This window comes from Typha angustifolia, chromosome 11, assembly GCF_048772165.1.
Source record: "Typha angustifolia cultivar Huaian chromosome 11, ASM4877216v1, whole genome shotgun sequence".
In the NCBI taxonomy this organism is placed as follows: domain Eukaryota; kingdom Viridiplantae; phylum Streptophyta; class Magnoliopsida; order Poales; family Typhaceae; genus Typha; species Typha angustifolia.
In genome coordinates, this window is record NC_133249.1 from 11,890,560 (window position 1) to 11,962,648 (window position 72,089).

Here is a 72,089-nt window from a genome sequence, read left to right on the forward strand (position 1 = left end):
ATATAACATCATGTCTTTTAGCTAAATTTATATTTACACCCTACATTTTTACTATTTACAAATCGAGCCCGATAATTTAAAGAATATATATAGAAAACATCCCGAATTAGATTTCAACTAACACCATAAGAATATTCCATTAATTAAAATTATTTTATTTCTAAAATATCTTAAATACCTAAAATGCCCTTAGGTTGATCTACGGGAGGAGAATGTGGCCACGACCCTCATCCACATCCTGAACCCTCGCCCCTCGTTGTCGTCCTCGAGCCTCGCCCCTCATCAACGTTCTCGAGCCTCGCTCATGTCCTCAAGGTTGACCCCTAATCTCAGCGGACCTGCCGCCAAGGGGTCAGCATCCTTGACGAGGGATCTTGCGCTCGGACGCTAGGTACTGACAAGGGAGGTTGGGATAATGAGGAGGGAGGAAGGAATGAGGAGGTAGGAGAGAATTAGGGGTGTAAACGAGCCGAGCTTGATCGAGCCTGGCTCCAATCAAGCTTGGATTGAAATTAATTTTGAGTCTATCTTTGTGACCAAGCTTGAATTAAAATAATTTCAATCCGAGCCAATTTCAAACTTGAGCCAATTTCGAGCTTAAACGAGCTGCTCAATTAGCAATTTCAAGCCTTATTAATTTCAAACCATTTTCAAACCTGAACAAGTTTGAAATAATTTAGGCTTGAATCAAGCTTGAAATAAAAATAATTCAACTATAAAGATATAAATATTACCAAAATATAAAATAATTGAGTTTTGACAGCGCTAGAGAGAATGAGACGGGAGGAGGGAGGAGGGAGGAGTGTTAGGTGGAGATGATAAGGAAGTAGGAGGGTTGGGTTGGGTTTAGTTGGTTAGTTGGTTTAGGTTGGGTTGGGTATTAGTTGGTTAATTGATTTGGATTGAGGGTATTTTTGTAATTTTTGTAGTATAGTTAATTTAACCAAAGGTTGAGTTAAATTTAACTAAAATCTAACGGCGGGATATTTTCTGGATATATTCTTTAAATTATAGGGCTCAATTTGTGAATAGTAAAATCATAGGATGTAAATGCAAATTTAGCTAAATGTCAGGTGTTATATGCAAATTTTTAAAAATAGAAAAATCTTATCTATAAATCGAATCCACTGGTCTAAATTTATTATTGTTTAATCTCAAAGAAATATTAAAGGAGTAAGATTAAGGGTTATTTAGGTTATACAAAAAATATTATTTAAAATTGATGGAATGTTATAATTTCGTTCTTTTCCATCTGAATGCTTGTTAAATTCAATTTAATTCGGGTGATACTTAATATTTTTTTTAATAGAGTGCGCAGAAAGGGTAAGCTTAATTTGGAGACTTATCAAAACATCAATTTCTAAACAAAATAGATCAAAATCAGATTTCATATGTTCCTGGGTGACAAAGTTCTCTCACTTGTTTGAGGTTGTTTGGAATGAGCACGCAACTTTTGCTGAGGCCTGGAATGGAAGGGGGATGGTATATCAGATACAAGAGGAGCTTGAGGAGCAACAATTGTTCCAGTTTTTACATGATCGGTAGGTCAATTACACTGGCAAAGACGATTATGGATGGCAGTTTGAAGCTAGTAGTATTTTAACTATGTGATCTTTGTATTATTTCTTAAATAATGGAGGTTGTATCTCTATAAACGTGTCGGGGTTGTGGAAGATCCAGATCCGTGGTTTGCTTTGTAATAATCGTATTCTTACCAAGTACTTATGAACGTAATACAAATAAAACAAGAAGGGCTGTGTTTGTAATATTGTCAAAGTAGGATGCCATTTGCGATTTCCTCTGGAAGTTTTGGGGATTTTTTCATTCGTTTCCTTCTACTCGAAGTAAGATCAAAGGGGGGAATTAATCTGCAATGAAGGACAAAATTTACTATAGAACTAAGTCGAAGTATACAAATTCAAGGTACCAGATCTCAAGAGAAAAGGAAGAATAAAAAGAAAAGTATACAGAGACTTCAACAAATTGTCAACTAAATTTAATGGGAAACGAGAGTCTCGAAGCAGTTGAGCCCATCAAACGCCGGCTCAAACCAAGCTTTCCCTCTCTGCTGCTGCTGTTGTTGCTGCTGCTTCTCCACGGGGGCGGATATCTTCTTCTCCTTATCGGCGCTGTTCCTCCCCTTATTCTGCTGCTTATTGGGGGCCCTGAAGATGGTATCCAACCATGGGGTGGAGACGGAGTAGATATCAGCAGGAGTGGAGCTAAGGATCGACATGGCCAAGAGCTTATCCATCTCTGTTAGATCGCAGTTGATTGTTGTAGGAGTAGTAGTAGAACGAGGTGGCTTTTAATTTCTTTGTCTTGAAGTAAAACAGGGAGGTTTGGGGGGATTATTTATAGGGGAAAGGGGGGGGGTGGAGGAAAGAATGAATAAATTGGACTATTGGAATCGGAATAAGCGTGACGCGGTGACGGATAGAAGATAGCTTCTCATTACCTTCCCTAGAAGGAGACGGAGACTGAGTCGGTGCGTGCACGCGTGGAAGTCGTGGTTGGCGAGTTTCCAGGTTTATGCTTGCGTGTAATATTACTCCACGGATTTCATCGTGCACTCTTTCCTTCTTAGGCGTAGACAAAATAATTAGAGAAATATAAGGGGCCGCTTGGTATTACGTAACACGTTTTTCTTTTTTTCTGAGGGAAATAATTAGTAACACGTGTATTAGATGAGAAATTAATATAAATAATAGACTTAATATTTTCCTTTTGTTCTAGTTAAGAGTAATGATTAGATACAAACCGATTATTTATTAAAAAAATTCTATTGATTAGTAAATCAAAAGATATAATAAATAATATAATTAATAATTTTTATTATTTATCCTTATAATTTCTCGTGAACAATCAATATATTTGATAACCTTTAAAAATAACAGACCCATGGGGAGAAATTTATAATTTAAATTTTTTAGTTTAAATAGGACTACATCTAATAATTTTAAAACAACTAAATTAAAAAAAATTTAAATAACAACACATACCAGTATTATTTTTTATTAATATTTGTCTTTGAGGATTTTATAATCGGACCGTTTACTCTTTATGTAATTTTCATATCACATTATTTTGACTAACCTTAATTATTTTTTATATAATTTTCACATAAAATCTAGACCTAATAGTAAAGTATTTTCTATAAATATTTAACAAAATGGTGAACTTGAATCGTAAATATTAAAACAATTATCTTAAATATCTCTCGAGTTTCCTTTTAATTTAATTTTATAATTATACTATTCAACCGTTAGATTAGGAGAGAAATTAGCTGTTAAGTAAATGTCAATATGTTGTGTGAGCCTATGTTAGCTCTTAAAAGGAATATTTCAAAAGATTTATAAACTAAAAGCTATTTTATATATTATGCTTTCATACATATATATATGTATAGAGGCAAGTTTTCTAAATACATGAAGCCACCCTAAGATTCATTCTGAACTCACACTGATATGTTTGTATCTCTTTTAAAAGTATAAAAGAAAGCAAGCTCATCTGGACTTAGATTAGCTTAAAGTTAGAATATTTTATTAAAATATAAGGTTAAATTTGCCACTGAAAGCTTTCATATCATAATTCAGCTACATTTTTCAGAGTATCATGATTGAATCTCTTTTATAAATACCATTTTGTTAGTTAAGTCTAACTAATTATGATTAAAACATAATTTTATTTAAAAAAAAGCTATTTTTCTTTGTATAAATTATTTAAAATAATCTAGAAGTTGTCCAAAATTATACCAAATAACAAAGTACAATGAAAATATCTCCTTTTGTGTAAGATAAAAATTGCGATAAATATTTTACTTTACATTCTAAATTTAAAAGAGGGAGGGTATTTTAGTCATATATATATATTTATAAATTTAAAATAATTTGTTAGGATTATTTATTAAGGACTAACTATAATAGTAATTTTAAAAAAGTGAAAATTTTTATACTGATAATTATGATATTTTAAAGAATATAATAGTCATTATGATATTTTATAAAATCCAGTGCCAATTATATAAAAAGAACCCTATATTTACCTTAAGTAGTTTGGCCTTTGGACGAAAATTAATTTGCTCCATGAATTTTTTTTTAATACACTAGACTTCGAACTGAATTGCAAGTATGAAATACAAACATCCTTAACAAAGATAGTGAAATAATTTTAATTCTCTTAAATAAATATGGATTGAGATAGAAATCTAAGGATGACTCAGTGATACAAACAAAAATAATTCAATGAGTTTAATAAGTGATACAGTTATAATTTAGTTAAAAGGTAGGTTTTACTGATACAACAAAAAGGTTCACAGTGGAACAATAATATTTGTCCAAACTATAGAAGGTAAAATGTGTTTAACTCTATAATATTAAATAGGGTTTTCATAAGATTTATGGTTTTATTTTATCATATTAAGTTTTAGGATAATTATACTAGGATTTTCTAAACTATTGACATGCATGCACCTCCTCATTTTTGATATGAACCGATCGTCCACTATCCGATCAAGCTCGGATGCAGAAAAGCAGTCCATACAGTCGGAGAAAAATAATCACAAAATATTCTACCAAAACTAGTGATGGTCGATTTGTAACTTCTTGATCTACGTTTTTGGTATTCATACCCTCTACAGATTCTAATTTAAAATGGGATAAAAATACTCAAAAGTGAGGGTAAAGGTGAAGGTGACGGGTAATAGTGATGATAGGGTGAGAGATAATACTGGTGATGAGATGGATTTCTCATGGTGTTGAGAGAATAAGGATGAGTTGGGAGAAGTTATCGATATCCCAAGGATGAGGGAGAACTTGATAGTCGAGGGGGATTAGAGGATACCAGCGTCAAGATGGCGCATGGCTAGGGCTTGAACGAAGAGGAAGAAGGATTAGGTTAGTGAGGAAGAGAAGGGATAGAAATCAATATTCATTCATAATAATTCTTTCAATTGCCATCCACATCTTAAGAAGCTAATCTAACAAGCCAAAATGACAAATAATAAACCTAGAAACAATGAATTCTCGCCGACTGCGTTCTTACGCATAATTTGCATTCATTATCGATGCAAACATATATAGGCGTTCGCATGCGAGTGTTCGAATGGGGTTGAGTGCATTCAAATGCACAAATTACGTTCTTTGTCGATACGAACACTTGCAGGTATACGCAAGGGGCGTTTGAGGTGTATCCATGCTCAAGACAATTCGGTGTGGTCCGAATCACATCAATTTTTTTTATTATTGACCTTAAATTATGAACGCATCTCATTTCTCTAAAGGTTAAAAAAATATCAAATAATTATATATTATTATTTAAGTTTATTTCCACTAAAATAAAAATAAAATAATCCATAGAGAGCTTAACATAGATAAAGTGACACTCACATGATATTTTTTTTATTTATAAATCAAGCTCTATAACTTAGCGAATATGTATAAAAAGCACTATACTGTTAAATATGTTAGTTAAACTTAATCAAAAATCTAAGTTAAACTAATTATACTAAAAAATTATGAAAATATTCTTAACTGAGTCATACTAAGGGTATTTTAGTCATGTTATAAATAAAAATATTTTAGTTATTTTAGAGATAAAATATCTTTGTTTCGAGGAATATTTTCATTATGTTAGTTCAAATATGACAAAATATGTTTTTTTTATATTCATTAAATCATAGAACTTAATTTGTAAATAATAAAAATATAGAGTGGAAATTACAATTTCTAGGGTATTGCATAAAAATTTCCCTACATTATAAAATAAAAAGAACGAGAAAGTTCATTTGAAAATAGGCAACCGCGCTAAGAAAATAAGGTCCATATATCTAAACTAGGAGTGAAGTTAGAGAGAGAACTTTCGAGTCATACGAAAGTTGTGGGGTTCCGCTGAATTCTGATACTTATCTTTCCCTTTGACCGACAAACGTGTCGAGAACGGAATGCATCATGCACCGTCGGAGAAATCTCGGCCGCTGGTCAAACATGGAGTTGGCGATGACGAGAAGCCAACTAACTACTAGAACTTTGGACTCAGTATTTGGGTTGACCAAAGTTGAGTGCTGAACTCGTCAAAGGGAAGTCGTCAGTTATTCTCCAAGTCCACAAATTTAATTTAGGAGCTTCCTTATCCATAGAAAGCACAACGACACAAATAGCCAAATGAGACGGGCGTCTTCCTTATCCGATGGGCGAATCCGGATCAATTTAAAACTAAAAAAAAAAATGCCTCATATTTGTTAAACAGATTGAAGTTAAATTAATCATATGTATAATTTCTAATGGAGAAGAAGCTCTTATAAATTAAATAAAGGTTTATTTACAGTAGCACTCTTTTGAACTATTAGAAAAATATATTGAAATAATCCTTTGACATTTAAAACGCTATAACTAAACCCCTTAAGGGAGTGTAACAGGAGCATGGTATTAATTTGTGTTTCTATTAGTTGTTATTAGAAGAAATATTGATTACCTATTTTACTCTTTGATGGGATGTGATTTGATTAGGAAAGAGAGTCAACAACTTTACTTTTATACTTTCTATTTTGTAATCTCATCTTTCTATTCTCGTCTTAGCATTCTGTCTCGCCTTTATGCCATATTCTACTATCATGGCCTCTGTGTCATCGTCGCCATTCTTATCTTTTCCTACATTACTTGAAGAACTAGTAGCTCTACCTCAAAGACAACGAGTCTCTTTTTATATACTGAAAGTATACTTTGACAACCGTGACACTTAATTCTTTTTAGTATAAATATCTTAGAGGAAGTGTAATATTTGTTGAATCTAATTTAAAAAAATTAATTTTAGTGCGAATATATGGTTTTGTCTCTGTTTTGGGGAATCGTTTGATTCCTTCTTCTATAGTGGTTGTAAAGGCATACTTGTTTTTCCCTTTGTGATCCTTGATATCCGAATCTAAGTTATAAAATTGGATTTTTAGTGTGATTATATTGTTGTTTTGTTTCTGTTTTAGAGAACCGATTTAAATTTTATACTGCGACTGTGGGCCAAAAAAATATTTTTTCTTCTTTCGTCGTTAGTCGTCTCTATTGTGTTTGACCTAATATGTAGATTTCACTTTTATAGTGGTTTTGTACTTTAAATTAGCAATAAAATATTTTGTATGTAATATTTATACTAATTAATTTCACCTCAAAATTAATGTCTTTTGCCTATTACAAATTGGTTATTTGTTATAGGGGAAAAGTAGTTCATGCCTCCAATGTCAATTATATTGGAGGAGATGTATCATATATCATAGTGGACCTTAATTTGATGTCCCATATGAAAGTATTTGATATTCTGAAAGAATTAAATTATATTGAATCTAAGGTGTATTACAAGTTGCCTTGTGTTGACTTGAATAGTAGTTCAAGGGATATTACTAATAACAATGATGAGCAACCCAGTGACAATAAATAGAAACCAGATTTAGAGGAATCATCAAGTGAAAGAGAATTTTTAGATATTAATGGTTTGCATTCTTCAAAATTTATCCCTAGCTCTACTAAAATAAAAGAGTCCAGAACTTGGATAAATTTTATGACTCTATTAGTTAGGGAAGGCGGGAAGTTGTAACACCCATTAAAAAAAAAAAAAAAATTCAGCGCATGCGCCATGTGCGTGCACTCTAACCGCAGCACACGCGCTTGGTGCGTGCGCTGACCCTTTCTTCCTCCTCCCCCACCTCTCGCAGTTGGTTACGATAGGTGGGAGAGAAGTGCGCCGGAGTGGAGCTAACTCCACTCCGCTACCCTCTTCGTCTCACCCTATTTAAACCCCCTCCCCCCTCACCTTCTAGGTTGGTTTCACTCTTTGAAATTCTTCTCTCTCTCGTTCTACCTTCCTCTCTTTTCTCTCCCGAGTCGCCGAAGCTTTTGTCGCGAGCAACGAGTCACCGGAGTGCCGGTAGCCAACCAAAACCCCTCACCTCGATTCTCGGGTTAGCCTCCATTCCTATTTAGTTTAATTTAAAAATAGCCTAGTTAATCATGTGTAATTAGGAATTTATTTATGTCTGCCTTCACTGGAGAAATTTGCTGGCCGGCGACCTCGGGTCGACCACCCACCGGTCCGGAAAGTTTCCCCGCTTCAACCCCTTGCAGTGGGTACCCACGGGGTGCGAGGGAGGCGATGCCATGTCACCTCCCACCGCCGGGTTTCTTTGGCACAAGCGGCCACCACCGGTAGTGGTGGTCTCACTCGTCAGCCTCGATTGACCCACTTCTTCACATGGAAGAGGTAGGTACTCGAGATGAGGGCTTCAGGCCCACCTAGCACTGAATCGGGAAGCTCCATGGCCGCCGGCCATGGAGTTCCTCAATTCTCACCCTCCAGCCGCACTGGCTGGAGGTTCAAGTCACTCCTGCACTTGGGGAGGAGTTGTTGGAGCTGGGGGCTGCCGGTGATGGGGATCACCGACAGCAACACCCTTTCTCCTCTAGCAAGGAGACGAGGAGAAGGAGGGGGTTGGGCCAAACCCCACCGCTCTCTCTCTGGGCTGTGGCGTGGGCTGTAGCCCAAGTCCTCAAACCTTTACTAAGACCTTTACTAAGGCCTCGGTAGGCTCGCAACCCACCATCTCACTTTGCTGGATTAGGCCCTTAAGCCCAGTCCAGTGCGCCTTAGAACCAGGTGGGCTGCAGGCCTATTGCAGCCCACCTCCTCAATCTATTGGACTGGGCTCTTGAGCCCAGTCCACTATCTCTAGTCTAGTAGGCTGCCAGCCCAGGATCTCTCACCAAATTTGCTGGGCCTTGAGCCCAGCCCAACCTTTAACTCTAGACTAATTTATTATTAGTTTGTTATTTTTCTTAAATTCTGCTAGCTACATAAATTGTAATTATTATAATTTTTCTCAACTATGTTATTAATAAAATTAGGAATTATACATAATTAAAATAGGTATTTGAATTTATTACTCTTTTCAATTATCTTCACACTTACAATGTGAACGACTCTAAATGACCATTTTTTTAATTAAGATAAAATAATATATTCGGACCTAGAAAATCAAATTTAATTTATACAACAAGATAGTTAGTCTTAGAAGTTCATTAATCTTATGTTTATTTTATTTATAAATTATTAGATTCATTATTGTGCGGGAAGTATCTTGAAATTCAAGAAGAGCCGACTGATTAGGAGAGTAAGACGGATTCTAGAAATATCCCAAGCAAGTAGAATTCTATAATAGTCTACGAAAAATGCATACTTATGTCATTTCTTACCTGTATTAATTAAATATTGTTTTCTTACTTGTGAAAATTACATGACATTTCATACTTGCATTTAATTACATATCAATTCTTACTTGCATTATTTATCATTTAATGCACATGTATGATAGACTCTATACTTGTTTATAATACCTGTTATTTTGATGATTATGTTAAATAAATAATAGAGGCCATGGCACCACGTGCACATATCATTGTTAGTTAAGTCCCAGCTAGGCAGTGCCCTTTTCACCCACTCAACCCGAGGTTAAGGATAGAGTGTATTATATAGTATTATATTAGCGGTCTACACCTGAGGTCGGTAACTAGTGGAGCATTCAGGTGATTACACTGCCCTAGTTGGAGACTAGTCTAGTATGATATTAGAAAAGATGATTGAGAGGTAGGGATTATAGTTCTAGCGGTACCCGAGGACGTAGGGTCAGGGCGTCTATCGAGCTGTGTGCTCTTATCCGTTGTATGTGATGATTCCACTCTATGTGATGATTACTAGACTGGTGTTGATGGGCCTACGATTGGGGTTCTTAGTCTGATGGCCACAGATAACCGATCATATGCAGTGTTGCCAGACATATATGGACGATAATACCGCTAGATGACTAGTCCCCCTCGATTTTATGGTGCTTTCTGAGATATGTCATTGTGACTCGACTTCTGTGCGGATTTTTATGTAAAATGAGCTATAATGATGAAAGTTATTAAAGGTCATAATGTACACTTTCCTTGACATGTCATGAGTTTGCATTTCTATTTATCATATAATATTCTTAGATTATTATTGGATTTTACTTGCTGGGCCATGTGCTCCCCTTCATTTTAGTGGAAATATTTCAGAGCTAATTATGGAGGATGCAGATATCGAGGAGTAGCAGATTCATTCCTCTATTTTAGTATTTATTTATTCTATTATTTTTTTAGTTGGACTTAGCCCCTGCGAGGGTATTTATGTTTTAAAATTTGTGTTGGACTTGTATTCCTAGAGGCTTGTTGAGGCTCGTGATATTATAATTCTGAATTATTTGTTGGATTATTATGGTATTTTTTGACTTGTTCAGATACTTTGTGAGATTATTTCACTAATAGATCACGTGAGAATCACGTGAAAATTCTCCACGTGAGGAACACGTGAATTTTGGAAGTGGGTGTTTTGACTTGGTATTAAAGCATAGGTTTACCATAATCCGGCAAGTTCTCTAGGATACAGTCCACATATTGATTTAGGAAGTCTAAAGACCATTATAGATTGGACATAAGAATGTTAGAGACATGTAGGTGTAACTTTGAAAATTATAAATAAATTATTTTGAACTTGACAGGAATGCCGCCTAAACACACTAGATCGATCCGTGCGACTGCTTCTGAGGGAGCCTCTGCTCCAGTTGATGAGCCGACCGTTGATGCTTCAGCTAGCATAATGGAGGCCCTCGGGCGTTTGGTCAAACAGCAGGAGAGGTTTATTGAGGAGCTGATTCGCGAACGCACGACGGCGGCTAGGACAAACACGCTGGGTGGATCGTCTGAGCATCTTACCATAGCCGAGCAAGCTGGAGGAAGGGGGGGGGGGGGGGGTCTTTGTGGCCACTAAATCGGTTTATTCAGCTAAATCCTCTGGTGTTTAGTGGCATGACTGATCCCATGGAGGCGAACCGGTGGCTTATGGACGTGAAGAAGATCCTAACTGTTTTCAGATGTCTAGAGGATCAGCAGGTGACTTTCACCACTTTTCTTCTCTGTGGGGAGGCGGAAGAGTGGTGGAAGGCCACTGAGCACTTGATGCCAGATTGGCCTATGGGAGAGTACATCACATGGAAGACGTTCATAGATGTCTTTGACCAGAAATACTTTCCAACATCCCTCCGAGTTGAGCTGACACGGGAGTTTACTTAGTTAAAACAGGGGAATATGACTGTAGTTTAGTATGAGGAAAGGTTTAATACCTTGTCCCTCTTTTGCCCTAGAGTTGTGCCAGATGATGCTGCCAGAGCTGAGCAATTCAAGATGGGGCTACGGATTGAGATCTGTAAACAGGTGAACATGGCGAGGAACCTGACTTATGCGGAGCTAGTGGAGAACGCATGGATAGCCGAGAGAGATTTACTAGATGAGCATTCTCAGTAGTAGGAGTGAGTGGCCAGATGTCCAGATCGCTTGGATGGGCATCCGTGAGGAGGTGGTTCGAGTTGGAGTGGACCCTCTGGATCTTATCGATTGAGGTTTCACCCCTATGTTGATGGTGCTAGTTCTAGTATAGCTCCGAGCAGATCCGGCTCACAGAGTTTGGGCGGACCTAGTAAGGCATCACCTTCTGTCAACACCGGGAGGCTAGTAGTGGTTTCAGGCAGCACTAGTAGAGGACGATCTACACGACGACCTACCTTGGAGGAGAGGACTTGATATACATGTCGTCAAAAGGGACATCTGTCTCAGGATTGTCCTGATACTCGGGAGGTGACCTGTCATCATTGTGGACAGGCTGGACATATTCGACCCCATTGTCCTCTATTAGCTGGTGGGTCAGTCACTACGACTACGCCAGCTATTTCTGGAGCCTTAGGAGCTAGTACTGCTGCGAGTAGAGGACGTGGTGGGGTGCGATCAGGGACTTCTAACAGAGGTAGAGACGGGCGTACTGGACAAGTATTTGCCATGACGGAGCAGGATGCGGAGGCATCTAATGATGTGGCGACAAGTAACAATTAAATGTACTTCTTTAGAATTTACAATTTCTGCTTGAATAGAAGTCCAATTGTTCCTTATTTCCTTCTTATAATAATAATAATGATGTCACAATTATTACTAACTTAATAAAAGAAGTTTTGTTTATAACTACTTATACAATGACAGGCACTATGACATTATTTTCTCATACTGCCAAGATTTTATTTGATCCTGGGGCTACACATTCTTTCATTTCTACCTCATTTCTGAGATATGTTGATATGACCCTAGAGCCTCTTGATGAAGCTCTGTTCATAGCTACCCCAATGGGTGATTCTTTAGAGATTCGTCAAATTTATAGTCCTTGCACTCTGACTTTTGGTGAATGGGATTTTAGGGCAGACTTTTTACCCCTTGAGATGCATGATTTTAACTTGATTTTGGGTATGGACTGGTTAGCCGCTTATCATGCTAGCATTAACTGCTACAGCAAGGAAGTTATTATATAGCTTAATGATGGCATAGAGTGTCGATTGTTTAAGGATCGACAGGTGGACCACCCGCAGTTGGTGGCAATCATGTTTGATGAGTCTAGTAGGGCCCAAGCCTTAACTGACTTGCTGGTGGTTCAGGAGTTTCTGGATGTTTTTCCTGAGGACATTCGAGGGCTTCCACCAGATAGGGGAGTCAAGTTCACCATTGATCTGATTCCAGGAGTAGGACCAGTCTCTAAGGCTCCTTATCGCATGGCTCCAAAAGAAATGGAGGAGCTTAGAGGAAAGATTGATGATTTGCCGGATCGGAGATCGGGGATTTATCAGGCCTAGTTCATCACCTTGGGGAGCTCCAGTTCTCTTTGTTAAGAAGAAAGACGACACTCTTCATCTTTGCATTGATTATCGGCAACTGAACCAGCTGACTATGAAAAACAAATATCCCTTACCTCGTATTGATGACCTTTTTGATCAGTTGCGTGGAGCTCAGGTCTTTTTGAAGATTGATTTGAGGTCTGGATATCATCAGCTGAGGATTAGGGAAGCGAATGTCCCCAAAACCGCTTTTCGCACTCGCTATGGTTTGTATGAATTCTTGGTTATTCCTTTTGGGCTAACTAATGCTCCAGCTGTCTTCATGGACCTAATGAACTGAGTCTTTCGTCCATTCTTAGATCGGTTTGTTGTGGTCTTCATTGATGATATTTTGATATATTCAACCTCAGAGCAGAAGCATAAGGAGCATCTCTGGTTGGTATTAGAGACTTTGAGGAAAGAAAAGTTGTTTGCCAAGTTTTCAAAATGTGAATTCTGGTTGAACGAAGTGGTGTTTCTAGGCATGTGGTGTCAGGAGAAGGCATTCGAGTTGACCAATCCAAGATCACGGTAGTCTTGGGTTGGAAACAGCCAAGCACCGTGGCAGAGGTGCGTAGTTTTCTTGGGCTAGCTGGTTATTATCGGAGCTTTGTGGAGGGATTTTCAAAAATCTCGAGTCCTCTTACCAAGTTGACTCGGAAGGACTAGTGTTTTGTGTGGATGGATGATTGTGAAGAAAGCTTTTAGGAGTTGAAGATGAGACTTACTTCTGCACCTATTCTCATAGTGCCTCGTAGTGGAGTGGGATATCAGGTCTACTGTGATGCCTCACACATGGGCCTGGGCTGTGTTTTGATGCAGGAGGGCAGAGTTGTCGCTTATGCTTCACGACAATTCAAGGATTACGAGCGTAACTATCCCACTCATGACTTAGAGCCGGTAGTAGTGGTCTTTGCATTGAAAATTTGGAGGCACTATCTTTATGGGGAGAAGTGTGAGATTTTCAATGATCACAAAAGCCTAAAGTACCTTTTCACCCAAAAGGAGCTAAACTTGAGGCAGCACAGATGGCTTAAATTGGTAAATGATTATGACTGCACTATTAGCTATCATCCAAGAAAGGCAAATGTGGTAGCTGGCGCCTTGAGCCGGAAGTCTATAGGCAACTTGGCTTGTTTGATCACCCAGCAGGAGGGCATCTTAAAGGATCTGTAAAGGATTGATATTCCTATTATTTCCAGCAGAGCGAGCTCAGGACTTTTTGCTCATTTGGTGGTGAGACCGACTCTAGCTGAGAGGATCCGAATTGCACAGGTGGAGGATCCTCACTTTCTGCAGATAATTCAGCAAGTCCAAGGTTTGGGCAAAGGAGGTTTTCGTATCGATGATACGGGAACCTTGAGGTTCAGAGATAGATTTTGTGTGCCAGATGTGAGTGAACTCCGAAAGAAAATTTTGGAGGATGTTCATCAGACTTCTTACAGCGTCCACCCTAGGGAGACGAAGATGTATCATGATGTTCGCAGGTATTTCTGGTGGCCAGGACTGAAGAGGAGCATAGCAGAGTTTGTATCCTGATGCCTGACATGTCAGCAAATAAAAATTGAGCATCAAAGACCTGTAGGGACTCTCAGACCTCTACCTATTCCTGAGTGGAAATGGGAGCATATTACTATGGATTTTATGGTTGAGCTACCGAAGACTATAAAGAAGAAAGATTCCATATGGGTAATTATTGATCGGTTGACCAAGTCTGCTCATTTTCTTTCAGTTAACACCACAGATTCCATGGAGCAGCAGGCTGCCTTATTTCGAGATAAGATCTTTGCTCGCCACGGGGCTTCCGTGTCTATCACCTCAGATCGGGACCCTAGATTTACATTTAGATTATGGCAGCAATTTGCTAGATCTCTGGGTACCAAATTGCAGTTCATCACTCGGGCCAAGATGGATTCAAGCTGGGCTAGAATATTCTAGCTCGTTACTACTCACTAGCCCATTAGATATTAGGCTTGGGTTGAGTATAATGGGTCTAATATAATGAATTAAATATAAAAAAAATGTTATATCTTATTGGGCTGAGTTTAATGGACTTTTTATGAAGACATTTTAGTTATCTATTATGGAAACATACTTATATGAGACTAAAGAAATTATACGAATATGCATGCATTATGGCTTGGGCTATAGATGAGAGTAATGGATTGGGCTTTTAGGTCAGGCTGGGCAGGCAAAGGGTTTGCCCATGTCCCATTACCATCTCGGGCTTCAGCCGGGCCAAGTTTGGATCTAATAATCATGTCTAGATGAGATAGATGATTTGAGTGATGCATATAATATATTATATTATCAATACATGTGAGCTATAGATATGGGCATATTGTACGAACGTATTATTGTGATCATACTTGCCATATATATGTTGCATCCTTCTTTACATTTTTCTTAGACTGTAGAAATATATACTTGCTAAGTTTATGCTCATTACTTTTTTTTTTGAAAATATTTTCAGATTAATAGATGATTCAAAGTTCATAAAAGAGTTGGCATGGATAACTTTTAGTTCTTTTATTTATTTTTGTTATTGTGAAATAAGTTAGATGAATTATAACCGCTGTGTGGATAATTATATCTAATTATGTATATGTATTTTGGGGCATATTATTGCCTATGGTGTTGTCAGCTTCTTTTTATTTGTATTATTTATAGAAATATTGGGTTTTTGTCTTGTTTATTATATAGAAACATAAACAAATAGGTTGCGTGGAAAATACATGGGTTTTAGCGACGTAAGGAGCACATGTATTTGGTGATAAGTGTTTCAACTTCTATGGGAGGCGCTAGCTTTCCATTCAAGATGGAAGTGTTTCTAGCCCTCTAGATGCTCCACAATACAAACCAATAAGCTAGTCTCTCCACACCAAACTGATTTGACTTTCAAGAGGAGATCCCACCTTCCAAGTTTAGCGTGGAGCCCTCGGTTCTAATTCGCAGCCCACATTGGAACCATATTGCCCTAGCAAACTGACAATATAACAATAAATAGTCTACCAATTAAGGAGATTGGAGGCACAATGGACATAACAAGGGATCAACATTTGGTAGCAACCTATGGAGAAAATCTCTAATTGGGAGGACATCAACTACACATCACCATATAATACTCTCATGTTACGATCCGACCATATGGGTTAAGTTTACATTTGGGATTGTAAACTCTCTTTTCGATATGCTAGGGATTTTACTCCTATAAATAGGGGTGGATATGTATTGATAATGATCATTGAGAGAAATCTGAGTTTAGTCAGTTATTATTTTCGTTATTATCTTTTTACCTTAGTTGTTAGATTGTTTTTATCTGCATATGAGTAGATCATAACCGTAGATCCCTTTCAAGCATCCAAACCCTAGCCACTTCCTACCTCCAGCAGCCACCCTACTACATGGCCATCCACCACCACCCTTGGCCGTCTACCACCCTCCGACGGCCGCCACAACGTCAGAAATTATCGTTCTGTCCTCTCTAACCTATCTCCACTATTTTATTTTTAACTTTTTATTTCGATCTCCAATTTAGGTGAAACTAAATCCATTAGAACTCTACTCATGAGGCTACCTCCATCTAAATTTTTATAATTTTCTACTAATGAATTGTTCTAGATCTGGTTCCTAACATCTCACATTTGGCAAGGAGAGTTTACAATCCCAAATGTGATTCCAAAGCTTGCAAGGGGTTCCTAAGGAGGTAGAGTAGAGCTAGTCTCCATCTGAGAGAGAGCAATAGGTGGACTTCGCCGAGAATCTTTCCAAGGGCACTAGTTTCCAAACTAGTCGGTCGTCCCAAGCAAGGGATGTCGAGCCAATGCAAATCGAATACTAATTAGAAGATTATCTTTTCTATGACGATATTTTTTTTTACGAATCATGTTATTACATTAATGTATTACATGATTTAAATACAGAACGAATCAAATAAACATACAATTTTTTTTTATGGATCATGCTATCTTTCTTCACATATTGTGCTGATTTAATCATGGAATATATCTAATAAATATTCATTGGAAGATAATAATATTTCCTTCTGCATCCTATTACGATCATGATATCTACATAAATGTATAACATGATTTAAGTGTGCAGTATATCTAATAAACATTCACTAAACAATGACTTTATCTCTTCTGTAATCTATTACAAACTTTTTTATGGATCATGTAGTTCATATTTGTATATTATGCTAATTTAACTATATATTCACATATTATGCTAATTTAACTATATAATTGATTCGATAAATACACGTTGGAGGATGGCTCAACTTTTTTGCAACACATTACATAGCTTTTTTACAAATCATGATAAATGCATTTATATATTACGCTGATTTATGTTTGATAAACTTTTTTGTTTTTGAGAGGGGAGGGTAGCTGACCCATTCATTTAAATTGAAACAAGATTACAATCGAAATCGGGGTGGGGATTAACCTACTCCGCTATTGGCTATAGCATTGTTGTTTCTACTGGTGAAGCAGACCTTTAGGGAGGGGTTTTGGGTTAGGATAAGAGAACATTCTCTAACAATGGGTTCTACCACCCATTCAAAACTGGGTTTCTTACCATCTGCTTGGATTTGTTACCATTCTGACCAATTTCTCACAGTAAAAAAATAACCAGGCTTTCTTACCATCCGCGACTTCCGTGGCTTCTTTTAGTAACTCACAGAGTGCTAGTGCTTCACCATATAAGTCATTGCTATAGTGCTCCAAGAAAATGGCTTTGCCTAAGCAAAAGTCGGAGGGATACTTTAACAGCGCCAAGCCTATTTCTCCAATATTTGAATATCTCCATGCTGCGTTCGACTAGCACACTAGATCTCCTTCTTTTATTGTGTTTGCTTGTAGTTTATCCTTAGGGGGATTAGAGGGAGATAAGTCCGAGGACTCCGAGGGAGTATCTAAGTGATCAACTATGGGACTAGTTTCTGCCATCAATAGAATCTTTCTTTAACAAGGCTTTTCTCCTCTAAAAATGTGATTTTTTTTGCTTCTCCATAGGCTTGATAGGATGCTAAAGCAGTATGACGTATCCTGTTTATTTGGGAGGGTTGTGCATGTGGTTAGCAGCCACTTGTCCATACTAGTCTCTCTATTGTCCGTTCTTAGACCCAATCGGTTGTTGAACCAAACCCCCTTGTTGAGATTGCAGTGAAAGAAGTCAGGTAGGACAAATGATCTCGATATCCTTTAGTCGCGTTGGAGGATGGCTTTGACCCGAATAGCTCCAACAATACATTTCCAAACAAAAGTCTTGATCTGGGAAGGGGAGTAGTTGAGCTTCCATATTTCATTTGGGGAAGAGGAGCTCAGCTAGCTCCCTAAAGAAAGAGTGATGTAGGCAGACTTTGTGGAGAAAACTCCGTTGGCCTTAGGCTCCCAGATGAGCTGGTCTTCTCTCCCCGATGAGTCAGATGGTTGGTTGATTCTGATGATTTGGGCTGCTTTGTCAGAATCAAAGGAGGCTAGAATGTCGGGGTTCCAGTCGTTGTTGACTAGAAGATCTTTAATAGTTAAACTTGCGGGTATAGTTGAATGTAGTTGACACTTAGAGAAGGGGATCCAGGGGTTAGATCTAGGGTGTATGTTTCCGCCACTACCAACCGCCCAAAGAGTGTTTCTTCTTAGCACATCTTTGATACTTAGGATTGCCTGCCATGCCCAAGAGGGTCAATGGGATACCTCAGCTTCCCAAAAGGAGCGCCATGGGAAATATTTGGCTTTGAGTAAACGCACCCACAAGCTCTTTGGTTCCGATATTAATCTCCAACCTAGCTTAAGGATGAGGCTCTTGTTTACAATCTCAATCTTTCTAAACCCCAACCCACTGTTAGAGATAGGTCTGCATAGAAGCTCCCACTTCCTAAGATGAATGGAATGAGAGTTGTTAGGTTTTTTAATTATTGGCAATTATGTACAAAATATTCTAAGTGTATTTTTTACATGTATATGAGCTTTACACAAGTATAGAAAATCTCTGATTTGAAGAATTGCAAAATTATTGAAGCAAAGTTGATGAGATTAAGTCATACCAACGAAGTTTGAAAATCTTGAACTTTCGTGAGTACAGATAAGACTTGGATTTGGCTCTATCTTGAAGATCATGAGTATGGATAAGACTTGGATTTGGCTATATCTTGGAGATCATATATAAGTATTGTGTTGCCCTAACTCTAGGGTGGTTGAAGAAATATTATTGAAGGAGACTTCTTGAGGCTACATCGGTTCTTCAACTAACAAGGTTCCACTCATCTACAAGAATTTAATCTTTCGTCTTAAGAGCTATCTAGACGAAAGATCAATCTCGAGGGCTATTGAGATTGGACTTCAATCACAAGAAACAGTGAATCGTGGGTTCTAGCGATCAAGACTGAGAGGAACAAAGTCGTTTGGATCGACGGGTTGTTTTGTGAGTCAGTCTTGTAACTGCTACTATCATAGTGATTGATTTTGATCCGAGTTTGGATCTGTGGTTTTTTTCCTGTTTTGGGTTTTTCCACGTTAAAATCTTGGCGTTCATCTCTGCTTTCGTTTTTAATATTTCTTTCGACTTTTACTTAAGCGAACGAACGATATCATTGCCTAAAGGTTAGATACATATGTGTGTCTAGGGGTTTTTTCAAGAGTCTTGTCCATGCGACCACCAAAAGTTTGACTGCACTACAATTATTTTTTTTGAAAGAGATTTGGGGAAAATGGTCGCTTCCATAAAGTAATGAGGAATGGAACTTAAGATGGATTTAACTATCATAGTTCTTCCTACTCGAGAGAGAATATGTGCCTTCCATCTCATCATCTTGGATTGGAGCTTATCAAGAATGAAGCTAAAGGCTTGCGTTTTCGACTTGTGCGACCAAAGCGGGTTGCTGAGATGTTTATCTCCCTTGGCTAAAGGTTTAGCCTTGAAGAAATGGTTAACTTCAGCTCGGCTTTGGGGGAAGAGAGCCTGCTAAACATGATAGTTGATTTGTCCAAGTTTAGTTCCTGACACGATAGTTCCCCACACTTTGCTAGGATGGAGTTTATAATTTCTACCCCCTTAGCGCTTCCCCAACTGAAGAGTAGAAGCTTATCTACAAAAAGAAGGTGAGTGAGAACTGGGCTTCCTCTTGCTGGTTGGATTCCTCTTAAAGTTTTGGACTTTTAAGCCTCTACGAGGAGGGTTGATAGGAAGTTTGATCCGATTATGAAAAGAAAGGGTAATAGCGGGCATCCCTGGCGAAGCCCTCTCCCTCGGGTGAACTAGCTACTGGGTTTGCCATTGACTATAATCTCGGAAGTCATCGACGAGATATAGCTCGATATGAGATTGATGAAAGGCAGAGGGAAACCATATAGCTTCGAGCTATCTCTAATAAAACTCCACTCCATCTTATCGAATGCCTTAGCTTGGTCCACTTTGAGCATAAAACTTCCAGCCTTGCTCTTTGAGTACTTCAGGTAATTAACAATTTCTTGAGCTATGATGTGATTTTCCATGATTTGCCTACCTAGAACAAAGGCCGTTTGAGCCTAAGAGATGATTGTAGAGAGAAAGGATTTTATTCTTCAGGCCAAGATCTTTGCAATTGCTTTCTAGATTACATTGCAAAGGCTAATCAAACGGAAGTCTCCAACCGAGTTTGCATCCTACTTTTTGGCAATAAGAACAATGCCGGAATGGTTTATACTTGGCTCCATGATACCTGAGGAGAAGAAGTTTCTAATGATTCGAATGATATCTTGCTTTATGGACTCCTAGTATGTTATGGATCGTACGTTCGTTCTAGATATGTAGGAAAGTAGTCCGCACAATCAGAAGAGAATAATCTCAAAATATTTTCCTATAATTAAAAAATTATGAAACTAGTGGTTATCGTTCTATATCTTCCTGATCTATGTTTTTGGTATTCACGATCTTTGCAGATTCTGACTTCACCTGGGGCGAAAATACACAAAACTAGGGTGAAAGTGGAGATAACGGGTGATGGTGATAATAGTGAAAGAGGGGGGATAATGGTGATGGATTGGGTGGCACGTGGTGTTAATGGGATAAGGAAGAGGGGGGAGAAATTGGTTGAGATCCCAAAGAGGAGGGAGGACTCGATAGTCAAGGGGGATTAGAGGTAATCGGCAATAAGAAGGCACCATGGCTAGGGCTTGAATGAGGAGGGAGGGAAGAGAGTTAGGGTAGAGAAGAAAGGGAAGGAAATTTAATATTCATTCGTAATCATTCTTTAGGTTGCTATCCATATCTTAAGAGACAAAACTAACAAGCCAAAATGATAAATAATAACCCTAGAAACATTGCATTCTCGTCGACCGCATTTAAACAGGGTCAAGCGCATTTGAACACACAAGTCGTGTTCACTATCAATGTGAACATATGCAGGCGTTCGCACGCGTGCATTCGAATGGGGTCGAGCACGTTTGAATGCACAATTTGTATTATCTATCGATACGAATGCTTGTAGGCATTTTCCAATGGGCGTTCAAACTCAACCTCCCCGCGTTTGAACGCGATATCCAGAATCTTTATATCTGAAGAAAACAACTAAAACAAAATAAGAAATAGATCCATAGGTTGTATCCATGCTCGAGATGACTTAGTGTGGTCCGAATCACATCATTCCACCATACTTTTGCTGACTTTGTCCTCAAAGTGCATATTTAGGATAATTGTCCATCTATGTTGCCTCAGATTCCCACATGGCTTGCTCTTGTGTTTGACCGACCCAGCTTACCAACACCTTTGTACTATTCTTCCTTCACGTCTGACCCTCCTTCGTGCTAGGACCTTCTCTAGAGTAAGCTTAACTGCCTCCGATTCAAGCTCAGGTAGTTCTGCCATAACCTACTCAATTGGACCAACTCGAGCTCTCAAGTTAGATACATGGAAGACCAAGTGAACTCGGATCTTATTGGGTAGGTCCAGCTTATATGCAACCGCTCCCACCTTCCCTAGAATCTGAAATGGACCAGAGAAGTGATATGCTAGCTTTTGGTTCTGAATAGTTTGTACCAAGATTTGCTGATACAATTGGAGTCCAACATAGACTCAATCGCCAACTTCATAACTTTCCTACTATTTGCGATCATGCACTTGCTTCATTCAATCCTGTGCCACTGCTAAGTGAAGCTTGAGCCGCTTATGTACTTCATCCAGTTCCACTAGCACCTTTATCTATGTTGGTACGATTAGGTGCGCTCGGCTGATCATGAGATCGCAATGTTGGGGGCGCACGCTCATAAATAGCCTCGAAGGGAGTCTTCCCAATAGCGGTGTGGTGAGTCGTATTGTATGAGTACTTTGCCTAGGGTAGGTAAGCTAGCCATCTCTTCTGTTGCTCCCCAGCGAAGCATCGTAAATATTGCTTGAGGCAGCAATTAACGACTTCGGATTGCTTATCGGTTTGCGGATGATACGCCAAGCTCAATTTCAGTTCAGTACCTTGCTGCTTGAAGTACTCTTGTTAAAAGTGACTCATAAAGACCGGATCACGGTCTAAAACTATTGACCTCGGCATTCCATGCAATCGGGCTATTTCCTTCACAAAAATTTATGCTACCTTCTTTGTAGTGTATGGGTGCGCTAGAGCTAAAAGTGCGCACTCTTCGTCAACCGATCGACCACCACTATTATCACTGTATGTCCTTTGACCGGGGAAAGTCCTTCAATGAAGTCTATCGTCACATCTTCCTAAATTTGCTTCGGGATGGGTAGGGGTTGTAGTAGCCCCGTTGATTTCGTTGAGTCCGCCTTGTCGTATTGACAGATTTCACATGCTTGAACATAGGACAACACTTTTTTTCTCACTCCTGTGCATACACAATTTTGTGTTAACCTCTTATAGGTTTTAAAAGTTCCCTCATGGCCCACCATAGGATTATCGTGGAAGTGGCAAATCAAAGTCACTCACAATTCGGATTTGGCCATTACTCACACATGCCATCGGTCTAGTAGTAGACTATCATTCACTTCTAACTTGGGAGACTAAAGCTCTGTCCAATCTCTCTCTAATGAGATTATTGGAGGATCTCTTATTCGACTAGGTGTATGTTGGGCCTGAGAATTCAAGATCCGTCAGGCCAGCCAAGTGGATGAAATCTGAAAACTTTTTTTTGCTTGAGAGAGGCAATTTGATAAACCTCCTTCCTTCTCAAATAGGCATCTGATGCTATTGAAGTCCTCAAAACAACAAAGCGCATTTGAGTTGTTGGCAAGGTGCTGGATTTTTTGCTAGAGGACCACTTTATGTTTTGAGTGAGGATCGTCATAGATCTTGGTAACCATCCAGTTGCAATCTTCAAGTTGCCCCTGAATAACGGTTAATATGAAGTGGTTTGAGGCCTCAACTATTTTCACGAAGATGTTATCATCCCAAATGAGCCAAAGCCCTCCTGATCTTACATGGGAATTGACGATGAAGGAGTTTTTGAGGGGGAGAGCTGAGATGATATATTTTTTTTCCTTTCCATAGTTTGTCTCTGATAAGAATGCGACAGATGCGCGGGTACTGTGGAGAATGGCCTTGAGGTTACAAACTATCGAAGAGCCTCCTTTCCCTTGATAGTTCCAGCCCAAAAGTTTCATAATTGGCCTCGCGGTGATCTAGCTCAATCGCAAAGAAATAAGTAAAGTTTTTTTGCATCTGCGTCTTTGAGCTCAACCTGAGAGGCAGAGGAAGAGAGTGAATTGTGGGACTGGGTGCAGACATGGACCCTTTTAGTATTGGGAGATCGGAGATTGGATGGGTTTGACTTCCATTTTGTTTGGTGTGATTTTGGATAAGAGAGTGAGGTTGAGGGGGAAGTGGAGGTTTTTAATTTTCTACGAAATGCCTTGCATGGCTTTTGGCTTTAGTGCATGGAGGGTGATATTAGACGTGTTGTTTGAGATGAGGTGGGGACCTTGGATTTGGGGTGAGGATTGAGGAGGGACAAGTGGGATTGAGGCTCCCGTTGACTTCTTGGCAGAGGAAACGACAGTGGAGGTGATGGTGATCGAATAAGAGGTGGGAGAGATTGCTTCATTGGGAGCTGTGACTTGGCAAATAGGAGAGAGTTTGGAGATACCGTAGGGGGCCATTATATGTCCAATCATAATTGAGACCGACATCATCTCGCCTTAGTCTTCAACAGTGACCCCTTCAGGAGAGGGTTTTACCAATAACAATATTAGATATGGAGACCTCATGAGAGATCTTAGAAGCAACAAATTTGATAGGGAGGTAACAGTTCCTGACAGGGTGGGGGGAGGGGGGCTGAGAACTCGATAGCAGGCCCTAGCTGACAACAACATCCACTATATTGCAGTCAGAAGGTGACACATTCGTCCTTTGGGCTGAGACCTTCTGATGATGACTCTAACTGGTTTGGACTGGGCGGTGGGGGGGAGGGTAGTCTTCACTGAAGCGTTGAGGTCCCAAAACTTTGGCTTGAGGAGGTCTGTTAGCTTTGAATGGAGGTGGGAAGGGAAGTCTTGCTTGATTTTTTTTCCTTTAGTAGACTCCTGTGATGACGGGCCGAACACTCGTGCCCTATCCTAGCATAGAAGAAACAATACCTAGGGGGGCATTCGAACTTCACCGTTACCTCGCATCCTTCCCCTTTGGGGAGTGAGATTGAGAGCATGCTGAGCAACAGCTTAATGATATCAATGAGAATCCTCGTCCTTATAAACTTAGCCCACGCTAAGGGATCAGTTGCACTGGACTCCATCGGCTATCCAATACGCTAGGCCAGTGCAAGAGCTGTCTTTAGGGACATATAAGAGAGGGAAACTCCATAGAACTGCACCCACCATTCGGATTTGGAGAAGTCCCATGCGCTAACCGACAGGTTTGGCTGGAGCGGCGCTATTAGAAAAAGATCTCTGTTAAAGGACCAAGGGGCTCGAAACCAGACCTCCCACTTATCTATCTCATGCTCAAAGGAGAGCAAGAACATGTTCTTCCCGACCTCTACAAATTCGAGATCGCCTTCTAAGTACGAAGCTTTGGCTAAGGAATAATTTAGGCTAAATTGGTTGAAAGGTTTATTTGTTAGGAGTTTCTCCACCGGGTATTGAGTCGGTAACTTGCCTGGTGCAGAGTAGTCTTCGGCCAAAGGAATGATCTCCTCCATTCCGTTCTCATTAAGTAGAGTTGAGAAACTTTGAATTAGGTCTTCGTATGCAAAGTCCATGGATGAAGCTTTGGAGAGGCTTGAAAGGAGGAGGAAGTGGTGGAGGAGAAAAAAAAGAGAGAAATGAGAAACCAAAGGTGAAGGAGCATTAACGAGTTAGGGAGGGAGGAGAGAGGGAGAGGGAAGACCGGAGGGGAAGAAGTTAGAGACTAGCTCAAGGAGAAAGTATGATTTATGTTTGATTAATATTTGCTGGAAGATGTTCCTAAATTATGCAAAAGTGTAGAGCATTTAGAGATATATAAATCACCTAAGTAGACTGTATTTCATAAATTTTTGATGTATTCAATAGTTTTTTTCAATGTATTTCTACTTTACATAGCAGTCTACATCATTTGGAGATATATAATCCACCCAAACATAAAGTATTTCACTTTAGTTAAAAAAAATATGTTATTATTAAAAAAAATCTATTAAAAGGTATTTTATTATTAGGTGTATCACCAAAAACTTCATATACATAAGAGAAATTATTACTAGTGACATAGCGTAACATAACTCGTTAATTGTTCATGTAATCTGTTAATTTTATATTTATTTTTCTTCCTTTCTTCTGGCAGGAGAAAAAAAAATAAGAGAAATTTTAATAAACATTAAATGCATAATATACCTCTCTGAAGGTAGTTTGAAAAAAAATAGTAAAAATGGCTTCCTCATAATCCTTGTTTAGTTTGAAGCTAAGTCCAAACTTGATGTCGAAACTTGATTAGTTGATCCTATTTTTTAATAAAAAATATTTAATTACTGAACTAAGTTAGGAGTTTTCGAACTCAAAGCAAACAATACCTAAAAAAAATAGACTACCCCTCTAACAATTAAAATGCACCATTCTTTTTTTTTTTAATCGATCGTAAGCTCTTAAACTAATCATAGGAGATCACTCCAAACTCATAGCCTCACTAAATAGCTATAGTGGTAAAACCAAATTCCTTTCGTTAGAAGCTAACCATGACAATTGAAGACCTTTATTAAAATATTCACCAACTTCCCATAATTAGCGGGATGGATGATTTCAAATCTTTTTTTTCCCATCGGTGAATGCCTTTTCCTGTACCAAATCCTTTTTTTTCCCATAATTAGCGGGATGAATGATTCTTAATCTTAATCTTTTTGGTGTTCCACTGGTGAATGGAAAACCAAATCATCCACGATCATGTGCAGGGATGGATGATTTTCGTGTACCTAGAATGCAGACAGTCTCCTCCACCATCTTATCGTTGCTTAAGGGTTATGCTGTATTAGCTAGTTTTTTCACAGCCGATTGATAGATACATTTCCTGTAACCAAGAAGGTTATGAGTTTGATTCCAATTCCAAATAATTTTGTAAAAAATTTATTTGATGGTTTAGTGGCTAAGCTCGATTCGATCGATGGTTAGGTAGTACGATTAGTTTAGAGGAGCAGCTCGGTAGTGCGATGCCTCAAAGTAGGTCTCGACGACGTTTGGTTCGGAACAGATATTCGGTGACGCATATAACTTAAAAGTCTAGACTAGGACTAAGCAACTAAAAACCTGATGAGACCTAAGTGTTTCTGTACCTAGAAAGAGTTGACACTTTGTCCGACTCATATGTAACCTTGGGCTCATGAATGATTAAGAAAAAAAGAAAAGAAAAGCTAGTTCGTCCCCCATTTTTTTTCTTTACCTTTAGTTTTTTCCTTCTTTACGAAGCATCATATGCTGTTTACTTTAAAACTGGAAGTTGAATCCTTGCAATTATCGTTTGGTAAAAAGGATGAGATGAGAGAGAGAGAGAGAGGATGAATGGGAGAAAAGAAATCTTCTGCCCCAAGATTTGGAGGATGGATGGGTGCAATTATTGTTCGCAAAGCCGGCCGGAGTGGGACGGTGAGCCGTGGGGCCGGAGGTCCTCTCACCCACAAAGGAGATAGATAGATAGCAGTACGGAGGTGGATCATTAACCACCGTCCACCGACCGATTCCAAGGAGCAAATCTCGGAAAAACCTTTGACGTCAATATATATATATATTGACTGGGATTCTGATCGACGTTTGGTGCTCCGAACTGTTGCTTTCGGTACGTAGAGCCAGAAATATTAATTAGTGAAATACGCTTTTGAAATTATTATCAAAAGAGTACGTAGAAGAAATATCCCAGGTTTAAGATTTAAAGATACACAATATACTTATGCTGAAATACTAAATCAAATTTTGGTCCGCGAAGAGTTTAAATTTCTTTATTGTTACTAAGCAGGCTGTTGACATCGAGCCAATTATTTCTAAATAGAACCTTAAAATTGATGGCTAGCTAGTTGACGTAAAACTTAATCTAGTTGGATAGCAAAGCAACGATATTATTATCCAAGGACAGATCCGAACTGTAATCTAAAAATAGGGTAGAAGTTTAGAGAAAACTAGTTTTGAGCTAGTTCATAATTAGGGTTAGCGAAACCCTTTTTAAGAGAGAGAGAATGATAGAAAACCTATTGTCCTTTTTATTAACGAGGGTTTCTTCCGTGCAATAGAATTAATTCTTCATCAATCAATTTGATGAAGATCTAACGGTTAAGATCTTTAAGGGTATAATAAGAATGAAAGATATTACCGGTTCAGCACGTAACTTTTTTTAGATATATAATCTTGCACATTATTTTTTAACAATAATATTATCTTAATATTTTATTAAGTAAAAAACATATATATTATTAATTGAGAGTAACGTATATATATCAAAATAAGGGTATTGATGTCTTTTATAATTAACTTGATGAAAATTTAATTACATTTTATCTTTTTGATTATTTTTATTATTTACATATATCTCCCGTTAGTTTAAGATTGACTTAAATTAAATTTTAATAGATAGAGATAGAGAATTATATTTAAATTGAAGTTTATCTCCAAATAATCAAATTTAAATTATTTAATATTAAATGATATCTCCTATAATTAAGGCATAATTATATTTAAGAGAAAAATTTTAACGGAAGAAAAGAAAACGTGTAGAGCGTTTCTTTCGTACTGTAAAGTTAATTGTTTATCAATCACTTTGATGAAGATTTAATGGTTAAGATCTTAAAGGATATAACAAGAAAATTGGAAAGTTAGACACACGTAATTAATCTTCTTAACTAATATACTATTTTTCTTACGTAATGTGGTTTTGGAACCGGTACTGGTACCGGGTACGAAAACTGTCTATTATAGCCGTTGGATTAAGATTATAATTTTTAAAGGTGCATTGAAGTATTTACCTTTATTAATTAATTGGCCGAATCCATAATCAATATTAGAGTATATAGTACAGTGTGTACATGCAAATTAATGATTTTATATAACTCGAACGGCGACATTATGTGTAATATAATGACTAATGAGCTTTGCTTAACATGTAATCAACTAGTTTACGTTTGTTACGTTCCAACAGTGGCCCAAACTTCTGCGGCCCGGACTTAATTAGTCAAGCACGAGTGTGAGTACGGGAAAATATGATGCCATTTTCTCTGAACAAAAGAAATGTTAATTACTGCCAGATCACTGAATTCTAGCTTAGTTTTAGATAAACTCTTTTAGTTATTTTTTTTAATATTTTGACTTCTCTTTTGCAATTTAATTATATGTTCTTATTTAAACTCTAGCGTGCATCGCATATATAAATTATGTGCACTCTATCATAATAAAATATATGTCGCATAAATAAAATATATATATTCAGTTTTTAAGAGCTTAATCTTGCTAATTAATAAAATAATTGCAAGTAAATTACTCGCTAGACCCAATGATTGTTTCTCGTGATTAGTTTGCTGACCTCAATGACCTTGAGGTTGATCTTATTCGTCTCCGTAATCTCAAGGTTGCTAATTAAAAAATTAATTACAATAAAATTGCTTGCCAGACCTAACAATTGCTTCTCGTGATCGATTTCCTAACATCAATGATCTCGAGGTTGATCTTTTTGTCTTTATAATTTTCGAGAGGCAACTCTTTTAGATCGATGTATATGTATAGAGTTGAGAGCGATACAACATGTTTTGTCCAAAGTTATTAGAGTTCTTTAAAAATCTCTCAAAAATAACGATGGACAACTCTCTAAGATATATTAAAAACCCCCTTAAATATTTCTTTTAAGAGAATTCAAGTAGCTCTGAAAGATAGCTCATAGAGTCACCATAATAAAGTAGAAATTTTGAAATTATATTGGAATTTGAAAGCCTAATGCCGTAGGGAGGGCATTCAAATGCGAGAAGCAAAAATCTTTTATTGATTCAAACTTTGATTTTCTTCATCAACCTTTATAACATAGTTATTAGGGCTGAATATTGATTCCTCGAACTGGATTATTTTTCAACTAGTGATTCACCTAGTCGAATTGCTCTGTTTGTTAGTTTTTATCAAATCAATAGCTTATCTGATTTGATAACAAATCGAACTGGTTTAATGGTCGATTCACCGGTCCGACCATATAATCTACTCCAATTCTAATAACTAACTATGCTTCATAATTATATATATATATAATATATGCTTATAGAAACGTTCTAAACGTAGTTAGAATATTTTAAAACACAGTGCTAATAAAATATAAACCTTGCAAAAGAAATAAATTCCTAATATCTATTTTTTTGTTCTTTTTTGACGTCCAAACATAACTTGATTGAGTACTACTAGAGCACGACTGAAAGGGTTAAGCTCAACTGCTAGCACTTGATTGAAGTCAAGTCTCTTTAAATAAAAGGGTTGAGTTTAATTTTTTGCAAGAACGATTTAAATTAAATAAGTCGAAGTAACCCATTTCTATGCATGAAAAGGTTGGTCGACTTGTCCAACCTAATTATCAGCAAAGCTTTATCCCATTATCTAGCTTATAACTTATGGACTCTTAAATTACTCAAATAAATAAATAATAAAATTAGTTTACTCTCTATAATTTGAACAAAATTTACTTTAACCTTATTTACTAAAATAAGTGAAAAGATTCTTCTTTCATAAATTTATTAAACAGAAAACACGACTGATGTGTATAGGACCAAAATTATTAATTTAGACAATGCTTTATATACAAGATTAAGTATTTAATTTTCTTAGCTAAGTGTATAAGTAAACACACCACACAGAAGAGCCAAGCCAATTTGAGTCTCACAATTAATTATCAGCTGATTTTTGGGCAGGCAACAGGCTCGTTAGGTCAAATTTTAAAATGCCTAAAATTATTAAATTTCAGGAAAAATATGTTTACCTATCAAATTTTAAAATTCTGCTCTGAAATTTAAAAAAAAATAATTTAAACTTTTTAAACTTTTAACCAATTTAAATTATTTTATATAAAAAACAATAAATGTGAGTCTAATTTTTCTCATAACTCACATAGTTACACTGATTGATGCTTGGAGTTGGGGTTTTTTCTAATAATATAAAATATATGCATTCAGTTTTATATTTTTATATTAAAAAGCTAAAATATAATTAAATAGTAAAAAATAGTCAAATTACTCGTTCAGCTAAAAACTCGGTGCGAAAATTTTAAATCCAGTTTGAAGATTATAATTTAAAGGACAGCAGAGGAATGACTCGGAAATCGAAGGTGGGGACCACGTGGAGACCACTGGAGTACGAATAAATATGTCAAAAGAGGCACAGAATCCAAAAGAAGGACACAAATGTTTTTTTTCAAAAAAAATGATAAGAAAGTCACTGACATAGAGGGGTATTCTGGGAAGATCACTCTATTCCCCCCATTCCCAAACCCTCTCTCTCCTTCCACTGATATTAGTTTACAAGTATATACCTCTGTCTTCCTTGACAAATGCCCGCTTCATAGAGGTACAAACTCCAAGCACATCTCATTTAATGAAAAAGGTAGAAGGTTTCGCCAATGCCAAGCCATTCACAACTGTGACCCAAACCTTAGAGCTTTTCTCCACTCTTCGGGGGAGGTGAGTTGGGTTCCACTGCAATTTTGAAAGGCTAGAGGAGGACGTGTTAGAGAAGGGAGGAGAAAGAGAAGGATTCGATGGGAGCGAGGCACCACAAGGTGGTAGGAGGAGTTTCTACGAAATGGGTCTCTTTGCTCTGCTTCTTCTTCTTCTTCTTGGGCTTTTGCGTGGTTAACAGGTGAGTTTTGACGAGATGAGTCTCAAATTTTTTATTTTTTTATTTTTATTTTTGTGTAAGAGTACATTACTTGGTGCCTTTTGACGAGATGGGTCTTTGTTTTGGTCGACCAATGTTGCTTTCTTGTGCTTTAGCCATAATTTCTGCAGCAAATTTGCTTTTGGGTAGACTGCATTTTTGCTATTGTACTGAAGCTGAGAATGGGGCTAGAGTTTAGTCATGGGAGCTTCACTGGAAGAGTTGGCTGCATTGAGGGGCCACTGATAGGAATATTTCATGAGGATTGCAAAACTTTGTTAAATTTGTTTTAAAAGAAAGGATTCACAAGGTATCCGTTGGATATGGTAGTCTAATTTGTGGGGCATTCATTTCTTTTGCCACTATCAATTGGGTGGAAGATAATCATGTCATGCCCTGGCCACTAGATCTCATTATTTCTTCTACTCATTTCGGGTCTATATGCATGCAAAGTGAGTTGGTAAATATTTGGTCATTTCCGCTTGTGTGCTTTTTTAGTTTCTTTAGCCCTGCAATGGAAGGGTAAGAATCTAATAGACTAGGATTAAACATGTGGAGAGGTAAAAATGTGTTGGACTAGAGTGGCATTGATGAAGATCCTACATGAAGACACATAATAGAGGGAGTCAAATTGTTACTGCACAAGCATTTGCTGCTTAAGAATGAATAGATTAGAATACAGAATGGATTAGATCTCCTCACTACTGCTTAGTGTTGTTGTACAATATTTAAATAGACTCTGAAACACATATATCTTATTTTGATCATATTGCCAATTACATAGAAAACCTTACACTTTGCATGACAGTGATTTGGAAAGAACCAAATATTCTTAAGAGGTTAGAGAGGATAACATCACCAATCAGTTGATATGAACTTTATATCTTTGTTTGTTTTGCTTCAAGTATATTTACATCTATTGTCGTTGGTATGTTGAGATGGTTGTGCCTGCAATGATTTGGCTTTATCTTCAATAATGCTGTGTAACTGAGTTGGAAATTTGAGCCTCTTTCCTGAGAAATCAGCCAATTGCAAAATAAATTAGAATCAAGGGTAAATTGTCTGGTTATGATTTTTTCATATAAATTTTCTTCTTATGTATTAATAACTTGTCTGTTTCTGATCAAAGTTGTGTAACATCTATTTTCTTGTGTGATCTGTCAATGTTATAGGCTTTTTCTTTTTTTGTATATGACAGGATTTGGACTGTTCCTGAGGTAATTGAAGTAAATGGAAAGGACTCAATAGTGGAAAGGACTCGAGCTAGATTATCTGAAGTTTACATAGAGTGTGAAAACAAGGTAAGGTAAAATAGAACTGCTAAAGCTACCATGAAAGTACTGCAGATTACGTATTAGTTTTACTTTGTGATTGTGGTTCTTAGCATTTATTGGCACATACATCTATCCATGATCTCATATAGCTAGATAAAGCATGAATGGTATCTAATGACTTCACTGCATGCTGCTGGCCTGCTATTTTATGCTGACATAATTTTATCTCTTCTATTTCAGGAGGTTTCCATTCCTGAAGGGGATATACTTAGTCAAGTATCACGAACTCATGATGTGATAATGTAACCTCTATCTTCCTTTGGAATCATTGTCTTTTGTCTCATTCTACAGTATTGAAATATTATTGTTAAGATAACGAAGATTTTGCAACTGCTGTCAATTTAAAGTTTTTGAACATCGCGATATGATGACCAAGTTCTTCTATATCAGGACCTTAGATAAAACAATATCAAATCTAGAGATGAAACTAGCAGCAGCTAGAGCTGCTGCTGCCAGTAATCAGGGTAGATCTCCAATTGCTGTGAAGTCAGGAATCACTCAATCAAAGGAACGACCAAAAGTCTTCTTTGTCATGGGTATCATAACTGCATTCAGCAGCAGAAATCGTAGAGACTCAATCAGGGAAACCTGGATGCCTCGTGGTAAACTTTAGTCACACTCTCTAGCTAAATGCATGGTACTATGAGAATCAATATTTCTAGTCTCAAATACTCTTTATTGCTAGGTGAAAATTTAAGAAGGCTAGAGAAAGATAAAGGAATTGTTATCCGCTTTGTCATTGGCCACAGGTTTGTGTCAATGTAATCAGAATTCTAGTAGTTTATTTTTTCTAGATATTGCTAATATATTTTGCTGGAAATTTTCATGCTGTAGTGCAACTCCTGGCAGTCTGTTAGACCGTACAATTGATGCAGAAGATGAGCGGCACCAAGATTTCTTGAAATTGGTATGTTCATCTATGTTAGTTTTCCTTGCATGCTACATTTTTTTTCCCTTTTACATGCATTAGTTTTGCAGCCTATCTAGGAACTTCTTATGGAGATTCTCACACTATGAAATTAATGACCTTGCAGAACCATGTTGAAGGCTACCATGAGCTGTCATCAAAGACTCAAGTATACTTCTCAACTGCTGTAGCAATTTGGGATGCTGATTTTTATATAAAAGTTGATGATGATGTGCATGTCAATATTGGTTGGTTACTCGTGAATTTTATAAGCTATAACTTTTAACCACTGGCAGTGTTGCTTATAATATGTTACATTGACTCTAATTTCCTTACTCTTCTTGCAACAGGTTCAATTGGTTTCACTTTAGCACGCCACAGATCAAAACCACGAATTTATATTGGATGCATGAAATCTGGACCAGTTCTTGCAAAAAAGTAAAAGTTTTGACACCAATACTTTTTGCAGGAAATTTCGAATAACATCTTACAATATTTTGCCTATCATAAAGTTCAAATCCTTAATATGTGTAGAGGACTCAAGTATCATGAACCAGAATATTGGAAGTTTGGTGAGGAGGGAAACAGGTACTTTAGACATGCAACAGGACAGTTGTATGCCCTATCCAAAGATTTGGCTACATATATATCAGTTAACCGGTGAGCCCAATGTCATCTGGCTTCTGCATTTATTAGTTGCTACAATGCACTTGTTCATCACCCTAAACCTATCCGTCTTGTTATTTTGCAGACATATTCTGCATAAATATGCTAATGAAGATGTTTCTTTGGGTTCCTGGTTTATTGGTCTCGATGTTGAGCATATTGATGAGAGGAGCCTCTGTTGTGGGACTCCCCCAGGTAAATGTCATTCTAAGAAAATTCTGCAGCACATTATGATAATGTAGAGTTAGAGCCTCTAAGTAAACACCAAATAGTCATCTTTGATACTTGAGAGGATACTTAATCTTCCTATCTCACTAGCTCACGTGATGTTCATCATTTTGAAGAGAAAATAGTACCTTCTGTATTTCTGCCTCCCTTGGTTGCATGACAAATTGATAAGCGTAACTCTTTTGGCACCGTCTCCAGAATCTGTCTGCTCAGTCTTAGGATACAAAGCATCGATCTATACAAAATTATTGTGATTTTAAGTTACATTCAATGACTTGAATCTACATACTTCCTGGGGTTTACAGAGACTCCAGAGTATCTCTTGTAAGAGTACTTTGGAGTACTTATTTATATCTAGATTTTATAGAGCTATCAACAATTGGTATCTTTCCTTTGAGTTCGAGAACTTATCTATACCATACCTTGATTCAAACTTTGAAAATATAAAGCACCGAACCTACTCCAACACCAATAATGAAAATCAATTCACTCTAACTTTACCACTTAATCAGTCCATCCAGTTCCATGACCGTCTGAAGTAACAGCAGTATAAGCATCAGACTGAAACTGCTTCTGCAATTTGGAATAGGTTTGCAATTAGTCCTGTAGCACTTTATAATTTGTCAGCTGAAGCTCTGGAGATCCATTTTCATGTTTAATGATTGCATGATTCAACCCAACACTTGCTTTGATCCGCCTTTCGTGTAAAATAACCTCTTCCAAGATATTTGGTTCATTGTAACCGGATATAGCGATGCTGCATCTAGAGATCCATATTTTTCTTTTGTTTAGTTATATATTGTGATGTTGGTTATCTCACAACACTAGAGAGAGAGAGAGATTAGAAGTTCTGTGGCATGATCCTTTGTATTCACTATGGTGTAAGATTATAAGCATAATCTCTATTGCTTGAATCCTTGCAACATCTATTATGCTTTTCTATATCCTTCCAATTATATTACGTACTCCATCTTTGTACACTTCTGAACAAATCTAATAAGTGAAAGTTTTGCAGACTGCGAGTGGAAGGCACAAGCTGGGAATCCTTGTGGAGCATCCTTCGATTGGAACTGCAGCGGCATCTGTAAGTCAGCAGAGAGGATGGATGAGGTCCATCAGAGATGTGCAGAAACTGATGGAGCTGTTTGGCATACCAGTTTCTAAGAACTTAAAAAGGGTTCCCTCTCTTCTAACCCTTTGTAACATGTAAGAATGGTCAATGTGGTAATGAAAAAAGTCAGCTTAAATTTTGTAAAATGTAACTTGAATGGGTGGAGCTTATTTTAAAAGAACCCTTCCTTCAAGGTTAAATTGGGTAGTCAAACCGGTGAATTGACTATGAAGTCAGTTTAGGTTTATTATCCTATTATACCCTCTTAAGGATATTTTAGTCTAGTAAATATATTTTTAAAATTAAAGTGTAATTAAGATATGAGTTTGTATAAGTCATAATTTGATATACTTAAACGTAAATAGTACTTAAAAATAGCTAAAATATAGAAGAAATATAATTGTATTTCTTTTATTGGTATTTTTTTTTAGTTTTATAAAATTATTTAGAACTACAAATATACCATATTAATATTTACCCTTGTAGATTCATAACTTAGTGTTCCTAAACCTACTTAATTCTACTTCGAATTAACATAGAGATTGGTACTTACGATGGAAGACTCTGACTAAACTTTAAAGATATCCTAAATTAACCACCTAAGTGCTTGGTTGGAGTTAAATACGAAGACTCGTCTGAACTTAATTAGAATTTTGTATTTTCGAAAGAGAATTTTAGGCGAAAACCATAAAGTGGTTTGGCACTATACAAATTTCCTTATTTTTTTATTACATAATCACTCAATTGCACTATTTTAAACTAAAATGCCCTTTAGTTTTAGGTGCGAAGAGAAAGGTATTTAATTTGAATTTTTTTAAGGGTTAAATATATTTTATCCTCCTGTAATTATGTCCAAAATTATTTTATCCCTCTTTATTTCAAAAAGTTTCAAACCGACACTATAATTATAACTAAAGTGAAACTATTAGTTTTTCTTTTAAATTTAACTGAATACTATAGCTATTTTAATAATTTTGTTGTATTATATTAAAATCTATATGTCTTCTCTAACAAATATGATAGAGGTATTTTAGTTATTTTGATGTCATTCAGTTAAATTTAATAAAAAAAACCAACTATTTTATTTTAATTATAAATATAGGGACTGATTTAATACTTTGTAAGTATAGCAGGTAAAATAATTTTTGGCATAAGTATATGGGTAAAACATATTTAACTTTTTTTCTAATACAAAAAATCCGTACCTTTCCTAGAAAGATATTACGTTTTAAAAATAAGTATATAAATCACTCTTCTCCTTCTTTTATTCCTTGTACCAGTATTCCATCTAAATAAGTAGAACCAAATCTCATATACTTAATCTCGTACAAAGAATCAATTGATGAGTTGATAAATGTCGTAAATTTATAGATAAATATAAGACTACATACAACACCCAATTACATGTTGAATGTATTTTTGATATTCAAATACTTGTGTGAAGAGTGTTACACTGTTGACCTACTTCTCCTGTTAAAAAAAGATATATAGCAATGAATTATGATGTTTATCAGTGGATTACGACATTCTTCATTTATCTCCTCCAAGTCCACTGTTTGTTAGAGTTGCCCTTCCTCATATAGGGGTAAGTGTCCATGGCCACTTTTCTCTCCTTGCGGTGGTTTTGAATCCGATTTGCCTCCACTTACTAGGCATCTCAATTGACCATGATATCTTGGGCCATGAAAATATGAGAAGGGATTGGATCCTTGACCCAACTTTCAATATCCACCATATCTATCCTAACATGATTGAGGAAGCCAATCGAGTAGACAAAGACATGGCTGGAGATTTCCTTTAGATCCTTTCAGGAGAAGGTGGCTCAAAATTGAGTCATCTCCCAAAGCGAAAGGTAGTTCACAAAGCCTTTGAGATCCTTCCAATGCATTTTTATTTATTTTCAACTTATGCATTTAACCTTTATGTGTTCCGGTCAAATTTGAAGATCCTTATTAGAAATAAAGAGATGGAGATTGAATATGCTCCCAAATGCATTTAAAATAATATCGGTTGGATTTTAAATGACAAATATATGATAAAGAAGTTTCAAAAATGCATATATGTTTGAAATAATTATTATATTTTTGTTGTTTGAAATCTAATCGGTATTATTTTAGAAGCGTTGGAAATTTTTTACAATCTTCTAAAACTTTGTATCTAGTGAGGATTTTCAATTCAACATCTGAATTAGTGAAATATGATGAAAAATATATGAGAATTTTATATATAGCACCTTACATTTTTTATGAAATTGCGGTTTCTACTATATATATATATATATATATATTCACTATTTACAAATCGAGTCATATGATTTAGCAAATATACAAAAAAAAACACTTTCAGTTAGATTTAAACTAACACTGATCGGGCATATGAGAATATTTCAACAAATTTAATTAGTTTTTAAAAAGACCAAAATACCCTTGGGTTAGGTTAGGTAAAATTGTGTTATGTAATGTTATGTTGGGTTTGGTTGAGTTGAATATATATATTAGGTAAATATAATTTAGCTGAGAATATTTTTATTACCTTTCTACTATAGTTAACTTAATCTAAAGGTTTAATTAAGTCTAGCAAACAAATTTAACAGCAAAACATTTTCTAGCTAAATCATAGAGATCGATTTATAAATAGTAAAAAAATATAAGATATACACTATAATTTTATTATAAGGTAGAGTGTCATATGCAAATTTTTTAAAATATAATGATTGCATTTTAGTTAATTCCAAGGGGTTAAGTTAAAATTAGATAGTAGTTCAATAAAATTGAGCCAAACTATAGGGAGTTAAAGTACCATTTTTCTTTAAGAATATTTAAATATTTAGAGTTATTAAATAAGTCATTGTGAGATTTTATAACTGTCACTAAATTTGTCATAACAAGTCTGGAGTTAAGTTTGTGACCTGGTTATATGCATTATTGACCTTCTCAAAAGATTTGAGTCAATATATATTTACCCATATCTTCCACCAGCAAAATCAACCATTTTGTGTAAGGGGGTTGTCCTCTTCCCCATGACATTTTATAACTTCTTTTGATACTTTTGGCGTTTAAAATAAATTTCAAAATATTTAAATTTACTTCAAAAAATTTAAAATAAAATATTACACACTGAGTTTGTAACTAGTTGAATTGAAAATTCTACTGTGTCAAGTTAACTTAATTGAGTTTTCCTTTAAGTTTTCTGAGTATCTTTTAGACTCTGGATGCATTTTGTAGTGAACAGAAGTATGGTTTTCTTAATGTTATAATTCCCAATGGCTAATGGAAATCTTGGCTTAAGGGCTTAATTAGTAGATACGCACTTAACTCACTAGACTTAGGTAGACACGAGTATCAAACCAAGGGCACACATAACTCTATAAAAGTGCCATGCTGTCACTAGGTGAATAACAGAATACAGTTTGGCTTATTGAAGTATATTTTTTGACAAACAGACTATGATACTTGTTTCAATGAAACTTAATTAGTGGCATATTTCTTTATATCACGGGCTAATTGATGATAACATACTAAAATAACTAACTCTATACGAGTTGGTGGTACCCATCCCTGTGACTAAAGACTGTCGTGCGATCTTATTATGGAGAAAAAAAAAAATTTGGTAGCTTTGCTCAGCAGTTCAACTCTGTTAATCGATCGGCGGTGTGGTTGGCTTGGAGAGCAGCTTATTAGTCTAACAGTTTAGAGCAGATCTTAATAGCATTTAGTTTGGGTCAATAGTTTCGTAACACACATGACTTAAAGCTTAGACTAGATATCGTACTACATTAGTTAAAAATTTGATGAAGCCTAAGTATTTTTATATCTAAAAATAATAGCTCTTGAATAATAAAAAAAGAAGATAACAAGCTAGAATATTCTAACCCTATAAGAACAGGAGGCTCTGCCCAAACTCAGTCGGGCTAGATGATCACTACCTCTGGTTGCTGGAATATGGCCTTAGATTACGAGATCCAAACTCTCTTAAATAGTTTAAGTAAATCGCACGGCATCCTCGTTATATTAATTGTATACTAACATATACAATTAGGTCACCACCAAAAGACTAAATAAAATTCAACTCTTCGTACAAGCAGTTAGAATAGCCAATCAACAAGTAATAGTCCTTAGTCTTTCCTATGTTGGCAAATGGCAGCCAGTCGTTATTCATTTCTTTATTCTCGCGAAGAATAACTCCCATGAATAAGTCTTACCTGTTATTCTCCCCTCTCGTTCAGTCGTTTTTCTCTCTTTCTATCTCTCTCCTCCCATCTCCTTCGCCTGAAATTTATCGGCCCCCACGCGAATCCCGCTCCTAGTTCATCAGCCTCTATCTCTAAATCCTTATCCCAAATCCACTGTTTTGTCCTCTCTCTTTCTCTCTCATCAACCTTAACTACCTCTATCTACTCTCTTTCTCTCTCTCACTCTTGCAGTTTTCGACGATTCCCCAGTTTGGGTTTGGACTTATGGCGTTAATTCTTGACGCCATTGTCGAGATATTGCAGAAGCCGACTATTGGAGCCGTGGTCTCTGAGCTCGTCCTCTTCGCGAGCCCTCTTTGGGTTGCGGTATTCGTTGGGCTGTTGGTGGGATGGACGTGGAAGCCGAAGTGGGCGGCCGGGCTGGTGGGAGGCGAGGAGGAGGGTTCTGGTGGGTTAAAGTTGGGTTGGAGCTTGCCAAGTTTGGATTTTTGGAGGTCCCAGTTACCGAATTGTGTCTCTAATTTGATTTCGGAACAGAGTTCGATAAGAAAAGAGACAATTGATACGGGGTATGTTAGTTTTTGATGTCTTGTTTGCTGTGCTAACAAATTTCTAGAATTCATTCGATTTTGTTTCGTGATCGCAGTTTGAGAATGACGAGAAGTCCGAGATTGGCCGTGACAGAAGAGGATTTAGTGCACTTGTACCGCCTTGTAGAAGAAACAGATGGGGGACCAGCATGGCTCGATATGATGGAGAAATCATTACCCACCATGAGCTACCGGGCTTGGAGGAGAGATCCTGAGGTACTAAGAATTTCTTTTTCTTGTTTTGCTTTGGGAAGTTCGGAAAATAAATGTGATTTTGCGATAGGAATTATTGATGGATTCAAGTACTAAATTACATTTTGATGTCGTTGAAACATTTGAAATATGTGATAATGTCAGAATGGTCCGCCTCAATATCGCAGTAGAACTGTGTTCGAGGATGCTACTCCGGAGACGGTGAGGGACTTCTTTTGGGATGATGAGTTCCGCATGAAGAACAAGTGGGATGACATGCTCATCTATTATAACATTTTGGAAGAGTTCTCGGTAACAGGAACAATGATAGTCCAATGGGTCCGCAAGGTAGGAGTTTTGTTGTTCTTGTTTCTGTAGATTATGTGTCTTCTCTGGTCTGCTGATCTTCATGGTTCCGATGCCCGCAGTTTCCCTTCTTCTGCAGCGATAGGGAGTATATCATTGGCCGTCGGATATGGAAGTTAGGGAATGCGTACTATTGTGTGACAAAGGTATGAAGAGTCCCTCTTGTACTAATTAGTTTATATACGAATTCTTTACTTTCCATTTTTTTGAGCTCATGTTTCAATTAGAACCCAAAGAGAGCGTATTTTCCAGGTATCTTAGGTTCAAACATCTACAAGTTAACTATTTGTATCTATTGCTTGTGTCACTCATAATGTTAGGGAAACACATCACGGAGGTTGAAGCAATGAAACATGGGGAAATTTGGACTTCTTGTTCCAATACACATGTCTCTGTCTTCATAATTCTTTGAAACTTACCACATTCTTTTTTTTTAATTTTTCCTTTTTCTCTTTTCTCTTCTCTTGATTTATTAGCCATTTGATTTATGCCCATCATTACCATCTATTGAACTCAAGACTCATTTTGGTACTGTATTTGTCTAGTTAGCTTGAAACAGAAGTGTGGGACACATATTTTTTTTTTTTCGAAACAAAGTCCGTAGACGATGGGAACATATATCAATTTATATGAAGAGCTGCAATTTGATATCTCAAACCTTAACTTTCATCTGCCATAGTGTATCTGCTGTTGCTAGGATTCTGATCTATTGAACGACCTTCTCTTTCTCTTCATGTGTAGATTTTCTCACAATTTTTTGGCAAAATAAGTAGGAAGTTGGAAATCAACAATTGAATTGTAGTTTGTTATGTCATTGTTTGACCATCCATCTATATCCTACTTTACTTTTCCGTTCCTGCATCTTGTCACTACTAGTCCCTTTCTTGTACTCATCATTGTCATGTGTGCAAGTATCATCTCTTCAATTTTGACAAATGTAACTAGATCAATTTCGTGTTAATTATTTAGAGAGAAAAATTTCTTCAATCTACAAGCTGGCTTGTTGAATTATTTCTTTTACTAGATCTTACACATGGGCTCTGAACTCTGAAGTGTTCTGATAAGGGTAACATTTTAAAGTTTATGCTATTGAGGTGCTTATAATTTTACGCAAGCTGTCAGAAGGTTATATTTGTCTTGCAAGTTAAAGTTTTCAAACTTGTTGTTGGCTTAGAAAATAAGAAAGAAAACAGAAATGGACTTCATGGTGACATACACTTAGCTATTAACAAAGGATAATTTTGGGAAAACACCTTTATCATTCTGATTATTAGAATCTCTCGTGTTGGTCTTATTCTCCATGTGAAGATTCCTAAACTTTCTGGGGTAACATGTTCATCTATGATGTTTTATAGTTATTATATATGCCCTACAATATATATATTCATACAGTTTAGTTTTCTACTTTTGATAACAGATGTAAATCTGGTTTTGCTTATCCAGCTGCAATTTCATCGTGAATTTACATTTTCTTTTTTGTTCTGGATTCAGTTTCTTATGCACTTTGCCTTTTCTTCTTGATATTATTTATGTTTTTATGTGGACTATCCATGCTCCTTTTATGATCCAGAGATTCACATCCTCTTCTATACCTAGGAACTGATTTGATTGCTAGATTTTTTAAAAACATGTTCTCCCAGTGAAGATTTAAAACTTTCTCTAGTAACTATTCATCTATGATCTTTTACAGAAATATTATAGTATTATATGCCCTACAAACTAGTAATCATAGTCTCATAATATCTAGGAGCTTTACAATTCCTTTGGATATGAGATGTAATACTGGTGTTGCTTTTCCAGCAACAATATCATCTTTAGTTCTATATCTTTGTACTGAATTCACTTTTTCTGCATTTGATCCACTTTTCTTTTAATATATTCTACTACTCGTATGCTTCAGGGAGTGCCATGTTCTTCTATACCTAGGCGCAAAAAACCTAGACGTGTTGATTTGTACTATTCAAGCTGGTGCATACGGGCAGGTAACCTGATGTCCACTTTCCCTGACATTAGAGAAAGAACTTTTTTAGTTTGTTCCACAATATTTTCATGCCAAACAAGACTAATGGAGTTTTTTCTTTTCAAATTTCAAACTTATGAATGCATGAATTTCAACTTGTAATAAAAAGAGCATCCCATATATATACGGGTGAAAATGGATCTGGTACGAATTGGATAGTGGTAAAATTATATCCATATCTATATCTTCTCTTTGGATTCTTACTTGGATTCAGATAGCGAACTTAATTTCATATCCTCTATTTACGACTATGGGTACAAATCGAATATCGGATATATTCATATTCATTTTCTAAGTCTATAAGAATTTGTATATAAATATAATTACTGAAATCTATATACAATTAATATATATATACAAAACTAGATTAAAGATTCATAGAAAAGTACAAAAATAGTCTTTCATATCACTAGTTTTATAATACTTTAAAGTAAATGATATGCAGATATTATTTTTCAACTCATATTAGTATCTGCATATACTATTCAAATTCAATACAAATTTGGATATCGAGATCAATAGAAAAATCTCAACCCATGTCCGGTGAAAACTCGGATATGGAATTGGATTTGGTCGGATATAATCTGACATGTTTTCACCGCTATATATACTCCTAACTTATGCAAAGTTTTCTCTCCCTTTTCCGTTATATATATAGAATGGCTGAGGCCTTAAAGAACGCATATTTTCTGTTTAAACATGTATCAGTTGAATCAAAAAAAGGGGATGGCCAGCTGACGTCCTGTGAGGTTCTTCTATTCCACCATGAGGATATGGGCATCCCATGGGAGATTGCAAAGCTTGGAGTTCGTCAAGGCATGTGGGGTTGCGTCAAAAGAATTGAACCCGGAGTTCGCGCCTACCAAGCTGCCAGGAAATCCGGGGATCCGATGTCACAGAGTGCCCTAATGGCCCAGATAAACAGCAGTTTTGGAGCTGATGCAATTAGATCTTTGGAAGTCAATTCTGATATATCTGACATTACTGAAGCAGAGGAGAAACCAACTAGCCACAACATACCTAAGCTTCTTTTGCTTGGTGGGGCTGTGGCACTTGCCTGTACACTTGATCAAGGGTTGTTAACAAAGGCAGTCATATTTGGTGTTGCTAGAAAGTTTCTAAAGCAGAGGAAGAGATAATAACAAGTAGTCCAGCGGAAAAAATGTTGATCAAATACATTTCAGCAGAGCCCATCTCACCGTGTAAGGTTTGCATGGACTAATTTTCTTAGTCATGGTGATGCATGAGGAGAGATGTGATACTTCATATTGTAGTAGTATTTAAAAATGAAATTGTATTTAAAAAAAATGAACCTTACTTTCTCTTCTTCTCCTTATATATTCTCTTTTTCCACCATGAGCCAATGCACAGTTCTCTGTTTGTATGTTGACAGAAATATAATGCACTGGCCAGCACTATCTGCCTTGCACTTTAAGTACTACCGTAGCAATATGACTTCTTTTTCCGCCATGACCTAATGCACTAGTATCAAAGATAGTGTGAGCAATTTCTGAATAGTGGCTTTGCTAGTTGATAATTAATTGAAAAATGTTTGAGAAATAAAGTGCACATAAATATTCTTTCATGAATTAATCAAACCTAAGTCTTTGGAATAATTTTTTTGTAATATGGTAGCCGATTCTCATAATTAGTTAGGTGAGGATTATGAGGTAGCTCATCAATCTATGAAGCATCTATGTTTCATCTAATCTATTTAGAACTAATGAAGACCTATGTACTTCTAGACATTCTCATCATCACCAAAAGTGTTCTTTGTCATTCTCCAACAAAAACCATCATGTCATTGCTAATTGTCATCCGCAATTGGGTTTCGAAACAAAACCATAATTGCAGTGTGACCTTTCTTCAAACACAAGCTGGAAAATAGTCCCAGCTAGAAGGAAACTTAGCTATATTTGTATCACAATATTTACAACATACAGCATAACTTAGGAATAGGAGTACGAGAGATTTATTCATCGAATTATGAGGTGAAAGCAAGCAATTATAGAGTTCTTAATTAAGATATTACTTATCATATATATATATATTTATATAGTTCTTTCTGCAGTAGATATTCTTTCCTCCTGCTGAGGAGAACACCTGAAGAGACTTACAATGACATCAGTTTTTCCACGCAAGGTTTATACATAGATTATAGAGCTGTTTAATTTCAAGGAGTTGCCACATTTTCCTTAGCAAGAGGAACAATCTCTTCTCCATCATATCCTGGTTCACTTCCCGCAACTCCCAAGTTCAGTAGAACTTGCTCCCAGTTCTTTGCAGGCCCCTGCAAAAATACGACAATATGGACATAAATCATCGAGCACAAGGATGAGTTGATGCAATGTAAATAAGAAATGAGTTTGAATTCATGATAGCGAAACTCTATGATGCGCCTTGTAGCGCAAGGGATTTCTGCGATAGTTTGGTGTTCACCTTCCATGAGAGGTCTTGTGCCATGCAATTCTTGATCATATCCTCAAAGGCAGGTGTGCCGATGACCTTAAGTGCGCGTTTCACAGTTGTGACAACTTTCTTTACATCAGAAAGATCGACAACTTCGCACTAAAAGAAACAGAAAGATTCAGCGTAGGTAAGTATACAGCAACATACAGATTCATTCAGTTAAAGGAAAGTGTTATACTTACTTCAGCACTGAACGGTCCCATATGGAATCCAGTTTTGCCTTCTTCCACCGTGTCGACAAGCCCACCAGTGGAGGAACATGCTGAAGGCTGTAGAACATTACAGTTAAGAATCAGAGAGCCCTTCTCTTTACATAACGTACTACATGAATACATGGATTCTCTGAGTTTGGAAAGAAAGAAACAAATGTTGATCAAGGCATGGAGAAAGAGAACATTAGATCAAATTGCTCTATGAATACTTTGATTAACTTGTCAGGATTTACTAAGGAAAAGGTGTGTCATAAGCACTTAACACTGGAATTTCGATCCAACATATCTAGCAGATATCATGATAACTTAGAGACGCTAAGAATTCAAATGTTATTTTTGAATAGAGAAGAGTGACCATATATTTATACAGATTTAACAAATTAATAGCATCCCATAGTCCAGTAGTCTGCTTCAGTAATCAAATAAATAAACATCAAAGCACAACAAAATAAGGGGAGTTTACCGTTCCATATTGCATGCCTTGCAACTGGATAAGGCCGCAAGGTTCGAATCGACTAGGAATGACAATTATATCAGCTCCTGCCGTCATCTGGTGAGCTAAGGGAGCATTGAACTTCATAACTGCCCTCACCTTGTCTGGGAACATTTCCTCCATACTCTCAAGCTGATTCTCCATTTCCTTCTTGCCAGTTCCCTGTAGTTTATAAACAGATTGTTTTATTATTCAAAGCAACATGTTCTTGTTTCTCATACTAAGATAAACGCACACAATTACTAGGAACAAAATCCAACACTGACAAGAATAATTAGCTGAACATTCTCATCCATGATCTCTGGAATGGATGCTGCTAGAATATCTGACCCTTTCTGCTCCTCTAGTCTTCCAATGAATACAATTACAGGGATGTCCCTGTCTACAGGCAAGCCAACTTCAGCTTGTAATGCTTCCTTGTTAAGAGGCTTTGCTTCCATTACCTGAGACATAAATTTTGATGAGTATCAGTAGTATTATACATAAAAATTTCAGTAGAATTCTCGGGTAGGGAGGTTCTCACAGTTTTTGCATCATAATTAACAGAAATATACTTGTCTGTTAATGGATTCCACTCATTAACATCCATTCCATTCACAATTCCTGTGATACTGGTCACACGCAAAATGTTGTCCAACTCGACTCCCCTTTCTTCTCCTGAAAGGAGCTCTTGTGCATAATATGGACTCACTGTAAACACCCTGTCTGATTCTAAGATTCCTGCCTTCATCCAATTTATCTTCATTCCCTTCACAGGCTTGTTGTACCTGCATATGTAATATTCATCCAACAAATATAGTTTTCTTGATAACATTGGAATTTAGTTTCCTAAGAGGAGAAATGTAGAGTTTCTACCCATCAATGAAACTGAAAGAAGATTTGAAATTCTCCGGAAGATTGAGAAGTTCGAAGTCTGAGGGAGAAAATCGGCCTTGGTATGAAATATTGTGAATGCAGAAAGCAACCTAAAAACAACATTAAACTAATCTCAGTGCTGGTTATGTCACAACAGAACTATGACCCCCTCACAAAATAAGATCACTGTCCAATGAGGAATGCAAACCTTGGCGTTCTTGTAAATGCCACGGGGATGGTACATGCTCTTTAAGTAGCATGGCAGAAGAGAAGTGTGCCAATCATTGCAAATGAAGATGACATCTTCCCCTGCAAGTAGAACAAGCGATATTATTATCGGTAGTGTAACTAGTGAGCAAGTCATGTAGGATCTCGAAAACAAAACAGCTTGCTTCATACCATAAGGACCAGAGAAAGAATCACTGTTGTTGAGATTTAGAATTCTAGGAGCTTCCAATGCTGCCTGGAAGTGTCATATACATATTTATGAGACTTGAGAAATAACATCAGGATACAATAGTAGTGTTCAAAAGTCATACACAGAATCTGCAATCTTAGTTAATCAACAAATGCAAAGAACAATAATTTCAAGGTAATTATGCAGACTATTTTAACAAAGTGCACAAAGATGAATATCCTAGGAAGCACCAGTTCCTTTCATGAAATAAATGTTGATAACAATATCTGATATGGTAAATCATAAGATATTCAGCACTGGATATACAGTTATCGTACTCCTATAAGGTAGAGAAGAATAAAGAGTAATTAATTACCAATGCCATCCATAATGAGAACAATCCTTAATGTATTCTGGTAGAAAGTAAACTTCTGTTTTTAAAATTATGCTTTTAATTTTGCTGGATATCAATTTCTATGATCACCAAATACTTCAGCTGAAACCCAGTAAAAACAGAGATCAGCACCTCAAACAACCAAGAGGATCCTATGCCAGAGCAGATATCTCATTTTAAGCAAGGTCAAACAGAGTGATGCATATTTAATTAATCTCCTACTCAAATAGAAGTCATATTACACCACTATTAACTGTAAGAAAATCATGATTTGAACATGATGAATATTTTAAAAATTTTGAGTCCAAATTAAGTGGGATCCACACATTATTTATGATAGATTAATGATGGAATAGAAAGATCTCATAGAGTACTTTAATATTATATATTCACTTATCAAGTCCATCAAAGCGAAGTAAACGGAGATTGGCTTTAAAGCAACTATCATAGAAAATAAAAAAATAAAAAAAAGAGTTTAATACCATATTGATTATTTAAAAAATATTGATAGGATATACAAGAACCATATTTCGCTTGGCCTTTAGACCCTAAGGGGTAACCATGTTTTGGGCAAAGACTTTCTTTGCCGAATCAACTCATACACACACATTACTCAGTTCGGTTAGATTCGCACATGATCAAGTCCCAAAATATACAATTGAGTCACTTTATTCGTTTTCAACTGCATTGAGAGAGAGAGTAATGTACTGTTTTAGTTCGATAAGACACTCAAATAATTACTTCTTTTCACACGCAAAACAATCGTTATTTTCGGGGAGACTAAAATCTATTGTTCCAAAAGCAATCGATGAAAGATGAATTAGTTTTAAGAATATAGTATTCAACACTAGACTCAATTTGTAAGGAATATTATAAGTTGTAAGTCTTTCAATTGATTTCATTACTACTATTGGCTTGGATTTTGTTACTATTTGAATCAGATTATCGACGACAATAACTTATCATTAGGTAATTTAATCATTCTACAGCATTACATGTTATCACATTGCACAAGGCTCTTGCAAATGCAAGGTGTTGAGATCACAAAACTTTATGCAACTTTACCCTGATGAGTAGATGCTATTTACATGACTAAAATTCCTGGCAATGGTAGGCATTATAAGCAAGAAACTAAAACAGAATCATCTGAAACACTAGACAAATTTTTATGCCTAACATGGAGAAACAAATTACTTACCTGGCATAGAAAGCTGAAGCGTAGCTGATTGTCCTGATAGTCTGTTCCAGTGTTAGGACCATAAATCTTCCCACCAGTTTTCCCCCAGACCTAAACATTAATTCACATGGGAAAAAAGAAAAATTAAGCTGAATACCTATTGAACTTGTCAGCAATATGAATTATAATTAACAATTCCACGAAATGATAAATGCAAGGAGAGTCATAGAAAGTTTGGACCTTCGCAAGAAACATAGGGTGATCGACGAAAACTCGATCAACTCCTCTTTTATAGCAGTGAAAGAAGCGCACGGTTTCACACCTATCCCCAACTTTCAACTGGCACAGAGAAATAGACATTGTTACCAAAAATTTTCCTATGTTAATAAATTAACCAATAGCCCACAATTGTGCATACCTCAACAAGAGCATTTGTATCCCAAGCATCCATGTATTGATCATAACGTGGCGCTATAACCATAACTCGATGTCCATTTGCCTAAACAAATTAAGATAATAAGAATCATAATTCTTCAAGGTGAGAAACTAAGAGAAGAAGAACATTACCGCCAATGCCGGTGGGAGTCCTCCAAGAACATCCCCAAGGCCTCCAGTCTTGCTCCATGGAGCCATCTCAGCTCCAACAAAGACTAAGTTCATCCCTTTTCCACATATGACCACGGCTCGTGGTGGTCTCAGATGCACAGTAGAACAACCATTCTTAAATTGCTTGGAAGTTGTTTTAGCTTTAGTCCTAACCTGAAGCAAGTCTACTGAGTTTTGAGATCTGAGTCCATGATAAGCAGTGGCTTGTTTCTTCAAATCTGCAATCTTCCTGTTGTGGAATGCTCTTGGGTTGGAATCGGCTGCACTGCCATACAAGCACTTTGGTACAAACTGTGATGCAGTCACAGTAGCCATTGGAAGTGCTCACTTTCTGAATACCAACATGAATAATGAGAACAAAATCTAGCACAATATATATCACTAAAGTTTTTTATTGTCACCACCCACGTAAGAATCTTCTTGCAATATAGCTCCTCTTTTCTGGAGATTTGCAAATAACAACCTTCCCTTCATAATTAATATTGAAAGAGGAGCTGTTTATGATGAGACTAAGTCGCCGAATAGGTGGTCATATGCTGGTAAATTTGCATATAACACCCTAGATTTAATAAATTAACTTAAAGAGCCGAATAGTTCCCTCAAATCTGAAAATCCTAACTGGCGTTTTGTTCTCGTTTTACAACAAGTGCAAAACAACTCAATCGCAGTTACTATACAAATTCTCTAAACAGGAGAGGGAACCCAAAGAAGCCAAGAAGAAAAAAAGGAACAAGCAGCTGAAGCAAGAATGCTGTTACTTGGGATCATACCTTTTCTTTTCTTTTCTCTCAGATAGAAGGATAAGAGAAAAGCTTAGGAGTTTGCTCAAACAACAGTGAGCTCTCTCACTCTCTTCCTCACTCTCTCAGTGTGTGTGTGTGTGTGTGTGTGTGTGTGTGTGTGATGACACTACTCGGCTTGCTCGGGAGGCCTATTTATTAGTACTCGTCCCTAGGCAGCTACACTTGCGACACGTGGCAGCAGCTCCGCCGTTATATTTTTCATACGCCGAGTGCGTTACGATTTTTCGAGGGCGGGGGTGAAGCACGAGATGCGAATAAACGAGGCAGGGGTTAAAGACGGTAACGTCACCGGATTGCCGCGGATTCAGCCACGTCAGTCCATTTGGTATATGAAGACGACGACGGGAAGTGACCGGTGGATCTAGGTATCTGGACACGTGGAGAGAGTGGGCCCCCTTACGTGATGATGTGTCTTCCGATTCTCGATGATCGTACATCGGCTCACGAATATATTGTTAGCACGATAACTTTATTCACGAGTGCTTTGTGCTGGGAGCCGACAAATATAGTAATCTAATAAGCGTCACTAGAGTCGCCTAACCGGAGCACCTTGACCGTCCATATATCCGTGGTTGTTCAAACGTACATCTGATAGCATGGCATGATTGAAATGAGAAATTGACATTAATTTAGCAAAGACAGTGTTGAGATTTTCCTTTCTAATATTTACTTTGTCATGTTCACATAATATAATTATATTCTAGAGAAAGGCTTGATGCGGACGGTACAAAAATAAAGTGCAAACAACTAACTCTTATTACCAAAATATCCAAGCCCCAAGGTTGGCCAAGATTTAATTATCCATTTTAATGGTGATTTTATTATGCCACATTTTGAAGGTTAAATTCATGTTGAATATCGTAATACTATAAGGCTACAATAAATTGGTAATGTTTTATAATATGTATGTAATAAAAATGTCTTGATATGAGATGTTTATTTGTGATGATGTCTATATTATGTAAATTATGGTAAATTGACACTATTAATATCAAATAAGATTAAAATAGTGAAAACAAAAGAAAGACCCACATGCCACAACAAATCTATCAAAAATCATCGGCATGAGTAGAGTCTCTAAATACAAGAATACATACCAACAATAAGATATAATAAGTGAAAAATATAAATCCTTACAAAATATTACAACATAGAAAGTGAAAAAAAATGGCCTAACACCCTCTTAGGTAAAATTGCTACTGAGCTCCCCCCGCGATGACAATTAATTTACATCATATATCAGCTTTGAACAAGTCTAATGCTTAGCAAGTGATACTATTACTAATAAAACAATATAAATTTAAATGCACCTAATATAAAAAATAAGATATACACGTAAAATATTTGGTTAGTGTGGTTCGACTCGACACATGTTAACTATATCCACCACATTCACTTAGTACGTATGACATCTAGCCCATCAGCCATCACTCATACTATATAAATACCCTCTTCTACGACAATGTAATGCTAACAATGATCAAATTTAAAGCTACCTTCGTATATACCAACTTAGAAGGTTTATTTAATAACAATAAAAATGAGCCATGCAAAAATCCAGAGTGTGTATGATCACTGTAGCCAATCATATACACCAAAGATATCATTCCTTGGGGAAAACGTCAAGCATTACTTACATCCATAGTAAGGTGGATCATTTACATCACTGGAAATCCCTACGCCCCCATCATAAAAGTAAAGCACAAAGAACATCCTCTCATATGATATCGAGGGTTACCATTTACAACAATAGACAAAGACGCAATAGACAAAGACGCAATAGGTGCCTCCTCATTGAACATCTCAACTAATTATCTTTCAAAGATGTCAGAACATGTAGTACAAATTGTCTTGCAGCAATCCAAAACAAGAGCGGCATTATGCAAAGATAGAAACTATCCCAAAATTTATAATGCTTATATTGATGAGGAATCAACTACGTTTTCCTATAGAACATAGACAAAAGAGAAGCCATCACATTAGCCCGCATATAACTCCACAGAAAATCTTGATAAACAAGTGATAAGGAACTGGGATAAAAAAAGAAGATAAAGAGGGTTTATCTGGATATCTTTATCCAGCTTTTGGCTAAGATGAAAAATGGAATATCCCACCCCTTTATCTCAAAAAGCTAAATTGCCAAATTATAATGTACATTTTTAATGATTATAATATATTAGAATGTATTATCAAATATAACTATAGTATAATATATTGATATATATTTGTAGTGAATATGTTTTGATATGAGATTATTTTGTGATGGTATCAATATTATGTAAATCCTGCTAAATTAATTTAAATTAATTTTTGGCTAGAAATTACGGCATTGATGGTAATAATTGTTATAGAATAAAATTCTAAATTTTATTTAATTTTAAACCTATTTCTTATCGTTCTATAAGGTTGTACTCAATTTGTCCCCAATTTTACATTTTTATTGTAAGTCAAGTTTTTTGCTGTTCTCTTCCAACTTTGCCCTCAAGCGGTCAAAAAAGAGAATCTTGTTATGCATTTAATGCAATCTGATTTTTTTCTTAGGTAAATTACACTATACTTTCATTTTTGCCTTGGGAAGATACGCACAGTAATAAATATTTGTTCTCTTTTCATATGTTTACGTAATATGTAAAATAAATAGTCTAACTTTTCTAAAAATGTACTATTTTATCACTTTCGCCTTAAAAAAACAAGGACAGTAATAGATATTTATTAACTAATAGGAACTGCTAATTACGTAAATTAACTACAACCTACACTGTACAAACTAGAAATTAAGTAAACTAACTACAAAATTCATAAAAATGAAAGTATTCAATAACTGTAAATTATATAATAAAACTACAAAATAGAAAATATGTGTTCAATAACTGTAAATTATGTGATAAAACTATAAAACTCACAAAAGTACAAATATTTAATAAATTTATATTACGTAATAAGACTGCTTAATATAACAATGAACAATTTCTTAATCATCAGACCAGCGAAGTCAATTGCTAAGTTTCTAGAATCATTTGCTTGTCTCTATTTTAAAAGAATTCATCTTTGTATCTCATCTTTACAATTTTCGGCAAATATTTATGCATTATTGAAAGTAAATTAATACTAGGTATTAGTGACGATAAAATAAGTCTTCAAAAATTTGAATAGGGTAGTATCTCTCTTGTATTTCTTCCTTATCCTCCTCTTCCTTTTTCTAACTATAATTGATTGTAATTTTATACAATTCATATTTATTTTTACACAATTCATAGTTATTTTTATGTAATTCATAATTATATTTATGTAATTCATTCTTCCTTTTATTACTAATGTTTAACCACAAATTGCATAAATATAAATATGAAATGTTTAAATATAAATTACCCAACTAAAATTTTTGAAGACTTGTTTCACCGTTACTCATTCTTAGAATGAATTAATTTCAAACTGTGACTAAATATTTGCCAAAAATAGTAGGAATGAGTGTTATCTTACGAAATTTATATTTATTGAGCACTTTTATAATTCATAATTATTTAATTCTCAGGGGTATCTACTTTTTTTTTTTCTTCAGTGCCCAATCCTTCCCAATTAAGAGATTCTTTTATAATTTAAACTTTGAAGTCCTGTCTATCTACAAAGGTATGATGGTAGGAATGAAATTAAGAACAAAAAAGAGGAGAGTGGATTATAGAGTTATGTAAAATGTCTTATATAGATAACCTTATAAAGAGATTGATGTATTGAACACGAAGAATAAGATCCGAATGCAATGGGTGTTACAGATCAGATTTGAAATGATCCGTCCGTAGGATGATCCTAATATTTTGAGGGGTAGTAATTTCGGAAGTTAGGGTTCTAATGGATTTGGAATGAAGTCAATCAGAGATCGGATTGAAAGTTATGGTTAAAACAGTGGAACAAGGTCAAATAGGGCAGAATAATAATTAACCGATGTTATGGCTGTTGTTGGAGGGTGGCGACGACTAAGGGTGGTGGTGGACGATCATATAGTAGGGTGAATGCTGGAAAAAGAAGGTGGCTAGGGTTTGGAAGGTCGGGATGCTTCTACGGCTATGATCTAATACTAGAAAAATAAGACGATCTAATGACTACGATAAAAGATAAAGACGATAATAAATGTTTGGCTAAACTCATATTCATTCCATGCATTCGTATCAACACATGTCTACTCCTATTTATAGGAGTAAAAATCCCTAACGGACGGATCCATATGCAAATTAACTAATTTATTTAAAATTCAAAACAATAAGATAAAGCTAAGTAACTAACTTGACTCGACTTAACCCATATGGTCGGATCGTAACAATCCAACACGCTTCCGCCACCTTGTCCTCAAGGTGACTAATCTTTCATGTCCTTGTACTCATACAACTTGTCGTGCTAATCAGTGGATTCAGGTTTGTCTTCCTCGAGTCTACCTAGAAACATAACATGGGCTGGCTGGCGCTTGCATTTATGACCGAAGGTAAATCGGTTATCAGAGTAAAAACATAAGCATTTTCTTCGGCGCTCTTCCAAGTCATTGGACAGAAATCAATGCGAGATCATCTATTGGTTAGGCTGAGCTATTTGTGCAAGCTGAGTTGGGGCAGATGTTGTCTCTAATGGGTCGTGGGCTTGGACCGTCTTTCTTCTCTCTTCCTTGCAGATCTGGTTCAGCTAATCCAACTTGGACTCTATCAAAATAGCTAAGAAGAAGGCCTCATCAGAAGTAGTGGGCCTCAAAGCCTTGACCTCAACCTGAATGTCAGGCTTGAGCCCACTAATGAAGATACTCTTCAGGGCCGAGTCAGACTAGTTAGTGACTTGGTTGCATATCCGCTTGAACTCCTCTCGGTAAGCTCGAACTATTATTGATTGAGTCAGCTTAGTCAACATGGCTTGAAAGTCCTCGTATTGAGTTAGATTGAACCGAGCACAAATTGCATCCGCAAAGTCCTGCCAAGATTCGAATGATCGAGTTCGCTCAGTCGACTAGTACCGCCTAATCATCACACCCTCCAAGTGGAGTGGCTAGCTAGACCTTCTGGTGGTTGGGCGTGCCATGGTACATGAAAAATTGCTCTGCTAGATAGGTCTAATCTAGCGGGTCTCCTTTAGAAAATTTTGAAAAATCAAGCTTGACAATCTGAGCTTGAATCCCAAAATGTGGTCTATCATTGTGGCCGAACTGACCTCGGGGTCGAGGCTGGTCTCGTGGGTCGTAGGCCTATGGGTTTGGCTCATGTTGCACTCGAGCTGCACGCGGGTTCAGCTCACTCTAATGACGCGGGCCCACCTAGTCATTCCACTATTCATCCTCAGGCTCGTACTTGTGCTTAGGGTCATATTCATAGGTTTCAAAGTGGTTCGTACGGGGTGGTCGAACTGATTCGCAAAAAAATTTGGCCTACCTCGAAAATCATACACTTCATCATCTTCATTCAAATAACCTAACCCTAACCCTAGGGCTGAATTTAGAATTCGGCCTAGGGGCGCTGCCATAGGTTGCATGGGGGGCTGCGGTGGCTTGGTTCGGTTGTGGGTCGCTGGCAATCGACCCCTAGTTGGTTCTCGTGGCGACAGAACGATGAACCTAATTATCGAGCTCAGGCTTGAGTGGTTGCAACAACGGCCATGGCACGTTGTCAACGAGTCCATCGGTTGCGAAAGGAGCCCATGCCCCACTGTAGGGAAGCGACGGTGATAGAAAGCCACGGCGAAGCCACCCCGTCGTAGGGGTAGCTTCCCAAAGTGGTGGCTGTCGAGTTCGGCCACCTAATAGTCGCCGGTGGTTGCGGCGGCCACCATTGGCTGGTAGTCAGCCTGAGGAAGTTAGTCACAGCCACTAGTGGTTGTGGAAGCATCAGACTCGCAGCCACGAGCTACGGGTTTGTTGTAGCGTAAACCACCATTGCTGGCAATCTTTCGGCCAATGCCGGTGCGAATAGTGGCCGTGTCTCAGGTGCTGTTGGTCCGAGGAAGCTAGTGGACATGGCAGTTGGTATTGGTGGGGGCTGGATCACCGCTAGTGGGAAGCTAGGGTTTTCGGCCCTAGCTCTTACTGGGAGTGGGGAAGATGATCCCGCGGCCATTGTTGCGAGCGATTTCAGTGTGGTAGCGGCGTCTAGGAGGGTCTGTAGGGCTGGAGGAGTTTCCATCGCTGTCGGAGGAAGGGTTGAGGTCGCGGTTTGGGTCGGCTCATCCCCTCCCTCTCGTTTAGTATTGGTGGCCGCGGTTGGCGTGGCTCCGCTGTGGCTAGTGGTGTTGGCAGTGTGAGGTGGCAATGCTGAGTCAGGAGGGTTGTCGCCAAGGCATGAATAGCCTTTTCCATCCTCTCAGCGCTCTCCACAATGGATCTAGTAACCTTATTAGAAAAATCTTTAAAAATTGCCTGCGCCCACACTGGCGACTTGTCGTTGATTATTCATGGGGTGGAGGGGAAGCCAGAGAAACTCCCATAGGAATGGAGATGAGTTCCTGGTCCTCTATGGTCGCTCCTTTCTCATTCGTCTTGGATCGCATGATAACTATTATCCGAGGAATGTTGGCTCTAATATCAATGTTACAGACTAGATCTGGAAAGATCCGTCCGTAGGATGATCTTGAAATTATGAGGGGTAGCAATCTCGCAAATTAGGGTTCTAATGGGTTTGTAATGAAGCCAATTAGATATCCGAATTAAAAGTTATGGTTAAAACAGTGGAGCAAGATCAAATAGGGCAGAATAGTAATTAACCAACATTGTGGCAGTCGTCGGAAGGTGGCGGACGACAAAGGGTGGTGGTGGACGGTCGTATAGTAGGGTGGCTGCTGGAGGAAGAAGATGGCTAGGGTTTGAAAGGTCATGATGCTTCTACGGTTATAATTTACTCCTAGAAAGATAAGACGATCTAATGGCTACGATAAAAGATAAAGATGATAAGAAATATTTGGCTAAACTCAGATTTATTCCATGCCTTCTTATCAACACATGTCTACTCCTATTTATATGAGTAAAAATTCCTAACAGATCGGATCCACAAGCGAATTATCTGATTTATTTGAAATTCAAAACAATATGATAAAGCTAAGTAACTAACTTGACTCGACTTGACTTGACCCAACTTAACTCATGTGGTCGGATTGTAACAACAGGGGCTAGCTCGCTTGTCCACATTGCTAATAAATCAGAACATTTCTTTCTCTTTTGCTTCAGTAGTGAGGATCATCATAGTTCTCACGGAGGGCCTGTGGCTTGTTAGGAGTTCTATCCTCAACTTGGCTAAGTGAAAGCCTAATTTTAGGTCTTCTGAGGAACAAATATCTAAAGCCCTTGTGTGGGCTCAATTCTCAACCTTTCGAAGGAGTACTAGAAGTCCATATTCTAGTTAATATGAAAGCCATGGTTGGTAGATTGTTAAATTTTGATGATATAATTATGGTGATGGGTAGAGAATTTTACCCAATTGAACTAAACTTATTAAGCATGAATTTCTTTTTGGTCCTAACCAAACCTATCAAGCAGTTACTTATGAAAATATTCTGTTTGTTTGCTTCACTTGTGGTATTGTCGATCACAGACTCTTAGAATGTCCTCTAAGGAAGAAGGTCATTCAAGAATGCTTAGCTCAAGCGAAGGTCCATCCAGATGGGGAAGAGACCACTCACATGGACACTTTGATTGCATTGCCCCCATGTCTACCTCCGAGGAGGTCATTGTTGATCCTCCGGGCCCTTCATCCTTGCCATCCTTGCCCACCCAAGCCTTGAGTGCCTTAGATGAGGACTAGATCTACAGGCCTTGGGCTCTTATCAATAGGAGCTCAATCAGGGGTGGCCATAGAGGTCGAGGTAGATCTAGTGATGCCCATGGTGCCCATGACGGTTCATAGCTGGCAACGGGCATGACTAGGACTTGATCACAAGCTAACTCAGGTCAAGCCCAATAGGTTCCTTAGGATTAGGTTCCTCTAGTTAGCTCAAAAGGCAAAGTGGTTTCCTCGAGGCAGGGTGACATGACACCCCATGCCTCAAGCCACTCCTTGATGGGTCAAGCCCTTGCTGATCCTAGCAAATGGGCTTCCCTCTTCCTTGTCAGCATTAAGGAGCTGCCTTCGAAAGTTGTGCCTTTGCGTGCTCCCTAGGTGATGTTGCAATTCTTGATTAAGATACACATTGGACATAACCAAACCGCTTTAAATTGTATCATTTTCTATCTTTATTTTAAAAAATTAAGTTGATTTCTAGCAAGTGTGTTCAAACGCAAGTGGAGGGTGTTCGAACGCAACGTTAGAACATTTGATTAGAGTTCGCATATAAAGAGCATGGATTTTGGCTGTTCGAACGCGATCAAAGTGCGTTCGAATGCAACGTTCGAACGTTTGATTTGCATTTGCATATCCAAAGATCTATTTTTGGCCTTTCAAATGCGATCGAGGGGCATTCGAATGCACGTTGGTTAAGTTATTTCGCATTAGGATTTATTTAGAATTTTTGCGATTAGTTAACCTCCAAATATGCGGAAAAGCAGCCATCTTTGCATTATGAAATATTGAACTTTATTTTGCATCTAAGCTTGAGTCAAACTTCTCCCTCCTTCCTCCCCCTTGGTATCCACCCCGAGCTTTCATTTATGGCCAAGGTTAATTCTCTGTCGCTTCTCTTTCCTTACTCCAGCAACCAGCCATACCTCGAAGTTTCCTTCTCTCACCTCATCTTATTCAAGGTACTAATTGTCCACCATAGTTCTCATCATCTCCCAAACCCTAACCACATCATTCACGTTCATCGTGTCACCTTCTAATTTTTGGTCATTATTTCCTTCATATCTTTTGATCTACTTGCCCAATTGATAAGATTCTAGTTACGTTAGATTTCTAACTTCTAGAGAATAGCATATTTGAATCTTAGATCATTTCAACGGTTGGATCGATTTTTATTGCCCTTGAAAGTTTCGTGTTAAGTTCTGCCTAGATTAGCAACTTAGATAGACAATCATCTTCCATGAGAGCAATTATAACAAGTTGATGTTAGAGCCAGTCTTCCTTGGCACGCATCCACAATGACGCCAACCACTAGATCCATAGACGTGCGAAGAAGAAAAGAAGAAGGGGAGAAATACATGCGCGCAGGAGAGAGAAATTCTACACCTCTACTAGCGGGCAACCAAGGGCAAGAGGAGCATGTGCACATAGTGCTATCTCCTCCACCCTCCATCATCGACCCAAACATAGAGATACTATCAAGATCTATTGAAGCTTTGGGACAAACCTTCTCTACCATCTCTGGCCAAACCATCAGAACCTTGAGCCAACCAATCACGCAACAAAATGCCGGTATGTCGTGGGCAATTTGAGAAGGGCCAAGTTGAGGATATGAGGTACCTAGATCTTTCACACTAGAACCTCCTCATGATGGTTCCACTTATCGACCAAGGACATGGGAGGGAAGCCATGCCCGAGCCTAGGAAAGATGAACCTTGTCAACGAGCGTGGTTTGTAGACAAAGACAATGATGATCCTTTGAGTGAAAGGGATGAAGAAGAAGATAATATTATGGCTGCTGCAAGAGGACGCCATAGAGAGATAGAATGGCCCGAGGAGCATCCTCCCCCAGTTAGAGTCGGAGCTTGCTTCAATCTAAACCACGACACCAATATCTGCGGGCGAATGGTGCAGCTAGAATTTACCAAATTTAAAGGAGGCAACCCGCTGGATTGGCTTTATCACGTCAAGCAATTTTTTGATTTCCATGGTACCGAAGAAAATCAAAATGTGCTCCTTGCATCTTTTCATTTGGAAGTTGTGGCATTGTGGTGGTATAGATCAGTGATGATGCATAGAAGAATAGCAACTTGGGCGGAGTTCTACTGTTTGATTTAAAAATGCTTTGGATCGTCAGGATATGAGGACTTTGATGCTATGTTGGCGAAGACGGCCGAGAAGATGATGGTGAGGGCATACCAAGAAGAGTTCAAGCAAGTGTCTAGCCGATGTGTGCCGCCTTGGACACACGGGCTGGGGCACGCGGGACTCGGGCTGGGCCGCACCCAGCCTGACTCGGAACGTAGGCCTTGGGTTAGGTAGCACCTGGCCCGACCAAACCCAGCATGTGCCTGGCTCAACATGTAGGCTCTAGGCTAGGTCGCACCCGGCCCGACTTGGAACGTGAGCCCTCAGGCTGGGCCGCCCCTAGCGCAACCCGACACACGGGCTAGGGGCGCGCCTAGCCCAGCACGACACACAGATTGGGGGCACGCGGGCCTTGGGCTAACCTGCACCTAGCCTGACCTGGCACACGCCCGGCCTAACACATAGGCTTTGGGCTAGGTCGCACTCAGCCCGGCCCAGAACGCAAGCCCTCCAACTGGGCTGGGACCAACCCAACCCGACATAGGCTCGACATAGGCTGGGCCACGCCTAGCGCAGCCCGACACACGAGGAGGGGGTGTACCCAGCCCAGCCCGACACACAGGCTGGGGCACGCGGGCCTCAGGATGGGCTACAAGCAGCCCAACCCGGAATGCAGGCTTCGAGCTAGGCCTCACCTAGCCTGGCCCGGCACGCACCCAGCCCGACATGTAGGCTCCAGGCTGGGTCACACCCGACCCAACCTAGAATGCAAGCCCTCGGGCTAGGCCGCAGCTGGCTCGGCTCAACACCCGAGCCCCGAGCTGGGCCCACCCATCCTGTCCCGGAACGCGGGCCTCGGGCTGGTTGCACCCATCTCGACTGCCCCGCTAAGCTGCTAGAGGTGGCCGACGACGAGCACCCACCTCACCTTGGCCGTCGGCTAAGGCGAGGGGCCACCCTACGGTACAGGCCACCGAGGGCATCCTCGTGAAGAGGGGAGAGGTGGAAAGTGGGTCGACGGCTTCGATCCGTGGGGTTGACGGCTTCGATCCCTAGGGTCGATGTTATTGGTGGCACTTCGGAGCGGCAGAAAGGAGATGGGGGGAGTGAGATGGCATGGAGAAGAAGGAAGAAAGAAGAAAAAGAAAAGAAGGAAAGCAGGAGAAGAAAAGAGAGAGGGGGAGCTTGCAAGGTGGCCAGCCCCTCGAGTAGAGGGTCACCGCCCTCTTTCTCCCTCTTTATCTTTTTCCCTTCCATTCTTTCCTATCTCACTCCTCTTTCATCGAGCCTCCCCTCACCATCCGACCACCATCAACATACCTTCCTCCTTGCCTTGGCTAGAGCTGGTGAAGCCCATCGTTGTCGGTAAGTCCTCTCTCGCTCCCTCGCTTTTATTTCTTGGATTAGTGTAGTGGTGGAGTGGGAGGCAGCTCATGGTCGTCGACCTTGGGCATGACTAGTTGGCCCGAGCCCTTCATGAGCCTTTTCTTATCTTTTTATTGTATTCATTTTAACTATTAAACCATAGGTTTTGACTTAGTAATTTTTATCGTAGTGCTCCCTAGAACTAGCGCCCACCCAAAGCAAACTAGGATTAGTGTGACATTGTCTATCGCTAGGGATTTCACTAGCAGATTCATGTAAGTGGACTATCAACCCTTGTTATTGCTTGATGTGATGTGTTATAATCTAAATACTAATCTATAACGTGATAGCCTGAATGTCATAGTGATACTTGTTAATTTTAATATGTTGCATGATATAACTGATACTGTTTTGATTGTTATGCATAGCCATTAGCATGCTTAGACATGACAAGACACACTATTTCATTTTACTTATTCATGTTGTATAATATCATGCCACTAGCATATGTACACAGCCATAAATGGGTGATCTTTACGTCTCCATAGTACCCGACACCTCCCGAGCAAAGGTTAGAGGCAAGGGATTTTTATATTATTTTTACATAATAGGGCCCACACTTGAGGTCTTAGTTTTTGAATCCCATATAATCAAGCAATCGTTCGTCGAGTGATGGACGATTTACTATCGATTGATGAAAGTCAAACCCATTATGGTATTTAAATTGTAAAACGATAGGTAGGATGAAGTAGACCTAGCGGTACCTAATGACACAGGGTGAGCACATCCTTAAACGACGGCTCATGAGTTCCGCACCAAGGTGCGATGATACAGAGCCAAGGGCTCCAATAGGTAATATTGATGTGCAATACAAACTTATGATGTTGGACTGATGACTAAGGTCTTTAGTCTGCGTGGCAGACTACCGGTCATGTTGTACGTTGCGCGAGGGGTGGGCGAGTTACCACTAAGATCTACCCTCCCTTGGGGGTTTTGTTTTGTTGGGGTATTAGTGATGGCTGGAAAATCTACCAGCTGGTGTACTTGGGCAGAGTAGCTTGTGTGGGAATGAATCATGTTGACCAAATTCATGTGTGTGCATGACATATCCTACTTATCATGATACTTTGCCATTTACATATTTCTCTACTTGCCATGATGGTGTGCTTATACTTATATTATTTTTGCTGGTGATGGTACCACTTGCTGAGCGTTTGACTCATTTATAGTTGTTATGTAATACAAATTGATTGTCATCATGGTGGGAGCTTGGTAGCAGCTTTGCTTAGTAGGGCATTAGGGCCATCTTGTCTTTCCCTTTTTTTATTATTATTGTACTATTTTGCTTGGGTTTATATTTTCCCCCTCGTTGTATCTTTCCTTCACCATGTACTCTTAAAATTTGGGGACACTCCCCATTTTGTTGTATTCTGAATGGATTTGTTGTGGCTAGTGGGACTATATCTATCTCTTTTCGGCATTTTGGTATTTATCTTGGTGTTGATAATATGTTAATAAACCCTTTAAACTCTGTGTGAGCTGCATGTAAGTGAAACCTCACATGGGAGTCATATGTCGGGTTTGGGTTGTTTCACCCTGGACATCATAGTACCAGCTCAAGCCCGAGCTCAATTTCGGCTTGCCACTGCCGTTCTATAGCCTCAACGGCCTACCGGATGGTGACTGTCGACGGCCAACCACCCTACTCAACCACCGCCAAGTTTATAGTGGTTTGTGGCGGCGCCTCTAGGCTGAAATCCAAATTTAGCCATAAGGTTAGAATTAGGGCAAATGCATGGAAGAGATGAAGTGCACGAATTTTGAGACAGGATAAATTTTTGCAAACTGGTTCGACCACCTCATGTGAACTAGTTTGGAGCCCATTAGTATGACCTTGAGTCCAAGTTCGAGCCTCTAGATGACTAGTAGAACAACCCGATGGGCCCACGTCATCTGATTAAGCTGAACTTGCATGTAGCCTAGGCACGACATGAGCTAGATTTGTAGGCCTATGACCCACGTAACCAGCCTCAACCACGAGGTCAGTTGGCCTGTGATGATAGGTCATATTCTGGGATCCAAGCTCGAACTGTCAAGCTTGATTTCCCAAAATTCTTTAGAGTAGAGCAGTTTTTTAAGTACTACAGCACACTCGACCACTAGAAGATCCAACTAGCATCATTTTATTTGGAAGGCATCATGGTTAGATGGTACCAATAAGTAGAGTGAACAATTCGAGTCTTGGTAGGACTTCGTTGATGCGATTTGTGCTTGGTTCGGTCCGACCCAATACAAGGATTTTCGAGCTATATTGGCTAAGTTGACTTAGTCAACATTTCAGCTGACTTACACAAAAAGACCCCTATTGTTAGCTCGAGCTTATTGGGAGGAGTTCGAACGAATATGCAACCGAGTAACCGACTAGAAGACTCGACCCTAGAGAGTACCTTCATTAGTGAGCTAAGGCTTAAGGTGAAGGCTCACTATCTCTGAAGAAGCCTTCTCATTGGCACTTCAGATGAAGTCCAAGTTGAATCAGCTAAACCAAATCCTCAAGGAGGAGCGAAGAAAGACGGCCCAAACCCATGACCCACTAGAGACTACACCTAACCTGACCTAGCCTGTGTAGATGGCTCACCCCAACCGCCAACACTTTTTGTGTTGCTTTATACCCAATGACTTGGAGGATCACAGAAATAAAGGCTTATGTTCTTATTATGATAATCGTTTTACCCCCCCGGTCATAAATGGAAGCACTAACTAGCCCATGTAATGTTCCTAGGCGGTCTCAAAGAGGATGAACTCAAGTCATCCAACTGGCACGACAAGCTATACAAGTATAAGGATGCGAGAGACTAGTCAGCTTAAGGATAAAGTGTCGAAAACGTAATGTATTGTTACAATCCGACCATGTGGGTTAAGTTAGTTGAGCCATTTAGGTCGAGTTGAGTCGAGTCAAGTTTTAAATTCAAATAAAACAGATAATCCGAATCAAATCTGCTAAGACTTTACTCCTATAAATAGAAGTGGTTATGAGTTGATTATAATTTTTAAATGAGTAGTTATATTACCATTAAGCATTATATTAAAAGATAACTTTACACCCACATTATAAATCTTGTCAAATAATTATATGCTTTAATCACATAAATTACTAGCATACAAGGAATAATAGAGTACAAATATATGAAAACATTAAAAACTGTTCTAACCACTATCATTGTAGATTGATACAAATAGTTTCTAAACTAATATTTTAAGAGGGATAACTCATCCATTCGACCGCAAAGCTAATAAAAATCTAGTTTTGATTTTTTTTAATGACAATAAAATTGTAAACTAATATGTTTGAATATCAATAAGTACTAAATCTAAGAACTTTGATTTCTTTGTTTAAATATTTTATTTGAAGAAGGCTTCATTCAGTACAACAAGACAAAATGAAAAAAAAAATTTCAACAAAACCTAGTTTTCTTATCATGCAGAAAATAGAGCCTTACAAGAACCTGGTGAGGCGTGCTTGATCTTTTTGTTATCAAAGAGAAAAATATTAAGATTATGGAGAAAAAATGAAGAGTTTTGGAAAAGCTATAAAATTTCAGTGAAGAAAATGAGTTGAGAAAAAGAAATCAAGATTATATAATATTCATTACCATTAAAGAGAAGTAGAAAGAAGAAATATTTTTTTATACTTTATAAATGATAAGAGATCTCTACACTTTTAATGTTAGAAGATATTTTAAAATCTGATGCAAGAGCACTCTTGGTATTTTGAAAGAAAAAATGGGATAAACTGCAAAGTAAAAGTAAATGGTTTATGGTGCAGTGCAAGTCGCCCATTTTTTATCCCATCAACATTTTTTTCCTCATTTGAAATATGGAGTTTTAGATAGTAAATAATGTATTTGGACAACATCAACACAACTAAACTGTAAATAAACTCAAGGAAGATATTACATTACATCTGTCATCTGTAACCATCACAATGAAAAGATAAATGATTCTATAACATAACAATTCAACGTAAATTACAATCCAACTTCAATAATCCAAGTGATGACACTATAGCATTAGAAAAATTCACTTCGTCAACCATATGGCAGAAGAATGTATTGAGGAAAAATTATATATCTTCTGCAAATACTATAATATTATAATCAGCAACACAATCGCTACGCAAGTAGAACACTCAAGTAACAGATGATAACAGTCTGATCGCCAAAAAACTTGAAGTTAAACATTCCAACCAGATACATATATTGGGACTTATTTTATATCTTTCAAGCATCAAGATGCTAGTACATAGGGTTTTCACATTGTAAATCGTCAAATAACGATCTACTACCTACCTTTTGTGCCAACCTAAATATCAGTTGAGAAGAATGGCTAACGCTGACATTCTCAAGCATTTTGAAGACAGTAAACAAATGAAACTGACTACTTAGAAAGAGATGGTAGATTTAATCTACACAAGTCAGAGTAATACACATAGTAAATTGTCAGATTATTTGAACCGCATCAGCATTAGAGAAGTCCTCAATAGTTATAGAATGACACCATCAGTGTTTCATCATATCCTGCATTGAAATGTATACTTAATCCTAAGCCTATGTTCACTTAAGGAATAATTTTTTTCTTATTCTAAAACACAACTCTTTATTCTAAAATAACAACTAAACACCATAATAATTACATTATAGAATACAAATACTATTCATCAAAATTATATTTTATACCATACACTAACCTAATTACTAATTTATCCTTAAAATTTATTCCATTAATCTATTTTATATCAAATCAAAGTGCATTCATGGTAATTTTATAAAAAAAACATATTTTTCTTATCTTTTCCTTTATTTTATATCACATCAAAGATAATTAGGTACACTCTTATTCTAAAATACAAATAAAGATAAGAATAATTATTCCTAAAATAAAGACCTTATTTAGGAATAATAAAAATGAATATGTATTCTAAATTTGGCCTTACAGTATTTCTTTGCACTCAATCAAAAAGTGTTAGAATATTAGCATTGAGTCACTGACAAGACAAAAAACATTAGTAACCTCTAATTCAATCTCTTCACATCCCGACAGCATTATTAGAAAACATCAAATGACAATTTTACCTTCAACTTTTCTCTCTTTCTTTTCTCTAAAATAAAACTAAATTGTCTGTCTAACATTAATCAGCGTGGAAAATTTCGAAGGTTTTTGATAGTAGGAGTCATTGTGTGAAAAAAAATGAGAGGGTGAAAAGGGCAACAATTTAAGGGATCTAGGTGTAATTATCTCTAGATTAATCATCACAGAGAACATCTAATCTACCTGAAAGGGGAGAAAAGGAATCAGGCCCCTTACACTCCAAAGCTGAATAAAGCACTATTGTCAAATGGAGACAACTAGTGATGTCAAATGCTTCCTTGTCTCGTCCAGATAAAACTCAGCAAAACCAACTTACTCATTAATCTCACAAAAAATCCTATCATGGATGTAGTTGAATAAATTAAGAAAGGGCAATAAACCAAAACACATGTAACCAAATTAATAAAAGATACAAGCAGAATATCATACCAAGACCATTAAAAACTACAAAGCACAACTATCCAATTTCAAGAACAGCAGTTAAGAATCAATGAAACTCAGCATTCAGCATACCATTTCCACAGAATTTGACAAAAATCCCTACATAGTAATATCCAAAAAGCTCAAGGGACACATCTTAGACACTATAAGATCACCTACATTCGTCTAAAAGGGCTTGACAAAGCAAAGCAATCCTCTCCTTCCCTTCCTAATCAAACAAGCTGAATCCCATGTCGTCATCACTCTCCTCCTTGGGCTCCTCCTGAAATCACAACAGGTTCCCGTCAGAAATACAACAAAATCTTTTAACACATTTGAAGGTAAAATAGAAAGGAAAACAAAAAAATCCCACCTTTTTCTCCTCAACAGCAGGGGCAGCGGCCGCGGGGGCCGCGCTACCAGCCGGAGCCGCAGAGACAGCAACGGCAGCACCACCTCCACCTAAACAAACCACCATCAGGTATAAACAAAAGACTCAAATCACAAGGTTTCGAAGAAGAGAAGGAGTCGAATCGAACCGGATCCAACGTTCAAGATGAGGTCCTCGACGCTCCTCTTCTCGAGGAGCTTGGCGAAGAGGGCGGGCCAGTAGGAATCAATTTTCAAGTTGGCAGCCTTCACGACGGTGGAGATCTTTTCCGACTGCTCGTTTCCAATTGGGAACAACAGTCAGAGATTTGATCGATAAGAATCAACAAGAGTAATGAGGAGGTGAGTAAGAAAGGGAAAGACTAACCGTGACGGGAATGCCGTCGTCGTGGAGGAGGAGGGCGGCGTAGGTGCAGGCGAGCTCTCCGACGGCGGCCATGGCGGGGGAGAGGAGGAGGCGATTCGAAACAGGAAACCTAGGGTTTGGTTAAAAGAGGAGAAAATTGTATTTATTGTGAAAGTTAGGGTTTTATGTGGCGTCTTAGGGCTATTGGGCTTCGTTGGTAGAGCGGCTAATTTGGGCTGGGCCAGATTGGGTGGGTGAGCTTCGCAGTAATGGGCTTGAATATGGGCTTAGCTAAGTCCCATGATTATTGTGGGCCACCATACAATTAGGTTAATAGGTCTACGTCAACTTTTAAAAAAAAATAAGAATAAAAATAAAAATAAAGAGGAGAGCTGCTAGACTAAATCAACTCTTTTGCAAATATGTCTACCTAACTATGAACAACAATACTTAGCAGTTCAATCAACTACTCGATTATATTCTCTAAGTATAGACAAAATTATAAGACTCAAACATAGCCGATAACACTTTGCACTAATAGGAGATACTTTTAATCATGGAGTAAATAATCAAGACAGACTTCGAGTAAAGGAATGCGGACTTCAACACTTGGTTGACGGACAGTCTAGAGAACATATTAAGAGATTTTTTCATATAATAAAAAAATATATCATTGTGTTTGTTATGCTTTTACTTTTTCTTTTTTTACTCGACTTTCAGTATCTTACCCCGCCCCCAAAATTTTACATATAAATCTTCGCTTCTTCTTCCTAAAAAGATAAAATGTATTACTTTATCTTCACTTAAAACAGAAGATTATGATTCTGACAAGGACCTTAATCCTTTATTTATCATTTTTTTTTGTTTCGGCATACTAACAGTATTGCAGGTAACATCAAATAAGAAAAACTTGGTAAAGAAAAGTCTCGGAATAAAGCAACAAATAAGTCTACTCAAACTCCTACTTCCAAAGGTATGAAATCAAAGAACAAAATTATAGTGACGAAGTTCAATGCTATGAGTACTAATGATATGGACACTCCTCTCAAAAGCTATGTGAGATGATTCGAATAATTCTGAAAAAATCTTACTCGAATCAGGTTAAGGATAAGCATATTGGCTATGTTACCTTGTTATTCACTAATGTGTCTTGTGAGACTAGTTTACTTGAGTAGGCATATGCTAAGAATAATGATGCACATAGACATAGAAAGACACTTAAATGACTTAAGATGAAAATGTCAAAATGTGAAGATGATGAAAAAACTTAGTGAAACACCCACACCTCCAAATACACGTGTAAACCGCGTGGTTAAATCCCTCCACGTGTACATTACATGACCTGTCAGTACAAGAATTTCACAAGACACACAACGGCAAAATTTCACCATAAATAAACTCAACTATAAGAGTCCGGATACAAGTTCCACATGCCACAACAAGTCTTCCAAATATTCATCCAAAATACAATGTTAAAGTCTAAAATACAACATCATCATAACTAATACAACTAACATACATACTGAAAAGGAAAAGCAGCTACTCCTCGTTACCCACACCTGCATCCCCTATCTCTGAAATAATGCCACCACGAGGCGAGTAGTATCCATATAATCTAAAATAATGAAATCACATGTGTATATCCAATGTATGCCTATATTTGCTAACAATAACGATATGCTTGTTGAAATACTTACCACAAATTACTAAATCAAAGCAATTGATAAAGATTACCAGTCACTATCCTAGAACATGCTAGTTCCTAAACATATCACGATAAGTTCACACAGATATAAAGCTTGATACAATCTCTTATTCGTACACATCTCAATCATAAGTTTTACATGTTATGCATAGCAATAAAATAGCAGTTTAGTCATCTCATGCCTACCAAAGCATTAATCATATTTATCACCGCTCACCGAGTTATTCACCACATAGGGTAAATACTCTCAAGAAATAATCATCCATCACATAATTATCCATCATCTCATACATCGAAGGGGATATATACATATCTAGCGGTAATGTCACCTACACGTGTATGGCTACACAACATGTGACCGGTTGTCTGTGGCCATCAGACTAAGGACCCTAGTCGTAAGCCCATATCTCACTCTCTCTAAATCATCATCGCTCTCAGCGGGAGAATCAGGAGCCCTCAGCTCATCAACAGATGCCCTAACCCTGCATCGTCGGGTACCGCTAGAGTTATATCCCCACCTCACAATCATGTTCTTCTATCATCATAATCTAGTCCTAACTATGCAGTATAACTACCTGAATGCCACACAGGCTCCCGACTTCAGGTGTAGGCCACTAATGGTATAGTCATATAAAATACACTCTACCCTTAACCCTAGGCTGAGTGAGTAAGGGTACTGCCTAGTTAGAATACGACTACAATGATAGGTGGAAGTGGTGCAGTGTCTATAAGTGTATAAAGCATGTCATAATCATCATGATCGTTACACTTATATTCACAACAATTATACATCTATGCAATGGTATACCATACAGGATATATGTAAAGCATTATCACACTAATGTTTCTGCTATATTAACATTCTCATAATGTTATGATGAGCAAGTTATCAATAACTGCATATGCAAAGATATAACATGGTGTACTAAATGCATGCATTAATACCGACATTTCCTACAGTGTCATGACAAGTATAATAACTGTAATTATACTATTCTAGATTTGTATAACTCTACTCGCTTGGGAGGTCTCCACAGTATGGTAAATCTCATCAGTTAGCCGGCTCCTCCGGAATCTCAAAATTATCCTCACGCAGTGTCAATCCTATTAATTCACGCAAGTAACGCCATACTTAACATTAACGAACTAATAGAATTAATTATCTTGTTAGCGCATTTATGCTTGACAAATACATGAGTCGAGGTCTCCTAGGGCGAGTCTTATGTCATCCTAAAATTCACATACTAAATTGTCATTATGATGGATCAGGCTAATTAAATCAGGTGAAAAAGATAAACAGGGTTATATGGGCTAGGCTAGAGGCAATGAGTAAGCTCAAACTCAACCCAAAAAGCAAGAGGGCCTTGGTGGGCTGGGGGCTCAACCACAACCCACCAAGGTTGGATTAGTAAGCTGCAGGCTGCAGCCCACCCAACATTTGGGTTAGTGGGCTGCAGCCTGCAGCCCACCCGAGTCCAAGACCAGGTGGGCTGTGGCCTGCAGCTCACCCAAAACCACTCCAAGTGGGCTACGGCCTGCAGCCCACCAACACCCATCTCCCACCCCCATTTCTTTCGGGGGAGGGAGACAGAAGGGAGACTAAAGGGAGGCTGAAGGGAGGGCGGAAAGCCCGAGGGGCTGCGACGCTAGCGGCGCGGCACGAGGCCGACGGTGCCGGCGGCACAGCACGGGGTCGGCGGCGGCGCAGGACGAGGCTGAGGAGGGGAAGAAAAAGGGGAGAAAGGAAAGACGAGAAGAGGCTTACCAGGGGGGGTGTCGGCAAGCTTGAAGGCTCTCGGTCCGGGCTCCGTCAGCACCGGCGTCGGCAACCCGAGAGAGAGAAGAGGAAGAGGGGTAGTGAGGTGGAGAAGAGAATGGAGGGGGCTACGAAATAGCTGCGGTGAGGGGGAAGAGATAAGGGAGATGGGGAAGGTGGCGTGCACGGCAAGGGAAAGGGAAGAAGAAGGAGAAGGGAGGACGGGGTGCGCAGGCTTCCATGACGTACGCGCTCGCGTCGGGGAAATTTTTTATTTTATTTTATTTTATTTTATTTTTTTTATTTTGGGGTGTTACACTTAGAGTAGCCCAAAAAAATAAAGATGTAATTCACAAACTAAATTGAAGATCTGAAGGTTGAGCTAAAGAAGATACAAAAAGAAAAAAAGAACTTTATACAAAATTCTAAAAAATTCTCTCTCTGTCTCTCAAATCTAAAAAGGTTTCTCTTTTAGCCAAAATTCGCTTCCTGCAAGTGAATGTGCGTGAACAATCAAATTTAAAAAGATAGCTTAAAGAACTAAAAGTTCTTTGAGCCCTATAAGAAAGTCACAAAAATGAAAGATTTGGCTGCATTTGAAGCACCTCCACAGACGAGATGTTTACTTTACTCCTTGCTTGTCAAACCTATGCATGATTTTGATAACAAGCTTAAAATTCCTTTTCTTATCTACGCCAAGAAAAGTAAAAAAAGAGAAACTCTATCTCTTGTCTGTCAACTCTCGTATCTACCAACTATCTTATTTAGGTAATACATGTCTTATATAATATATATAGTCTCTCAATTAATCCGAACGACGTGAGTTAAGGGAACTCAAACCAATATATATAAGTCACTCTATGAGTTTATTAAGCCAATCAAAATGAATACTTTGGTTTGAATGATAAGTTTGATATCATAACCCTATAGGGTGTTCAGATGATTGCCATTCTACTAGTGAATATCTGATATATCTGTGATGCAATTTAATCCTTTTGGAGCTCAGAATGAGAATGAGTAGAGTCGCAGTGCTGTATTGTAGCACTGAGGCTGAATATAAAGCACTAGTTAGTTCTATTTTTGTCATAAGGTTTGCTGGAAGAAC

At 37.8% G+C, this 72,089-nt stretch overlaps 5 protein-coding genes across 5 annotated transcripts in view; 2 read left to right on the forward strand and 3 right to left on the reverse strand.

The window, feature by feature from the left end:
- Window positions 1–2,360, reverse strand: part of LOC140770608 (uncharacterized) — a 3,603-nt gene extending 1,243 nt beyond the window's left edge. The window contains exon 1 of the mRNA XM_073111862.1: window positions 2,003–2,360. Within this exon, the coding sequence (XP_072967963.1) occupies window positions 2,003–2,254 (252 nt within the window). The 5' untranslated portion in view covers window positions 2,255–2,360. The remainder of the gene's footprint in view (window positions 1–2,002) is intronic.
- Window positions 2,361–30,676: 28,316 nt separating this feature from the next.
- On the forward strand, window positions 30,677–35,413 carry LOC140770703 (beta-1,6-galactosyltransferase GALT31A). Its single transcript, XM_073111962.1, has 11 exons — window positions 30,677–31,003; window positions 32,220–32,322; window positions 32,536–32,597; window positions 32,746–32,957; window positions 33,041–33,104; window positions 33,190–33,262; window positions 33,390–33,510; window positions 33,613–33,700; window positions 33,797–33,922; window positions 34,014–34,123; window positions 35,172–35,413. The coding sequence occupies exons 1-11, from the start codon at window positions 30,903–30,905 to the stop codon at window positions 35,318–35,320; spliced, it is 1,209 nt and encodes a 402-aa protein (XP_072968063.1). The 5' UTR covers window positions 30,677–30,902; the 3' UTR covers window positions 35,321–35,413.
- A 4,073-nt stretch (window positions 35,414–39,486) lies between these two features.
- Window positions 39,487–43,980, forward strand: LOC140771413 (uncharacterized). The gene is made up of 6 exons (XM_073112950.1): window positions 39,487–40,028; window positions 40,106–40,265; window positions 40,407–40,589; window positions 40,670–40,753; window positions 42,508–42,589; window positions 43,336–43,980. The coding sequence occupies exons 1-6, from the start codon at window positions 39,724–39,726 to the stop codon at window positions 43,764–43,766; spliced, it is 1,245 nt and encodes a 414-aa protein (XP_072969051.1). The 5' UTR covers window positions 39,487–39,723; the 3' UTR covers window positions 43,767–43,980.
- Window positions 43,981–44,461: 481 nt separating this feature from the next.
- Window positions 44,462–50,127, reverse strand: LOC140770798 (granule-bound starch synthase 1, chloroplastic/amyloplastic-like). Its single transcript, XM_073112074.1, has 14 exons — window positions 50,001–50,127; window positions 49,192–49,561; window positions 49,043–49,123; window positions 48,865–48,963; window positions 48,646–48,735; window positions 47,056–47,119; window positions 46,865–46,965; window positions 46,657–46,766; window positions 46,325–46,568; window positions 46,068–46,244; window positions 45,772–45,963; window positions 45,279–45,365; window positions 45,067–45,195; window positions 44,462–44,917 (listed from the first exon to the last, which is right to left on the reverse strand). Exons 2-14 carry the CDS (start codon window positions 49,543–49,545, stop codon window positions 44,801–44,803), a joined length of 1,845 nt encoding a protein of 614 aa, XP_072968175.1. The 5' UTR covers window positions 49,546–49,561; window positions 50,001–50,127; the 3' UTR covers window positions 44,462–44,800.
- Window positions 50,128–66,761: 16,634 nt separating this feature from the next.
- On the reverse strand, window positions 66,762–67,705 carry LOC140771483 (uncharacterized). Its single transcript, XM_073113061.1, has 4 exons — window positions 67,545–67,705; window positions 67,327–67,450; window positions 67,161–67,249; window positions 66,762–67,070 (listed from the first exon to the last, which is right to left on the reverse strand). The coding sequence occupies exons 1-4, from the start codon at window positions 67,614–67,616 to the stop codon at window positions 67,017–67,019; spliced, it is 339 nt and encodes a 112-aa protein (XP_072969162.1). The 5' UTR covers window positions 67,617–67,705; the 3' UTR covers window positions 66,762–67,016.
- Between the last annotated feature and the right edge of the window lie 4,384 nt (window positions 67,706–72,089).

Bases quoted from the DNA above. Each gene is read 5' to 3' on its own strand.
- LOC140770703 (XM_073111962.1), top strand. From the start codon at position 30,903: ATGGGAGCGAGGCACCACAAGGTGGTAGGAGGAGTTTCTACGAAATGG. The intron at 33,263-33,389 runs GTATGTTCATCT...ATGACCTTGCAG, and splicing joins ACCAAGATTTCTTGAAATTG to AACCATGTTGAAGGCTACCA. The intron at 33,701-33,796 runs GTAAAAGTTTTG...TAATATGTGTAG, and splicing joins GGACCAGTTCTTGCAAAAAA to AGGACTCAAGTATCATGAAC.
- LOC140771413 (XM_073112950.1), top strand. From the start codon at position 39,724: ATGGCGTTAATTCTTGACGCCATTGTCGAGATATTGCAGAAGCCGACT. The intron at 40,029-40,105 runs GTATGTTAGTTT...TCGTGATCGCAG, and splicing joins AAAGAGACAATTGATACGGG to TTTGAGAATGACGAGAAGTC. The intron at 40,266-40,406 runs GTACTAAGAATT...TGATAATGTCAG, and splicing joins CTTGGAGGAGAGATCCTGAG to AATGGTCCGCCTCAATATCG.
- LOC140770798 (XM_073112074.1), bottom strand. From the start codon at position 49,545: ATGGCTACTGTGACTGCATCACAGTTTGTACCAAAGTGCTTGTATGGC. The intron at 46,245-46,324 runs GTGAGAACCTCC...TTTATGTCTCAG, and splicing joins TTAATTATGATGCAAAAACT to GTAATGGAAGCAAAGCCTCT. The intron at 45,366-45,771 runs GTAAACTCCCCT...AATGTTCTACAG, and splicing joins AAGGCATGCAATATGGAACG to CCTTCAGCATGTTCCTCCAC.
- LOC140771483 (XM_073113061.1), bottom strand. From the start codon at position 67,616: ATGGCCGCCGTCGGAGAGCTCGCCTGCACCTACGCCGCCCTCCTCCTC. The intron at 67,451-67,544 runs GTTAGTCTTTCC...GGAAACGAGCAG, and splicing joins ACGACGGCATTCCCGTCACG to TCGGAAAAGATCTCCACCGT. The intron at 67,250-67,326 runs GTTCGATTCGAC...TGGTTTGTTTAG, and splicing joins CATCTTGAACGTTGGATCCG to GTGGAGGTGGTGCTGCCGTT.